This window comes from Megalobrama amblycephala, linkage group LG1, assembly GCF_018812025.1.
Source record: "Megalobrama amblycephala isolate DHTTF-2021 linkage group LG1, ASM1881202v1, whole genome shotgun sequence".
NCBI classification, from domain to species: domain Eukaryota; kingdom Metazoa; phylum Chordata; class Actinopteri; order Cypriniformes; family Xenocyprididae; genus Megalobrama; species Megalobrama amblycephala.
Genome location: NC_063044.1, coordinates 71024374 through 71096462, shown reverse-complemented (window position 1 = coordinate 71096462; position 72089 = coordinate 71024374). Strand labels below are relative to the sequence as shown.

Genomic DNA, 72089 nt, shown 5'->3' with positions numbered 1-72089 from the left:
TGGATAAAAAAGGAATCAAAATGACTCATTACACACAATTGCATAATGACCACCCAACACGGGATTCGAACCCACAACCTCCAGGTCCAGTGTCCATTGCGCATGTCATTGCACCACTGTGCAGGTGACTGTTGACACAACTGCCGAAGTTCACTAGTTTATGTGAAAATGGACTCAAAAAGAAGAATTTTTATGAAACTGCACTGAATGTTATATTTAATAACTTTACTTTAGATCATTCTGCAGCTCATCATGCTGTAGCGCAATACAGAGCAGGAAGAAGAAAAACAGCAGAAAATGAACAAACATGAAACACCTGGTTCAGAATTATGGGCGAGAATGAACTCAGAAAGTACAGAAGCTTAGATGAAAATGAACACAGCATGAAACAAAAAGCATTTATTTCTAATCTAGAGGCAATAAAGGAATCAAAACACACAATTTCATAAAACCACTCCACCCGAGATTCGAACCCACTATCTTTAGGTACAGGGCTCGTCAGGTACCTGGCTTTACACATTGAGCTACATTATGACACATGTTCAACATGTTGTGGAAGAGAACTTTTAGTGTAACAAAGAATTTACAAAAAAAGCATTCTTAGCATGCTAACCATATTAGCATGCCAAGCTAACTTAATGCTAATGAAGCTCATGGTTAACTTGATAGCTGAAGAGCCACATTAAAAAGAATGACAACTGGTTAGCATGCTAAGCAATTAGCATGCTAAGCTAACTAGCATAAGATAACAATCACAAGGAAGGTCACATTCAGAGACAAATATCTCGGGAACGGTAGCGAATATCAAAAATCCGTTCAGTCATTTCTATGCGGCTCGGTCCAAAGATCTTCTGAGCTGATTGTGGACAAAATAGGACAAAATTTGTGGGAGGAGTAGCGAAAAAACTGTTTTTCATTTATTTCAATATGGCAGACAGGTACATTTAAGGAAAATGACAAATGACACATCGTTGGAATTGGCATTAGCCAGGGAATAAAATGACATAAAGTATACACGTTTTGGAAAGTGTTTTCAAAAGTTATAAGCATTTTTGGAAAAAACATTATATCTGTGGAACAGTAGGTGGCGCTGTGTTGAAACTTCTCAGGTACCTTCGGGACCTACTAAAGGTCATACATACTAATTTTTGTGAAGATATGTCAAATAGTTTAAAAGATATTGAAATTTATGACAAAATTCAAAATGGCGGACATGCTTTTCATCCGATGTTGACAAATTCAATATCCCCGGATTCGGCATGGCCCAAGGAATCCATAGACACCAAGATCTTGATTTTCTAATAAAGTGTTCAAAAGTTATTGGCAGAAATATCCATTTTACAGATCTCATGACCTGTAGGTGGCGCTGTTCCCAAATTCGGCAAGGAACCTCAGATCATGGTCTTGATCAAGTGTACGAATTTTTGTTTTGATCGCTCAAAGTTTGGCTGAGATACAGCCTCTATAGCAATTTTGGGTAAACCTCATTAACTTCGTGACATCATAACTTTTGAACAAAGATGATAAAAAAAATCTGCTCAGTCATTTCTGTGCGGCTCAGACCAAAGATCACCTGATCAAAGTCTGGACAAAATTGGACAAATTTTGAAGGAGGAGTAGCGAAAAAACGGAATACTGTACTTTTCAAAATGGCCACTACTGTACTGGGTGGAGACTTAATGTAAGATATTGAATGTGATCAGTATGAAGAGAGGAATCAGTTGTATTGACATTCATTTTTCTGGAACAAAGGGTTCAAAGTTATAACCTTTACAAAAGTGAATATTTGAACTGGTGGTGGCGCTATAGACTTAGTCCTAGATACTCCAAAGTTGGTCAAATTACTTTTAATTACTATCACTACAAGCATGCCAAATTTGATAATTTTCCTTCTTATGGTTCATTGATTACCATACAGGGGGAAGAAGAATAACTACGAATTTGGACATAAAGGAATTGCATGTGATAGCTTCAGATTAGACCAGTTTTAGGCAGAATGCTAGAACAGACACAAGTTCTGCATCTTTTCCTGCCACAGTACCTCATGCGGTCTGGGCATGTGTCACACTGAGTTTCGAACCCACGATGCAGAGCATTCGGGATCCGTGGCGTAACACATTGAGCTAATCAGCCATGCAAGTTCATCAGTATGCTAAGCAGAGGTTTCAGTGTGAGAAAGAGTTCACAAAAAAAAAGCTTCATAGCATGTTAACCATATTAGTATGCAAAGTTATTTAATGCCAACTAAGTTTTGGTTAACCTGTTGACTGAAGACCACATTAGAAAGAATAGCAATAGTTTAGCATGCTAAGCAATTACTGTGCTAAGCTAACTAGTATAAGACAACAAACACAAGCAAGGTCACATTCAGAGATGAATATCTTGGGAATGGTAGCGAATATCAAAAATCCGTTCAGTCATTTCTGTGCGGCTCGGTTCAAAGATCATCTGAGCTGATTTTGGACAAAATTGACCAAAATTTGTGGGAGGAGTAGCGAAAAAACTGTTTTTGATTTAATTCAATATGGCAGACAGGTACATTTAAGGAAAATGACAAATGACACATCGTCGGAATCGGCATAAGCCAGGGAATAAAATGACATAAAGCATACACATTTTGGAAAGTGTTTTTCAAAAGTTATAAGTGGTTTTGCAATAATCATTACATCTGTGGAACAGTAGGTGGCGCTGTGTTGAAACTTCTCAGGTACCTTCAGGACCTTCTAAAGGTCATACGTACCAATTTGTGTGAAGATATGTCAAATTGTTTAAAGTTATTGCAATTTATGACAAAATTCAAAATGGCGGACACGTGGTTCATCCGATGTTGACGAATTCGATATCCTCGGATTCGGCATGGCACAGGGAATCCATAGACACCAAGATCTTGATTTTCTAATAAAGTGTTCAAAAGTTATTGGCCAAAATAGCCATTTTTCAGATCTCATGACCTGTAGGTGGCGCTGTTCCCAAATTTGGCATGGAACCTCAGATCATGGTCTTGATCAAGTGTACCAATTTTAGTTTCGATTGCTCAAAGTTTGGCCGAGATACAGCCTCTATAGCAATTTTGGGTCAACCTCGTTAACTTCGTGACATCATAACTTTTGAACAAAGATGAATAAAAAAAATCTGTTCAGTCATTTCTGTGCGGCTCAGACCAAAGATCACCTGATCAAAGTTTGGACAAAATTGGACAAATTTTGAAGGAGGAGAAGCGAAAAAAACAAATACTGTACTTTTCAAAATGGCCGCTACTGTAATGGGTGGAGACTTAATGTAAGAAGTTGAATAGCATCAGCATGAAGAGACGAATCAGATGAACTAAATGTAATTTTTCTATGACAAACAGTTCAAATGTTAAAACCGTTAGAATGTTGAAATTTTGAACTGGTGGTGGCGCTATAGAGTTGGTTCTAGAGACTCCAAATTTGGTCCAATCACTATTCATGAACATCTCTACAACTGTGCCAAATTTCATCATTTTCTCATGTTCCGTTGATAGGGCTGCCATAGACTCCCATTCGGGAGGAAGAATAATAATAATAAAAGGGAAAACGTACAATTACAATAGGGGCTACAGCCCCTTCGGGGCTTGGCCCCTAATAAAAGGGAAAACGTACAATTACAATAGGGGCTACAGCCCCTTCGGGGCTTGGCCCCTAATAATAAGGTCATATAGATCAACAGTCTCGGAGGTAAAAAGTGGATTATCCTTTATCTGAAATGTAGGTTTGCATGAAGATTTGAGGGACATGCATGTATGAGAGTATCTGGACATCTTGAATAAAAGAATCAGTCTGGCATCTAGCGTGGGTCGTACATGGTAGCCAGTGTTTTAAAGCGTGGCCCCAGTCATTGAGGTAGTCATAGTCCTGGTCACCATCTGAGCTCATGGTTTCAAGGGAGCTGATGCTGCCTGCGCTCGAGCCGTTGCCCTCGTATTCATAGATCATCGCCGTGTCGTACGGTGGGACGCTTGGGTCATTGTCAGCAGCGTCCAGGCCCTATTGAGGTCAAGCAGAAAAGCGGAACACTGTCACACACACAAAAATGTGCATTCGATTTTCAGTGTTTATTACAATTTTGTTCTTCATCAGAATATCAGACAATTTGTATGCATGCAATCAGGGTAAAACCAGGGTAGGTCCGTGTACTTTTGCGTCCATTCCTTTTTTGTTTTTTAACCACGTCAAGAAAAACGAACGGTTGTTGTATTTTTAAATGCTATGGTGAATACCAAAATTTAAATTAAAACCGAATACACAAATTTCATGTGCACAAAATAAATATTGACTTATTTTCAGATTTTTGTTTATTACGTTTTGCATCTTTATAAACCAAAATTAAAAAAGGACAGATTAAAGTCGAAGAAATGTCAATTTACAAGTTTTCTTTTGTAAAATTGTTGTTTCCCCCACACTTTCGAGAGCCATGTCTCTGAAACATGATAATACATGACTTAGGGTGACCACCTGGCTATTGATCTGTTGCAGGACAGTAGATGTGATTTTGCCGGACACATGAAACAGATAAATTTACAACTATTACTCTATGTAAATACTGATTTACATTTGTTGGCAAAGTTGGCATATGCGCCGATTAATGTTTCTGGGTGCCCACACTAATGTTGCGCTTCTAAAAACATTAAAAAACGCATCTCAAACCTGTTGCACACCGTTGCACACCGTTTCCAGGAAACATGTCGTTCAACCCGGAAACCGTAGCAAAACGTTGCGCACCGGTTTGAGCTTGAACGTGCCCCAGGTTTGAGATACGTTTTCTCTTGTTTTGTGGGTGTGTCAAAAATCTCAGCCCAATCAGCATCAACATGCATATAAACCACGCGGTATTAAAGAGACATCCTGCACAATGGGTATGAATGTAACATAGAAGTACTATACATATTTATATATTTTGCTATTGTATTTTGGAGTTACACTTTCATAATCTTGTCTATTCTCCTCTGATTATATAATGGTAAATATTACAATATCATAGCACAACAACAGTGATCAGAAATAATGATAAGCCTAATGCTCACAATAAAAATAGTCATATAACGTTAGATCATTTAGTCTCGGGCGTAAGAAGTGGATTATCCTTCACCTGAAATGTTTGTCTTTTCATCCTGAAATGCGAGGCAAATGTTGGTTGACAATAATTAGAAGTTTCCATAAATCCCTTCACTCCATTGGGATGTTCTCTTTTATTCTGGACGGCAAGGGCAGTGACTGTAACATCGAGTGTATTTTGCAGTATTAAACACGTATTTATACCGACTTCATCAGGCTCCGAAAATTCTTTAAAAAGAACACAAAGAATGGCCTTCTCAGCTGCCATAGTTGCAACTCATGCGTCATCAGAACGGGGTGTTCAACGCACCATCGTTTCCGTTTAAAAAAACGTTTTGCAACGTTTTGTCGGGGCTGAACGCAGCCCTGATTACGGAGGATACCTTGATTGAGTGCATTCATCTTAATTGCATTTTTAGTCATACATTCAATTAATAGTAAAATTCCATCAAACTGAACTGAATAATCCTTACATATAATTATGAAATTTAAAACTTAAATTTATTTTATTTATTTTTTTTAGTATAAAGTATAAAGTGTATAAGTTAAAAAATGCTTTTGATTCATTTGAATTAAATTCTAAAAAAAAACTTCTCAAACCAAAGTTACATCCTTGGATGTGTAACGGTACAGGTATTCATACCGAAATTTTTCCAGAATGTGTATACATGTGTAGTATACAGCGTTGAAGACTATTAAGTATTAACAACATTTAATTTCAAATTCTATCCATTTTATCACGAAATTCATACAATTCTTTCTAAGAATGGTGAAATTCACTGATAGGCTGTGAGTTTGCTTGCATAAACACACACAAAGATGGTGTTAAATCATTTACCAGCCCCAAAAGGAGTGACGGATAAGTTTCATAGCAGATCTTCTTCTTCATATCCTCTTTCTCTCGTTCATATTCCTCTCTCCACTCCACTTGTCTTCTCTTCAGTTCTTCTTCATGCTGTTCTTCAAGGAGTTTCAGTGTTTCTTCAGAAGTCTTTTGTTGATCTTCTCTCATGTTTCTTTCTTCTGTCAGTCTCTTCTCTAAATCCTCTAGTTGTTCTCGTCTCTCTCTTTCTGTTCTCGCTTTCTCTCTGATTATTCCCTCAATTTCACTCCTGAGTCTCTGAATCTGTTCATCAGTAATCTGTTTTTCTCTCTCTCTTCTTTTCTCATCCTCTTTTCTTCTCTTTCTCTCTTTGTCATGATTCTGTCGTTCTTCCTCCATCACCATCTTCATTCTGTCTTTCTCTTCTTCTTTATGTTTCTTCATCAGTTCTTCTCTTTCTCTGTTCAGTTTCTCCATCAGGATCTTCATCTTGTTTTCTTCTTCTTCATGTTTAGTCTGAAGATCTTCTTTCTCTTTCATTAGTGTTTTGTATTGTTCTTCTCTCTCATTAAACTCTTCTTCTCTTTTCTTCCTCTCATTCTCTATTCTGTTCATCAGTCTGTCTGTTTCAGTGTCATATTTGATCTGAAGTTTTTCCTTTTCTTTCTTCAAATTCTCTTTTTCTTGTCTCATTTCCTCTATTTCATGTTTAAATGTTTCTCGTTCTCGTCTCATCTCGTCTCGTATCTCTCTCTGATGTTTCTCTTGTTCTCTTATTTCTCTTTTGAGTTCTTCTTCTCTTCTCTTTCTCTCTTTGTCATGATTCTGTCGTTCTTCCTTCATCATCTTCTTCATTCTCTCTTTCTCTTCTTCTAGTTTCTTCATCAGTTCTTCTCTTTCACTGACTCTGTCCATCAGGATCTTCATCTGTTGTTCTTGTCTTTCTCTCTCCATCTCTCTGAACATCTTACATGAGTAGAAACTCCCTCCGTTCACTCTCACCATGTTGTCTATCTTCTCCAGTAGATCAGACACCTGTGTTCGGTCTCCAGTCTGATTATTATTGAACACATGGAATCTGTTTCCACACGCTTCAATCAGCTTCATTAAAGGAGATCCAGGTTTTCCCAAACACTGTTCAATAGTTTTGTTCTTCAGGAAATCTCCTCTGGTGAAGAGCACCATGGTGAACATTAAAGATTTCTCTCCAAACGTCTCTTGGATGATCTTCACTGATGTTGCTTCTTCTTGAGTGAATCGTTGTCCTAAATTGAGCACAATGATGAACACATGTGGTCCAGGCAGGATCATGGAGATGCAGTGTCTGATTTCTCTCTGGATCTCCTCATTACTCAGTTCAGTATCAAACAGTCCTGGAGTGTCGATCACAGTAACGTTTCGGCCGTTGATTTCAGATGATTCTCTCTGACTCTCTTTAGTTACTGACTCTTGAGATGTTTCTGCTGTAAACGCGTCTCTTCCTAAGATTGTGTTTCCTGTTGCACTCTTCCCAACTCCAGTTTTTCCCAGCAGTACAATCCTCAGTTCATCTGTGTTTTCTCTTGAACGTGAAAATCATATTGAAATTTAAGAAAACATGACAAGATGAACAGGGGGATCAGGGTAAGATGAGCCACTTTTCAATTTTAAATGTTGCAGTTCTGCTGTTTAAAAACACAAATGAATAAAACACTATTATAGAATAAATCTATTGTAGAATTTAAGTTTAAGACCCAAACTGATTTTCTGTTCATTACCTTGTGACAGTAAATGTGTCTCTAGTGAGTTGATTTTCTTCTTCATCTCTTCATATTTCATCAGTTTTTCCATCTGCGCCTCCAGAAATGTCTCTGTGGAGTAAAACTCTCCTCTGTTTTCTTCCAGCATCTTCTCAATGTTCTCCATCAATGTGGACACTTGTGTGTTGGGACCAAAGAAATGATGTCGTCCTCCAAATCTCTCAATGACAGACTGTGTTTCTTCATTGAGTTCTTCTGTATGATGCTCTGAATTCTGCATTATGAGGATCATCATGTGTTTGTTGATTCTGGAGCTGAAGATCCTCTGGATCTCCTCCATTTCTGCTTTGTCTTCATTATTGAGTGGAGCATCAGAAATAATGCAGAGGAAAACATGAACTCCAGAATGACAGAGAGACACACAGCGGAGAGCCTGACGCATCACTTCCTCCTCTGAGAGACGAGTGTTGAACAGAGCTGGAAGATCCACCAGACTGATCTGACGTCCATGAAGATCCACGTCTGATCTTCTGTCTGTCTGCTGCAGGATCAGCTCTGATATGGAGGATTTTAATGTGCCGTCACTCCCACACACAACCAGATTCAGCTTCACACCCTCTGAAACTGATAGAAGAAGAAGAACATTTAAAACTGTTAATTTATCAGTAGAAACATCAAATATCATCACACTCACGTTTCTCTGTGGCCTGTTGCTTCATTGTGAAATACTGTGACTCTTCAGCACAATCCAGGTGTCGTCCATCATTCATTTTCACAATGTCCTCAAACATCAGCAGAAGATCATCAGGAGATCTGCTTCTCTGAAGACTGAAGTGTCTGTTGAAGCACTTCTGAATGATCTTCTGTAGGATGTCATTGGTTTCAGTGGACTCTTGTGTGGTGAGCACCATGGTGTGTTGATAAACCCTCTCAGAGAAAGAGTCCAGCACCTTCTCCACACACTCCTGATCTTCTGCTGAACACTGATCATGTTTGAGGAGCAGAACGATCACATGAGGTCCTGGATGAGACAGATTCACACACTCTCTCACTGTCTGTGTGATCTGATGATCTGAGATGTTTGTCTGGAGCAGCTGAGGACTGCTGATGACCATCACGTGTCTGTCCTTCAATCTTCCTCCGACTCTCTCTACAACATCTGGAGGAGCTTCACTGTCAAACGCTGCTCGTCCCAACAGGAAGTTTCCCACTCCACTGTTTTCTGACACGCTCTTCCCCAGAAGAACAATCCTCATTGCAAAGAGTCAAATCAGACGTTTAGAGTTCACGATCCTCACATCACACACTAACACATGACACATGATGACAAGATCTTGATCTTAATCAAACATCACAGATCTAAATGACCAGAATCCACCAGTAGGAGGCTGAATTGATCACTTGTGTTTTGATCTGGATAAATTACCCATAATTCCCACACTCTTCATCACTTCATGCTTTCATGTAGGTAAAGACTTACTCGTAGGAGGTTCGTCTTTGCTCCATCTTCTCCTGCGAGGAGGAATGTGAGTAACGATCACTGTATGAAACAAAAGTCTTACATTTTATATTAGAATCTCATCATAATCAGAAAACATCATCTTTGAACACACCATTGAAACAAGTGAAAGTCTGAGATGCTGGAAAATCATTTCAGAGAATAAAATATCTTCATCTGACTTGAGGAAAAGAGAATAATTTAGCTGATTTTCACTGAGTATGCAATAAAGAAATTAATATTATAAGATGCTATCTAGATTTGTGTTTCTGCATAAATGAGTTGGAATTCTATTGACAGAATGTAATGAAAATGTTTTAAACTCTGATCTGTCTGATTCTCACCTGTGCTCTCAGCGGCAGACATGTTGATATTCTGTTCTTTCCTCCATCTCTGTCTTTAGTCTTCATCTGCTCATCTTCTGTGACTCCTGTCCTGACGTCTGTCTGTTCATAGATTCATCAGTCCTGAGACTCTGTTCATGTCGTATGGAGCTGCACATCTGCTGAGAGTCACAGGATTGATTCCCAGTGAACACAAACACTGATCAAACATTGAGCTTCAATTCACTGCGAGTCGCTTTAGATAACAGCATCTGCTGATTTACTGACGTTAATAAACTGATCTCTGCGCCTTCATACAATAGAAAAGTCAAAAATGTAAAATGTGTTGATCAACATGATTTAGATCTTTAGTAATGCAGTAATTCGACATTGTTTGTGCTCCAAAATCTCACTGTAAATGTTAAATTTGCACCAAAAGAACTGAAAATAAACTAATATTTCTGCTTCTCAACACTGTACACAAACTTTCACACACAGATTTGTTTCTGATCTGGTTCTGTGACAAATGAAACGGAAACTAAGCTCATAAAGTGATTAATCACATTCATCAGTAGTGTTACATCTCACATTTGCATTTCGTATAACAACACAAAGAGGGTTTTATAAGGAAATATGTTACCTGTGTGTCAAGGTTTCATCATGTTTAGACGTCTCTTATTGCCAACATGAAAGCAGGAAGAAGTTTGCAGGTGGAGTCGCTCAGGTCAAAACCTGTTTCTGTTTCCATCTTGTCTGACAACAAATGCAGGTTAAAGTTCAAAGAAAACAACAGCTGAGCTTAAGACATTCATAGATTTATATGTATATGTATGTATGTATATATATATATATATATATATATATATATATATATATATATTTATATATATACTGTGTGTGTGTATATATATATATATATATATATATGTAGGGGTGAATTCATATTGATTGGGACACTTTTTGCCATTGAGATGCCTGAGAAAAAGTTTTCCATTCAACCTGAATTCACCTTTCAGTGACAAATTAAACGCGTTGTGTTTATATTATGGTTCATCTGCTTGTCTGTACATTGTATGCTTTATTAATAATGTGTGTACTGAGTTTGGTCTTATAACGCATAAGCCACATGAAGTGTTTTTGAATGTCCAACGGAGGGCGCGCGCGTGCTTCTGTTTCTTAGGTTGATGCTCCTCCCTCACAGTGACGTCATGTGTGTGAGTGACACATTCCAGCATGACGAAGCCCTGACGATTCATGCCAAGCATTCCAGCTGGATTCAGAGGATCCAAACTCTCAGAAAGATGATTCAGCCAAACCTCACTACCAGCCAAACAATCTGTCAAAGGTCAAAACAAGAAAGTGAAACATTCAAAACTGTGGAATATTTCTAAAAATATAAATCAAGACAATAAAAAATCAACTATTTGAATCTCACTGTATGTACCCAAGTATCAAAAGTAGCATTAAATATGTTTTTATATGCTGGCAAAAATGCTTCAATGCAGACATACAATTAAGGTGCTGAAGTGAGGTGAACGGTCTCCTGACAGACTGAAAGTGAAAATATGATTTTCCACCAGGAGAAGAAAACTAGGGCTGTTGAAAGTGAATGAATCATCACGTTTACACACACCTAACTTTGGGTGTGTAGTAGATGATATCACAAAAGACCATTTTACACAAACAAACAGACCTCACAAGGGAGCATGCCCCGGTAACCTGCTAAACGATTCACACTTCAAACATCAAAAAAACACGCCCTTGCTCCTAGAAGAGATGTGTTTGTGGAAAGTCACTGAGTCACAGATTAGTAACAGGTTACAATCAGGCTATTGTGAAATCATCTTCACCTTCCTTCAGGCACTGTCTGCAAATAAAACTTTCTTCAGGGGATTTCAGAGAGAGCCTAACAGGGGACTTTCTTCATGCTCCTTCTGTCTGTTACTGAACTTCAACTTCATGAACTTCATGGGAGTCTGAGGATCAGGATTGTGTTTTACATTTGCTTGTGATGAATGCAGTCGTGTCCTATATCTCTGTACTAGCCTGATTATAAAGACAATCACAACAAACACATGAAAACGCTTCATAGAAAACATTAATATAGTGCATTAATCATGACCTATATAATCGTGTATATATGGGGAAAGTGTGTAACATGCTCATTGTGTTGAGTTTCTCCTGTATGTAATGTGAATATGAAGCTGCAGAATGAATTTGGTCCTGGAATATCACTGTCTTTGTACAGTCAGCATTTTTCACAATTTAGAATGATTAAAGATCATAACAGAGATAAAACTTTACAACAGATGATGTGAAAAACAGGATTTCATGACAGGAGAGTTTAAATGTCGAGCATCAGTGATTTTCCTCCTGTAACTCCTGCTGAATGAGAGAGTTGTCTTTCAACTGCCTTTTTATACACTGATTTTTGAACTTGTAAATAGCCTAAAAAAAGGTTAATGGAGTACTTTTGACATGAAAATACTGTTTCAGTCGTTCATGTTTAATTCAGTGTGTTACTCGCTGTTTCCTTAGGCATATCTGAGTGAAAAAAAAGATGGAGAGACATTTTGCAGGAATGTGAGAAATCCGAAGGTTTCCCAGAGGTTTGTGTCCCAGTGTTTCCATCTGAAGTAAGAGGATCAAAAAACCTACAAAGACGACTGAACCAAACATCACTACAGGACAAAACAATCTGTTTAAACTTAAAACGTCAAAGTGAAATATTCAAACTGTAACATTTTTGAAGACAAACAAAAACACACATAGGCCTATGAATCATAAAAATTCTCCTATGGATTTACAACCCTAGAATATCATACACTTAAACAGCTAATCTTACCAACTCTTTACTAAATAAATGAAAGAAAATAAAAAAGAATAAACTGTCCTGCTTGTTTCTTTCTCCAGCTCATGTTTTCACTGCATTATATGGTAAGAGTTAAAGATTTAAAGGTTGAAACTGTTCATTTTTAAGGCTCATTATTCTTCATTTCCAGAGATTCGGGGATCTCAGTACGTATCTTTCAGTAAACTGATGAATTAGTGTGATCTCACTGAATAAAAGGGATCATTTATTCTCTCTCATGTTGTTCAAACACTCTTGACTTTCTGTCTGCTTGAGAAGAAATTTTGAAGAGCATTAGACCCCATTGACTTTCATTATAGAGACAAAAACACTTTTTCTTTTTTTCTTTTTTTAAATCTTTAATGTTCTGCAGAACACAGAAGTAGTCATACAGTTTTGAACAACATTAGGATGAATAAATGAGGACAGAATGATAATTTCTGGGTGAACTGAAATCAAGTTTGCACATGGTTTATAAGAGAAAGAGTTTATTAACAGTACGGGTACACTTGAAAGAGAAATCTGAAATCATGTAATTTAGAATACATCATCTTTTTATTATTTCAGCTATACATTATATTACAAATCATACACAACCAGAAACAACAAACAGTAGTTGAACAGCATTACAGCATGAGCAGCAGTTTTCATTTACTCATTTAGCAGATGATTTTATCCAAAATGACAACTTCATTACAAAGCTAAATCAGGAAACAAGCTAGAGCAGAAATAAAAATGCAGAAAAGGACAGGTTTTTTTTGGTACGTTTACTAGATTTTAAGGTTGTGGAGAGGATAAGATGTCTTCAGCATCAGTTGTGATGTTCTCAGCAGATCGTATGGAGGTTGGCAGCTCAGGAACAGAGACGGTGAAGGGTCTGGAAATCAACTTTGTGCCTCATTTTGAAGGGACAACAAGGTGCTGCTGGTTCAGTTTGAGTAGATATATGAAAAATGACTTGTGATGTTGATTCAGACCTCAATCTCTGAAGCGTTTAACTGCTGAGATTCCTGTACTGAATGAGGATCATCACATGACCTCCATGTGTGTCCTAAAGATGCAGCAGATAATACAGATAATATGGCAGATGCTTTTATCTGAGTGACTTAATCTGCACTCAAAGAGCACATTGATCTTTTCATGTAAATGTAATAGAATGAATCTAAAAGTAACTGAGAGAAAGAAAGACTGGGAATTGAACGCAGGAAAACATCTGACAACAGATGGAAAGTGATTATTATAAATCATTATATCTATCACAATATTAGACTGTCATGATTCTATAGCTTTAGATGGTTGAGATGACCATTAACGATTAACGATTAATGGAAATGTGATTGATGACATGAGCTCTTGAGAATTACTGACTGATCTGAGATCAGACTCACCTGAAGATCCTTTTACGCAGCATGAAACACATAAAGAGCAGAAGAACCATGATGAATAAAAGAGCCAAAATCCACCACAACTGATCTGAACAAGACATACAAAATAAAATCAGATCTGATCTAGACAAACAACAACACTATACAATCATCTGATCCACTCTAATAATAAACCAGTGAAATCATCTGATCACTAACAATGATGAATCAATGTTAGAAAGAGGTTTAAAGCTCTTGATGTTTTACCTGAGAGCTGGAGAGATGGAGTCACTTCATCCAGAACATCTTTAAAACACACAATGATCACAAATATCAGACAATATGACAAAAAACAAAGACCTGTTCACATTCAAACTGGATTGAGTCTGAACCAGATCTGAATCAGTGCTTTATTAGTGATTTCGTTTATCAGCTGAAACTCACCTGAGTTTGGAGTCGCTGCAGTTTCATTCCTCACTGAAAAACACATTCACACTCATCATGATTCACTTACAGAAGATTCACTTCAACACAGAGTTTGATCTGAATCAGGACAGATTCACTTCAACACAGAGTTTGATCTGAATCAGGACAGATTCACTTTAGTTTGATCTGAATCAGGACAGATTCACTTCAACACAGAGTGTGATCTGAATCAGGACAGATTCACTTTAGTTTGATCTGAATCAGGACAGATTCACTTCAACACAGAGTTTGATCTGAATCAGGACAGATTCACTTCAACACAGAGTTTGATCTGAATCAGGACAGATTCACTTCAATACAGAGTTTGATCTGAATCAGGACAGATTCACTTCAACACAGAGTTTGATCTCAATCAGGACAGATTCACTTCAACACAGAGTTTGATCTCAATCAGGACAGACTGATGTGTTTTACAGAAGTGTCTCTCACCTCTGAACATGGTCTCCATTCTCAACTGAAATGAAAGAAAGAAGCATCAGAGCAGTTTTTATAGAGTTCATGAAGGATTAAATATGAAAACAGATGAATGATTGAGTTGATTTACTCTTGATTCATCACAGATGATCTCATGATACAGATTCACACAGTCAGAAGTGACGAGACGATCAGGTGATACAGATGTTGCAGGATCAGCCAGTCTGAGAGGAAATGATGGATCTGCAATCAGATGCCCGTCCTGAACAAATCAAACACAAGAGGATCAAGTAATGTGTGTGTGTATGAGTGTGTGTGTGTGTGTGTGTGTGTGTGTGTATGACGGTCACCTCAGTATACCAGCTCTGTTCACAGTCAGGATCATTGAGTGTTTGATTCAGAATCACAGGCAGAATCATGAACACAAACCCCACAGCGCTCTCAATCTCTCCACAGGTCACGTTGAAGATAGACATGATCCACTGCTGAAAAGAGAAAGTTTAACCACTGTGCAAAAGGCCATGTTCAAGTAAAATTGATGTTATTACAATAGTTGCACAGTGCTCTGTTTTAGTACTGCATCTGCTGAGTAGGCGGAGTTTAATTGAAAGTCTCGCGAGTTCGGCGAATAATAGCGCGAGATCAGATACACGGCCATGGAGAACGAGATGGAAGAAATGCGGTGCGTGTTTATACTGTAGGGTTTAGTGCGGATTTTAGACATTCAGTTCTAAATCATCTATAGAGCACTCATATTGGGAGCAGTTTAGTATTCTCAGATGTGATGGGCGGCCGATGTTGTGTGATGATCGCTCCAGAGATATGTGGAATGGTATGGTGAATACCATCGCGTGCGTCACTGCCGACTGTAAGTGTTTGTTTCACTATTCAGTTTAATAATCATTGTCTTGACGTGATATTAGTTGCATCAATAAGACATTTATTCAGTTGTAAAGGATCAGCTGCTATATTGTACATTTATTACACGTTTGTGATGTCTCGTATGTTCACTTGTGTGAAACGATAATGACGCAGCACTTTGTTATACATATCATATCGGAGAACTAATTGAGTTTTTATTGTTTATTTGTAGAATCACGTTTGTCCAGCTGACAGCGCTTTGCGAATATCACACACACCCATCACGCACACTGAACACCGCAGCACACGAAGCATCTGTTAATATTGCATCACATTAAGGCCCAATCCAATTCTATTTTATCCCTTCCCCTTCCCCCTTCCCCCTTCCCCTTCCCCTTTCCCCTTCCCCTTCCCCTTTCCCCCCTTCCCCTTCCCCTTCCCCTTCCCCTTTCCCCTTCCCCTTTCCCCTTTCCCCTTTCCCCTTCCCTTTCCCTTTCCCCTTTCCCTTCCCCTTTCCCCTTCCCCTTCCCCTTCCCCCTTCCCCTTCCCTTTCCCTTCCCCTTCCCCCTTCCCTTGCCCCTTGCCCCTTGCCCTTCCCCTTCCCCTTGCCCCTTGCCCCTTCCCCTTCCCCTTGCCCCTTGCCCTTGCCCCTTCCCCTTGCCCCTTGCCCCTTCCCCCTTCCCCTTCCCCTTCCCCTTCCCCTTGCCCCTTCCCCTTCCCCCTTGCCCCTTGCCCTTGCCCCTTCCCCCTTCCCCTTCCCCTTGCCCCTTCCCCCTTCCCCTTCCCTTCCCCTTCCCCCTTCCCCCTTCCCCCTTCCCCTTGCCCCTTGCCCCTTCCCCTTCCCCTTGCCCTTGCCCCTTGCCCCTTCCCCTTGCCCCTTGCCCCTTCCCCCTTCCCCCTTCCCCCTTCCCCTTGCCCTTCCCCCTTCCCCCTTCCCCTTCCCCCTTCCCCTTGCCCCTTGCCCCTTCCCCCTTCCCCTTGCCCCTTGCCCCTTGCCCCTTCCCCTTGCCCCTTGCCCCTTCCCCCTTGCCCCTTCCCCTTGCCCCTTGCCCCTTGCCCCTTCCCCTTGCCCCTTGCCCCTTGCCCCTTCCCCTTCCCCTTCCCCCTTCCCCTTGCCCCTTCCCCCTTCCCCCTTCCCCCTTCCCCCTTCCCCTTGCCCTTGCCCCTTCCCCCTTCCCCTTGCCCCTTCCCCCTTCCCCTTCCCCTTGCCCCTTGCCCCTTCCCCCTTCCCCTTGCCCCTTGCCCTTGCCCCTTCCCCTTGCCCCTTGCCCCTTGCCCCTTCCCCCTTCCCCTTCCCCTTGCCCCTTCCCCTTCCCCCTTGCCCCTTGCCCCTTGCCCCTTCCCCCTTCCCCCTTCCCCCTTCCCCCTTCCCCCTTCCCCTTGCCCCTTCCCCCTTCCCCCTTGCCCTTGCCCCTTGAAACAGAGTGTCAAGGGGTAGGGCTGAAAATATTCCCCTAAGAAATGGGACACCACTACTAGACCGTTATCCGGCTCTATCTTTATATGTTGACAGAAAAACATGTTCGTCAATCGATTCCATGTTATTTAAATTTTTGTGGAAAAATAAAACTGAATATGTTAAAAGGAAGACTCTGATCAGAAACACTTTGGAGGGAGGTGTGAATGCTTTGGACTTTAGTACTCTCAATCAGGTTTTTAAAATTGGCTGGATTAAACGTTGCTTGAACGCTGATCCTAATATGTTATGGTTTTATATTCCTAAATTGATTTTTAATAAATGTGGAGGCTTACACTTTTTGTTGGCTTGCGATTTCAATTGCAGCAAACTCCCAATCAAGCTCGCCAATTTTCATAAGCAAGCCTTGGAAGCCTGTAAGCTTGCCTTCTGCCACAACTTTCCCCCCATAGATGTATCATATGAAATAATCAGAATGTGCTGCGTGGGAAAAAATCATTTTTTTTAAAAGATTGGTATGACAAAGGTGTAACTTTTATTTTAGATTTGTTAAAAACGGATGGTAACTTCTATTCTTACTCTGAATTTATATCAATTTTTGAATTGGATACCTCATCTAAAATGTATGATTGGGTTATTAAATCTATCTCACCCAAACTGTTACATCTAGTTAGGGCATATTGTAGTTACAGAGTAGCAAAATGTGAAGTACCCAAATTGTCAATTGGAGGTCTGGAGCTCTGTAACGTTAAATGTAACAATTTTTGGATGAGAAGAATCCTTATTAAGAAGTTCAGCTGTCACCCAAAAGCATTTTTTAAATGGAAAATAAATTATCCTTATCTTTCTACTATTAAAGTATGGTCTGGTATCAATAAATTTTTGTAACCTAACAAGATGAAAGAACTTTACTATAAAATTCTTCATAATTACTATCCATGTAACTCTTTTCTTTCTAAATTTAAATTGGACATTTCTTCACAATGCACATTCTGTAATTCTAATCTTGAAACAATACCACATTTATTTTTTTGAATGTGATTATGTAAATGATTTTTGGAAAGAAGTAGCCTGGCTTATTTTCTCTGTTTATAGCAAACTTTTTATTTTTGAAATAATTAATGTTCTGTTTTTGATGTGGGAAACAGGATCAAAGGAGATGGACAATGTGTTAAAAGTCCTGACTATATGTGGACTATTTCATTTGCATAAATGTAAAGTTACTGAATGTAAGCCCAACATTACGCTTTTTTTGTATAGATTTAAAACTATTTTATGACTCTCTTTGTTCATCATTCAACAAGAAAGCTGCAAAAACTGCACAACTGCTAAAAATAATTATAATGTCATTATAATACCTCCTGTATATTTCCTGAAAATGGAAGTGTTTTTTTTTTTTTTCTTTCCTTTTTCTTCTCTCGCTTCCTTGTTTATGCGCTCTTTTTTGTATTTTGTTTCAAATCTTTTTCATGTATCCCCTGTATGCTGTTTAATAAAAAAAAAATAAAAAAAAAAAAGCAGTAGTGATCTCTGTTGCTTGGGCGACAGCTATTTTTACTATTAGTGCACATATCTCACAGTAATCAGGCACAAGCAACATAAACGTTTAACAGATGACTCACTCCCAAAGTTGTTTTGCTGTGTATTTCGGTTTCAAGAAACGCTGCTCGTTTTCTGCACGAAAACGTATGAGCCTGCGTGTTTCCTCAGGAGTCCCTACATACAATACTGATGATAAGCACGCAAACTGAATGCACGTTTTGTTTATATCATGTAACATACACGTATTTATGGACATAACCACAACAAAATTTTGGCTTTATTGTTCTGATACTCCATACATGCGCTGCACAGAAGCAGAAGATCAAACGTCATTGGTGAGAGTTTGAATGAAGGGTTGGTGCTAAAAAAAAGATTATATTTTTTAAATAAATTAGACATTAGGAGACAGAGAGAGGAAAAGGCATGCATTTATTATTATTTTCACAATACAATTCAAATGAAGGTTAAAGAGCTGGAAGTGTTCAGTGAATTAGTCTGCGCATAAACAACATTAAATACCTGAAGAGCAGCTGATAAAGATGACATGATGAATCCAGCATTTAAAAACAGATGAGAGACAGAGTTCAGGTGAGATCAGCAGAAACACAACAGGGTTTCAGATCGAGTCTTTAAGAATGTAATGCATTAATAAAACAGAGAACAGAAGCAGGAATAAAAATAAATAAGTGTTGAGGAGTTCAGAATGAAGCAAAAATCCCTGAGTTTGAGTAAATGAACCATGATGATGATGATGATGAAGATCATCCTCTGGACACGGAGCCGTTGAACTGCAGTGAATGAGGATCATCAGATCTGACCTTCAGTTGAATCCAGCTTCAGGATCCCTGAGAGAAACATAGTTTCAGCAGATCAAGCTTCATTCAGAGAATATCTTCTGTTTCACTTCTGAAATGATCATGTGGTTCAGTTTCAGCCTTTATTTCCCTCACTTTAAGATCCACAACAGTGACTTCTTCACATTTGATCTGTTCATTCATGGAATTGAACCCATCTTAGTGTTTCTACAGCATTGTTAGGATTCACTCACTTGATTTCTGGATCCTCCTCATGCACTTCCCTCTGAAAACATCTGAGAACAGATTGAATCTGATTATTACATATTATCAGACAGCTTTAGATGGTGAAGATCCTGCGAACGGACGACTGAGGCTGAAATTAAGCTAAATGTGATTGATGACATGAGCTCTTGAGAATTACTGACTGATCTGAGATCAGACTCACCTGAAGATCCTTTTACACAGCATGAAACAAATCAGAACAACCATGATGAAGAAAAGAGCCAAAATCCACCACAAATGATCTAAACAAGCCACACTATATAAAATCAGATCAAACAACAACACAACACAATCATCTGATCCACTCAATTAATAAACAAATGAAATCAGATGATCACTAACAATGATGAATCAATATTAGAGTTTAAAGCTCTTGATGTTTTACCTGAGCGCTGTAGAGTCACTTCATCCAGAACATCTTTAAAACACACAATGATCACAAATATCAGACAATATGACAAAAATCAAAGGCCTGTTCACAATCAAACTGGATTGAGTCTGAATCAGATCTGAATCAGTGTTTTATTAGTGAATTCATTTATCAGCTGAAACTCACCTGAGTTTAGAGTCGCTGCAGTTTCATTCCTCACTGAAAAACACATTCACACTCATCATGATTCACTTACAGAAGATTCACTTCAACACAGAGTTTGATCTGAATCAGGACAGATTCACTTCAACACAGAGTTTGATCTGAATCAGGACAGATTCACTTCAACACAGAGTTTGATCTGAATCAGGGCAGATTCACTTCAACTCACAGTTTGATCTGAATCAGGACAGATTCACTTCAACACAGAGTTTGATCTGAAGCAGGACAGATTCTCTTCAAAACAGAGTTTGATCTGAATCAGGACAGATTCACTTCAACACAGAGTTTGATCTGAATCAGGGGAGATTCACTTCAACACAGAGTCTGATCTGAATCAGGACAGATTCACTTCAACACAGAGTCTGATCTGAATCAGGCCAGATTCACTTCAACACAGAGTTTGATCTGAATCAGGCCAGATTCACTTCAACACAGAGTTTGATCTGAATCAGGACAGATTCACTTCAACACAGAGTCTGATCTGAATCAGGACAGATTCACTTCAACACAGAGTTTGATCTGAATCAGGACAGATTCACTTCATTACAGAGTTTGATCTAAATCAGGACAGATTCACTTCAACACAGAGTTTGATTTGAATCAGGACTGATTCACTTCAACACAGAGTCTGATCTGAATCTCTCTCACCTCTGAACATGATCTCAAGTCTGAGCTGTAATGAAAGAAAGAAGAGTTAGAGCAACTTATATAGTTAATGAAGGATTACATATGAAAACAGATGAATGATGAGAGAGATTGAGTTGATTTACTCTTGATTCATCACAGATGATCTCATGAATCAGATTCACACAGTGAGACGTGACGAGACGTTCAGATGAGACAGACGTCACAGGATACATCAGTTTGTGTGGATCTGATGGATCTGCTAACAGAAGCCCGTCCTGAACAAATCAAACACAAGACAATCAGATCAGATCAGTATTATTGTGTGTGTGTGTGTGTGTGTGTGTGTGTGTGTAACAGTCACCTCTGTATACCAGCTCTGTTCACAGTCAGGATCATTGAGTGTTTGATTCAGAATCACAGGCAGAATCACGAACACAAACCCCACTGAGGACTGAATCTCTGCACACGTCACACTGATGTTGTACATCTTTCAACTCAAATGAAGAACCTGTTTTAAAACAATAAAGGACGACATAATTTTCAGCATGTAACCAGTGTGTAGTCAGTGTAGTGATTTATGTATTCATCAACGATCAACACACAACAACTTTCTGCATCACATTCCCCTATTATCAGCAGGGCACAACTGTCACATCCAGCTGTTTAGGTCACATGACTAAAATGTACAGATATACAGTGTGTCCAGTGCCAGCTCTTGCTAAGTGACAAGAGCAGTTGCATTGAGCCCTTGTGACCATGTGACGGCTTTAAAAAATTCATAACTGTCTCTCGGCTGCATCTATTTTAATAAAATGCACTGTACTTAAAGTCCCAAGCAACAAAAATCATATTGCTACTCAGTATTTTTTATTTTTTAGGTCAAATATTACAAAATACAACAAACATTATGGTGCAGTCATAAGCCAATGGTAATGTGAAGGTTGTGGGTTCGATTCTCATTGCAGACGGAAAATGACTGAGTGACCCAATCACTCCCTGGGCACCATAGTGTGTGTGTGTGTGTGTGTGTGTGTGTGTGTGTGTGTGTGTGTGTTCACTGCTCACTTCTCCTCATGCACTAACTTGGATGGGTTAAAGCAGAGAACAAATTCTGAATATGGGTTATCAATCTAGAGAATTGTGTCAGAATTTAAGCTTTATGCTGAAAACAAGCAAAGCATCTGCCAGTTGGGTCAGAAAGATCAAGTTTGATTAATGAGATTAAAAAGGGTCAAGAGAAATCAGGTTTATTTTCATAACCGAGTGGCAGGTGTTTTTGCTTGAGTAAAGCATTAATCTCACTCAATTTTGATACATTTCTCTGAAGGAATTGATTAGAAACATAAAACATAAAATTTTCCAAACAAAGTGGTAACGCTTTAGTATAGGGATCACACTTTCTCCTTTAAGAATGTAGAATAAGGCATTAATAAGTTTGCTTAATAAGTGCCAATAAAAAGCTAATATTCCAGTAATATGCATGCTAATAAGCAACTAGTTAAAAGCTTCGGTTCCACTTTATATTAAGTGGCCTTAACTACTATGTACTTACATTTAAATTAATAATTTGATACAACGCACTTATTGTGTACATACATGTTTTTTTACATTGTACTTATATTTTAAAAACACCTGCATGTAATTACATCTGTAATTAATTTCTGTAATTACATTCATAATTACACTGTTGACCCATCCTTACACCTTAAACCTACCCCTTAAACCTACCCATACCACCAAAGCTTTCCCTAACCTTACCCGTATCCCACCTCAATAGCAGCAAAAGTGTTTTGCAATTCAATATGAACACAATAAGTGCATTGTACTTATTTTTTGATGTAAGTACATAGTAGTTAAGGCCACTTAATATAAAGTGGGACCAAAGCTTCTTCATACAGTAAAATTGACCTTTGACCTGACCATGTTTTGCTTAAGTGTTATCTGACATAATTAAGATTAATTTTTTTCTGACACAGTTTAACTTTGAGATCTTTTAAACTAATTTTTTAAACTATAGTAAATAAACTGTATTAATGAATTAAATGTTCATGGTGTCTGAATAAATTTTGGTTTGACTGTATATATATATATATATATATATATATATATATAGAAAGTAAGATAATTTGTTAACACCAAATTCGATTTTTCTTTCTGAAGTTCAATTGTAATAAATATATATATTTTACATTAAATGGATTAATTAGTTCATTTTAGTTATCAAAATCATGTCAAATCAATTGAGTACAATCTAACTTTCTCATGTAATAAAATGGAAATTGAACAGTTAATTTACAATTAAACAATTCAGTGCTGCACAACGTATGTACCTTCACAACTATATTTTTCTGCAGTGTAAATATATAATATTAAATATACATGCCCTCTTTTGTCTTATTCTTGTTTTTGTTGTTTGTGAAACATCCCGTAATCAAATACTAAATTCATACCTGTAAGTCTGGAAGTGAAGGAGCTGATTCTTCTCCTGCAGTCTCTTGCTATGATTGACTGCTGCAGTATTTATAGGACAGAGCAAGTAGGAGGAGCTTATCCTTTGGTTTGGGGGTTTCCATGCAGTATTTGTGTGAGGAAACCTTTGAGAGACAGACCTCACACACCATTCAAGTGGTAAACTATCTACAGGGGAAATTTGTTACATAGTCAGCAAAAAACAAACACACACATACACACACAAAAAAAAAAAGAAAGAAGAAAAACTTCCATAAATAATTAGCTAATTATTTAAAAAACCAATGGCAGCTGGTACATATAAATAAAATAATTTTTAAATCTATTCGTCTGACACAAAGGCAGATAATATCGATGAGTAAGGAAGCAACTTCAAGAGCTTCTGTAAAGGATGGCTAGAGTCTCTCATAATTAACTTTATATTAGCTTTATACAAATTGTTCAAATCATTCAAAGAGGTGCCAACAATCTCACCACACACTTTAACAATGTTTTTAAGATTAACTGACCCATACCAGCACACACATGAAAAAGTAATAACGGATTCAATAAAACAAGAATAAAAGTACTGTCCACATTAACACCACAAAGCTTCAGCAGAATATATAAGCGCTGATGGGCTTTCTTACCTGAGCCTCAAAAGTCAACTACTCATCAAGTACAGGTGTTTAAACTGATGATCATTTATAACTGCAGGAGAGATGACTGTAGGATTCTTCCTAAAATCTATAATCTTCTTTAGTTTTAAATACGTTAATGACCAAAAAGGACAAATGAGAACCACAGACCCATGATCAGGATCCTCGTTATTAAGGAGGGAAACGATCACTGAATCATCTGCAATCTTAATGATGTGACGCCTCTGTAGTTGTGTCTGACACTCATCAGTGTGAAGCACAAATAAAAGACTTGAAAGAACAGCGGTAGAGGAAAGAAGTACGTCAGATAAAACACTGTTTACCTTCAGACGTTGAGACCTCTCGGTCAAAAACCTATCAGCCAACAAATCGACCCAGAATCAATATTATCAACACTCTTTAACCTTTCTGCAAGGATATGAGGCTGTATACAATTAAAAGCTGATGAGAAATCACTTAAAAATTAATCGAACAAAAGTCTTTGTGCCCTCAAGATGTGATAAAATCATATTTAACAGAGGTCTTATAGTCATTTACCCCTGCTTGACCTGTAGACACACTGAAGTGGATCTAGATTTGCCTGATCACTGAAAGAGACAGAAAATATGATCGCATTTAAGATCATCATTCCTCACATTAAAGAAAAGAAGAAACACTTCAACACGTAAGACAGCAGCAAACAAAGTAAATGTCACTTAAAGCCGTCAGTAAAATATAATTGATATCAGTCTGAAGGTGGTCTGGATGACTCTAAATCAGCTGTGAACATGAAGACGAGGTTTCATTTTATTTCTTAAACAGAGTCTTAACAGGAAGTGTTTTAGATGTCGCCATTTTAACTGTCAGTAGTTCGACCTCGATAAGGTGTTTGGGGTGGTCCTTATATCATCACAGCAGGAATCAGCCAATCGGGTCCAGACCTCTGCGCAGGCCACACCTCCTCCTGCACAAAAACACTCAAAACATACATGGCAACAGTGCCTAAAGACATCGGATGAAACAATGACCTATACTTTGCTGAAAACCCTGTACACGATCTCCTTCATGCCTTCTGTCCTCTCAGTGATACTTCATACTTTGTTTTTATCAAGCGAAATGTGTTTTGCTGTGAAATCTTTAATGGCTTTTATAAAGAACTTTACAGAAGAAGTAAAAGTTTTACACTTTGTACAGTTTGTCATTTTTCCATGTCATTTAAAAAAAAAGAAAGAAAAAAACGTTTTTATAGTAATGTAAATGTCAAATATGACACAACAGGCCTTTGGGAACTTTTATTTATCTTTCATTTATTTAGTTTTATCATTGATAGCAAATATGAGCCGTAAAGTGTATGACTGTATGAAATATGATACTCAACACATGCATATACAGTACAGTACAGAGCTCCATATGGAGGCTTGTATTGAAGTGACATTCGCAGACTCGTTTGATGGACGCTTTTGGTGAAATCTGAACAAATCTGAAGAAATATTGTCATTGAACTTCCTCTTCCACTTCTGTCCAGCCATATTAAACACTTTCACTCTCTTTTATCCAAATAACTCCATCATTTCCCTCTGTTCAACAAAAGCACTGCCCAGTTACAAAATCATGAAACAACTTCTTGTTTTCATATATGACTTGTTTAAAACGAACGAATCGTTCACGATTGACCCATCACTATATCAGTTGGTTTATGTTTGTTTAACTTGATTAACTCTGTAGGACTGAACTGAATTCAGTACAGATTCACTTAATTTCGTTACATTCCTGCAGTAGTGATGAGGAAAACTCTACAGAATAGAGAGAAGATCGACTGACGCATGTTCCTCAGATCCAGCCCTGCAGAGTCTACCTCAAAAAAACACTTACTTGCAGTTTTGTTGTTGATCGTGAGGTCACGGCAAACTCACTGTGTGTGTGTGTGTGTGTGTGTGTGTACATGAACACCAAAAGAGGAAATGACTCATTTCAAAACACTGTAACCACCAGTCCAATGCCTTATGATGACTAATGTGTGTGTGTGTGTGTGTGTGTGTGTGTGTTACTCATTTTAAAACTTGCTCAAAGATCAATTTTACTGTATGAAGAATTTTTGGGTATAATGTGTCACAGTGGAAACACTTTATTTTAGGGTCTTTAACTAGTTGCTTATTAGCATGCATATTAGTACATATAATTACCGGCACATTGTTCCTCTGTTTTTATTCTGTGTTATTGCTGCGTGGGAAATATAGAAAGTAAACAGTCATGCCAATAAACTATTTTGATATTTATCAGCTTTTTTGTTTGAAACTGGACATTGATGAGAGTTTTCTCTGGTCATTTATGAAGGCAGCTCTCTAGGCTTTGAAGCAGAAGAACATCTTGCTGAATTAAACAATCTGACCTTAAATAAACACAACAAAAGAAACCGAACAACCACGGCCGGGTTCAGACAACTCATTTTTATTTTGACTTTAAATCACAAGACAGTAAAACCGTACACAGTTTGAGTCTTTCTCTTTGACAGTGTTGTACTATATTGCATTAAAGTGGATTTCACTACAGTGATTCATAGGGCTGGACGATATATATCGTTACCACAAAATAAAATGTCTATCATTAGAGACTTTGCTATATCATATATCAATATATAAATGTACTGCAATATTGACACTTCAGAGTGATGAAATGCATGAATGAGAATATAAAGAGTGGGACGTGCTTGATGTTAAAAGAGTTATGAGTCTTTACTTTTGTGTCGCTCAGAAAGAAAAAATCTCTAAAAAAGCCTTCAGGTCTTGAAGGGTAAAAGGGGCGGTTTATATAATAAAACTTTTCTTTCTGTGCAGTTGAAATGTGTATTTATATAATTTATTTGCTACATTAGATTGAGCAAATTGGCTGTGGTGTTCTCTCTTGCCAAAAATATCAACACCCACAATGCACTTTTGACCCTCTGTCAATCTGACTGGTCGGGAATACAAAACTTCAAAAGTCTGCTGGATGATTTTTGCATGTAAATTTACTGATCATTTAATAACACATTTAAAGACAACATCTATCAGAATTCAAATCGCCTGCTGTTAGTAATATTCCCTCTATGATACAAACTCTACAGGTTTATTAGTGAGGTCAAATGCCACAAATGCTCTTTATTTAATGGGTACTTTCCTTTGCTTTTGCTTTACAGTCCATTTTTATTTTTGCCAGTCTGAGAAATTGTCTGTTATTAATAGCAATATTGTTTCATGAATGATGCAAGATTTCATACATCATTTAAGTAATGTAAGAGACTCATGGGGAAGTTGTACTCAACCATTGATTATTTCCCTCATTGTTAGAAATGAGTCGGTAGATTCCCGACAGTAGGGATGGTGTGTTGTTTGTGGCTCAATGGGAATCATTATCATCTTGTAGAATCATCAGTATCTCACAGCTGTTAGTCAGAGTACAAATATCAAGATAAGCTGGATGAAGGCATATGATATTCTACAGGAAATCAGAGGCATCTGCTGCTCAGCCGGCAGGACACAGAATCTACGGGTCATCAGAACTGAGTGTGTGGCAGGTGATGGAAATACATCTTCAAATAATGCTTAATGAAAAATACATGCAGAAATTATGGTGCAGCCCAAACCTACAAGTGTGGCTTTAGTGGTTCGTACCATAAAGCACATGTCTTTCAATATTCAGCGCTTAACACTTTTGTTTACTGCTTTCAGCTACAGTGTATATATCGACTGTCTGGGACACAAATCATCTGGGGATTAGCTAGACTGAAAGAGGTGAAACCTTTTGTTGTGGTTGTTCACAGCCTGCAGTGAGTTTTCTCTGTCTCTGTCTGGCACTTGATTTCATGTGAAACTTTAGTTTTAGATGAGCTGTAGAAATGAAACTCACCTTGCACGCCGTGGCCCATGGTGGAGACATGATTCTTCACGCTCGATTTACAAAATCATGCACACAATTTACTAAAATGCTTCTAGAAGCAAGTTTGTGTGTGGAGGGAAAAGGCCTGATCCACAGAGTTCCAGGGGTCAGCATGAGACCCTGACTGGTCTGCAGCTCCATACGCAACAAACTGATGCACTGTGTATTCTGACACCTTTCTATCAGAACCAGCATTAACTTCTGGAGCAATCTGAGCTACAGTAGCTCGTCTGTTGGATCGGACCACATGGGTCAGCCTTCACTCCCCACGTGCATCAATAAGCCTCGGCCGCCCATGACCCTGTCTCTGGTTCACCACTGTTCCTTACTGGAGCACTTTTGATAGATACTGACCACTGCAGACCGGGAACACCCCACAAGAGCTGCAGTTTTGGAGATGCTCTGATCCAGTTGTCTAGCCATCACAATTTGGCCCTTGTCAAACTCACTCAAATCCTTATGCTTGACCATTTTTCCTGCTTCTAACACATCAACTTTGAGGACAAAATGTTCACTTGCTGCCTAATATATCCACCTAATAACAGGTGCCGTGATGAAGAGATGATGGAGAGATAATCAGTGTTATTCACTTCACCTGTCAGTGCTCATAATGTTATGCCTGATTGTTGTGTATATCAAAATATGTATTATGCATACATAAACATATATATTTATATGGGATATATTTATGTCAACATATGAAATCATTCCAATTTCTAATAGGTTTAATATGTTTTTACTTTATATGAGCATATATTACATACAGAATATTGATATTTCATATATGTACATATATATTACATTTCGGTATGGCTATAAACTGTGTGTATATGTGTATATGTGTGTGTGTGTATATATATATATATATATATATATATATATATATATGTACAGTGGGTATGGAAAGTATTCAGACCCCCTTAAATTTTTCACTCTTTGTTATATTGCAGCCATTTGCTAAAATAATTTAAGTTCATTTTTTTCCCTCATTAATGTACACACAGCACCCCATATTGACAGAAAAACACAGAATTGTTGACATTTTTGCAGATTTATTAAAAAAGAAAAACTGAAATATCACATGATTCTAAGTATTCAGACCCTTTGCTGTGACACTCATATATTTAACTCAGGTGCTGTCCATTTCTGCTCATCCTTGAGATGGTTCTACACCTTCATTTGAGTCCAGCTGTGTTTGATTATTCTGATTGGACTTGATTAGGAAAGCCACACACCTGTCTATATAAGACCTTACAGCTCACAGTGCATGTCAGAGCAAATGAGAATCATGAGGTCAAAGGAACTGCCTGAAGAGCGCAGAGACAGAATTGTGGCAAGGCACAGATCTGGCCAAGGTTACAAAAAAATTTCTGCTGCACTTAAGGTTCCTAAGAGCACAGTGGCCTCCATAATCCTTAAATGGAAGATGTTTGGGACGACCAGAACCCTTCCTAGAGCTGGCCGTCCGGACAAACTGAGCTATCGGGGGAGAAGAGCCTTGGTGAGAGAGGTAAAGAAGAACCCAAAGATCACTGTGGCTGAGCTCCAGAGATGCAGTCGGGAGATGGGAGAAAGTTGTAGAAAGTCCACCATCACTGCAGCCCTCCACCAGTCGGGGCTTTATGGCAGAGTGGCCTGACGGAAGCCTCTCCTCAGTGCAAGACGCATGAAAGCCCGCATGGAGTTTGCTAAAAAAACACCTGAAGGACTCCAAGATGGTGAGAAATAAGATTCTCTGGTCTGATGAGACCAAGATAGAACTTTTTGGCCTTAATTCTAAGCGGTATGTGTGGAGAAAACCAGGCACTGCTCATCACCTGTCCAATACAGTCCCAACAGTGAAGCATGGTGGTGGCAGCATCATGCTGTGGGGGTGTTTTTCAGCTGCAGGGACAGGACGACTGGTTGCAATCGAGGGAAAGATAAATGCGGCCAAGTACAGGGATATCCTGGACGAAAACCTTCTCCAGAGTGCTCAGGACCTCAGACTGGGCCGAAGGTTTACCTTCCAACAAGACAATGACCCTAAGCACACAGCTAAAATAACGAAGGAGTGGCTTCACAACAACTCTGTGACTGTTCTTGAATGGCCCAGCCAGAGCCCTGACTTAAACCCAATTGAGCATCTCTGGAGAGACCTAAAAATGGCTGTCCATCAACGTTTACCATCCAACCTGACAGAACTGGAGAGGATCTGCAAGGAGGAATGGCAGAGGATCCCCAAATCCAGGTGTGAAAAACTTGTTGCATCTTTCCCAAAAAGACTCATGGCTGTATTAGATCAAAAGGGTGCTTCTACTAAATACTGAGCAAAGGGTCTGAATACTTAGGACCATGTGATATTTCAGTTTTTCTTTTTTAATAAATCTGCAAAAATGTCAACAATTCTGTGTTTTTCTGTCAATATGGGGTGCTGTGTGTACATTAATGAGGAAAAAAAATGAACTTAAATGATTTTAGCAAATGGCTGCAATATAACAAAGAGTGAAAAATTTAAGGAGATCTGAATACTTTCCGTAAACACTGTATATATATATATATATATATATATATATACACACACACACAGAGTACATTTACGAACCCTTCCCTACGTTCTTAACATAACTTTTTGATCAGGTGACTCTTCCTGAAATCGTTCACTATGTTAAACAAGTTTAGTGTGGGCCAGTTAACCCTAAAAAGTCAAAGATGTCAGAGAATATGTCATGTCAAATGTCAGAGAAAATGGTCTTAACCTTAATGCACTTTCATCAGAATCTATTCAGATTCAGAGTGAGCTTCAGACCTGAGCATCATCAGAGTCCCATCAGATTCAGAGTGATTCAGTGAATCAGATTTGACCTTCATCAGAGTCCCGTCAGGTTCAGAGTGATTCAGTGAATCAGATTTGACCTTCATCAGAGTCCCGTCAGATTCAGGATCCCTGATAGAAACACATAATCATAAGCACATCAGAATAAATCATAGTCCATCTGTGAGATTCAGTAAAAGTCTCAGTCTTTCTCTCAGTTTGATTCACTCACCTCTTGTCTAAATCATTGCAGACGGATGGCACTGCCTTTGGAAAACATCTGAGAACAGATCAACACTTATTATTAAATATTATTATATTCACCAAAGTACTTTATATTTATTCAGGGAGATTTTTAAGATTTTAAGCCACTGCCTTAAAATCTTTAATCATCATTAAATATGACTACAGATAAAAGAGGTCAAATCATAAATTATCATTTCACTCATTGTTAGTCATGGTTTATATCAATCATAATTGAGCTTTTTAAAATCTATTTTGAAGTCTCTCTGACACAATTAAAGCTTCTGGACTCACCTGAAGATCTTTTTTGTCAGCGTGAAACAGAGAAATGCCAGAAGAAAGAATATCAAGAGAACAGAAATCCACCACAACTGATCTATACAAGCCATATAGACAATAAAATCATAAATACATAAACTAGTGAAATTATATTCATAACAATGATGAATCAATATTAGATTTTAAAGGGTTTAAAGCTCTTGATGTTTTACCTGAGAGCTGGAGAGACGGAGTCACTTCATCCAGAACATCTTTAAAACACACAATGATCACAAACATCAGACAATATGACAGAAAACAAAGGCCTGTTCACATTCAAACTGGATTGAGTCTGAATCTGAATCAGCGTTTTATTAGTGAATTCGTTTATTAGCTGAAACTCACCTGAGTTTAGAGTCGCTGCAGTTTCATTCCTCACTGAAAAACACATTCATAATCATCATGATTCGCTTACAGAAGATTCACTTCAACACAGAGTTTGATCTGAATCAGGACAGATTCACTTCAACACAGAGTTTGATCTGAATCAGAACAGATTCAATTCAACACAGAGTTTGATCTGAATCAGGACAGATTCACTTCAACACAGAGTTTGATCTGAATCAGAACAGATTCAATTCAACACAGAGTTTGATCTGAATCAGGACAGATTCACTTCAAAACTATCATGGTGAACAGTGTTCATCTGAAGTGTCTCAGTTGAAGGAAATAATACATTATTTATTAACTTTAGTATATCAATTCGGGCCGAATAATGATATCATTAAAAATGAACATACAGTATATCTGCTTATACCAATATGATGGTGGCAATATATCAAGCATCTCTAATTGTTGTATTTTACTGTCTCACCTCTGAACATGGTCTTATGACTGTGAAGAGACTGTAATGAAAGAAAGAAGCATTAGATGTAGTGTTAATGAAAGATTAAATATGAAATCAGATGAATGATGTGTTGAGAGAGAGACTGAGTTGATTTACTCCTGAAGCATCACAGATGATCTCATGAATCAGATTCACACAGCGAGACGTGACGATACGATCCAACGAGACAGACGTCACAGGATCTATCAGTTTGTGTGGATTCATTGGATCTGCTACACACTGATCCTAAACAAATAAAAGACAATCAAATAATGTGTGTGTGTGTGTGTGTAATATTGTAGTTTGAGGACAGAAACACACACTCACCCCTGAGAACCAGAACTGCTCACAGTCTCTATTGTGTGTTTGATTCAGTGAATCAGGAGGAAGTTTGAACACAAAACCATCTGCAGTCTGAATCTCTTCACACGACACAGAGATGTTGTACATGTTTCAACTCAGAGGAAGCTGTTGTACAAATCACAGAACTAATTATTGCATATTATATACAAGTGTATTATTAGAGCAAACATTTAAAAACACGTGGAAAGGTGCAATGATGTGCATTTAAAGTGGTGAAAGTTTTGGCCTCACCTTCTTAAATTTTTCTTAAATTAATCAAATGGGGGCTGGTTGGCACAAGTGCACAACATGAATTAATGATGAATTTTAAAGGAAATAGGAATCATTCGAGAACATTAAATATATCTGTTGATTAGTTGAGATCATAACCTTTCAGTTGATACTGGTTAGACTATTTTCACATATAGCATGACTGAGAAATATGACAGAGAGTGAAAAGTGTGCCAACCAACCCCGCTCTCCCCTACATGTATTTTACACTAAAACATAAATTAATGCAAATTGCCGGTTTGGACAGAATGAAAGTTAAAAAAAAAATAACCTTCCCAGTTATTATCAGCATGTTTGCACACGATTTTTACTATAACTTGATAATTTAAACAGAGACCTTCCCCGGCTATTTGCACAGGAACATCACGGCACTTTATTTAGACTCAGAGCATCGAACATCTTATAATAGCCTACTAGTTCGGTAAATATTTATATAACGGCAAATATAAATAATAATAATTTTTAAAAAAAAACTCGTGATTTAAAAGCACTTACCGTAACTGCAGAAACTGAGTGAAAACTGACGATGTGATCAGCTGTCAGTGTGTATTGTCTGCGGGAGAAAAAAACAAAACAAAACAAGTGCTGTAATTCCGAGAATCAGTGTCGCACACATAATTTCCCTGTATCTCAGATGTTCTTGCATAATAGCCTATTGGCCTGGCGCGTGCACGCATGCGAGATGAAAAATCTCAATTTGCAGATCATGAGTCACAGCTGCGGGAACTGAAGACATGACAATACACTGGAAGAACGAATAACTGTCACTTCTTTTAGAACTTGAGCTTGTGTGTGTGTGTGTGTGTGTGTGTGTGTGTATGCATGCATGTAGCTATTTCACTTGTCCAACAGTTTAGTTTTTACGAAACTGACCGCGACTCGCTGTTTGAATGAATGGACAATGACAGTTTACACAGCAGGACTCACACTTATTAGCTATGAATTTTTATAAACAAAGCAGGTAAATATCGAGTATCGAGTGGATTAAAGACTCACTGATTTACCTCGAGTCACACGCAAGAACCTGCAAATCACAGAAACGGCTCACAGTTGAAGTGTATTTAAATGTAAATCACAAGTTTACCGAATCTTTGGGTGCAGAGAGCAGAATTAGGCTACTCCTCTCCTGAAATCTCCTGGATATATTAAAGCGCGTTTCTTAGATGAAGTGGAGAGAAGGAAAGTACAGACAGTTTCACACTGAACTGAAGTCAGTCCTGCTGCTGTGAGTTACACACTTCAAGGTAGGCTATAGATCACTACATTGGAGCTGCTTCAGTATACAATGTACACTATACACGTACACTAGACAATTAATTTAGCCTATCCAAAACAGTAAGAGTATCAAAATATGCTAACGCTTTTTGATTCCATAACATATCATTCCTTTAAAAATAATAATAATAACAGTTGTTATTCCACGTTATACAGCAAATTCCATTTTTATTACTGAATCCAGGTTAGTAGCCATACCTGCAGCACGGGGATCCGGTGTTTAGGTGATGATGGGCTGCTGCAGCTCTCAGAAAGAGTCTGATTTACTGTCTGTGCGGCGATTTGTAGAATCATACATCATCACTCATATATGGGCATGTTCCTGCGGGGCACTCCCCGTCTCAGTTCACTCGCATGATGTCTATCAGAAGTCAACTAAAGTCAACACAACAGGTTATGCGCGCACCCGTGCTTCAGTCAACCAGTGCGCAGTCGAATAACGGGCTGAAATACAGAGATTTTATTGGGGAATTGAAATGTTACGTCACAGACTGCGATGTTTGGCTTCCCTTGAGCAGTAATTGTTTTTACAGTGTAGAAGGACATTCTCCTACCAGGAAGCGTTTTACAGCTCGACGCCATTTGCAATGTATATGACTAATATACTCTAGCAACAAACTCGAATAAGTTTTGACTAACTGCATGTACGCAAAAGTGCCATAAGAACAAGTTTTTATGTGGGGTTGAAAAGTCTTTGTGTAGACATACAAAACAAGACCAACAAAAGTGTATTCACGTAAACTGTCTTCAGAGGAGGAAAATCAAGAACAGCAGATTCTCCTGCTTATGTACAGTGACACATGAGAGCCGCATGTTAATGAGTGGTCAGAACTGTAATTATATCTTTAGCAAATATATTTGGTGGTATCATGGTAACTTGTCTGTATTTGTTGTGTATTTCAGTGACTGTGGTGATCTAAAATATGTTTATACGATAGATATTGAGTCAAATATGTTGGTCTATAAAGTTTTCATTCTTGTTTAAGGTGGTAACATCACTTGCAGGTCTTTTGTTGCCTCACATCTTTACAGCTGTGTATCTTGTCTTTCTTGCACAGTGCTGAGGGAACTTATTACTCATCATGTGTTGCTTGGGGGAAATGCCAAGTGGTAAAGAAACACAAGTGGTATGCATGAAAGGTGGATAGAGTAAAATTGCACATAGTTTTAAACATGCACATAGTGCTTTACTAATCAACCGAATATATTTGCAGACTTTTTATTCTATCCTTTGAACAGTTTATGAATGCTTTACATTTCAAAATAACTTTATAGCAGATGATTGTGAGAAAATGCTCAAAATTTGAGATGAAAAGCGCCAAAATGTTACAACAATCCCAGTCTCTTCTACTGATGAGAAAATATACTGTAGTGTCTCCTGAACATCCATCAGATCAGCTTTACTGATGACCAGTGTGTGTAAAACACTGAACATTACCCAATGTTAACAGATACAACTTTTTATTGTAATAATGTATTAGTAAATGTTGAGATGAAGTGTGAGTCTAACTGCGGTTTCTGTCACCAAATTAACCTCAACACTTCCTCTAACACACTCATTGTTATCTATTCATGTCACCTAGGCTATAACAGGTCAGAAGGTGATGAAAATGATGGTCATATAATTACTTTCAGTGACACATTACTTACCATGTTTTGATTTGGGGGAAACTCCCTAAAATTCAAAGAAACATGTCGATATGAACCACACCATCTCAGATAATCAGGATAAAATCAATTTGGCAACGATACGGTTGTTGAGTCTGTGTGAAGATATTTCTTACCTGCAGGATCAGAAGATCTGAAGCGTGATGCTTCTCAGAAAAAAAATACAGTACAAAACATTAATAACCACTTTTTAAATGAAACATGAAGACGGCTGTGGTATTTGGCTTTAGCTTCAGTTAAAGTTGTGTGTGGTGAAACTCTGTTAACTCTTTTTTATGCTTCTGCTTGACCTGCAACACTGAACAAGCTCACATTTACAGACAAAAGTGAGGTAGGCTTATATTTAAGCATGCAAACATGTGCGATTTAAGTTTTCAATCATAACTCAACACATGACCACCATTCTTGATGAAAGTCACAGCTATCAGCCACACAAAAGACCTGCATTCACTGTTGCCTCCAACCTGAACAAACACCCGCCTCTTCATCACACCCGTGACCACATCACCCACATGACTTCTAGGAATGAACAGAAAGGTGCAGACATCTCGCAGCACTCACCAGCATGAGACAGCACTGACAGAGGGAATTAAGATGGCCGTGGTGTGATCGGATGAATTAAAGTGTTCACTCAAAACTGATCATTTACTCGCCCTCATGTCATCCAATGTGAAAAATATTGGACCCAACTGACTTTTAATGTATGGACCAAAAAACAAAAAAAGACATTTCACAAAATATCCTCTTTTGTTTTTTAAGAATAATACAATATTAAAACATCAACAGCAGCTTTATTTACCTTTGTTCAAGAGAATGTTTTATCAATTCAAGACACAACTCCTCACTGAACCAGTAATAAACTACATTATAATGTGGCCTCAACAAAATCAAACAATAGTCTGGATCTATATGAAGATAAAAAAGGTGTTTAATTGCTCCGATCATGAGACATGTCCATAACTTGACCAATAAAACACATGACATGTAGGTTTAAGACCTTGATACATAACCACATGAAAGGCACACGTACAAACAAACAAACAATAACCCACACAAGCACATGGTTAAATAACTGAGCAAATAACAAGCAACACATTCGGAAATAATTAGCATGATCAAAAAGAACTACAAAGACCATGAACAAGAACTACAAAAGAACATCAACTAAAACAAAGTTTTGCTTCTTTTCAGAAATTTTCTTTTCAAAACAAATCACTGAAATGATTGTGATGATGGTTTAAAAACCACATTTATTCAGTACACATGAATGGCGAACCAAAAATGATTTGTATAAATATTTATACTGTTAAGGCTCCGGTGTATTTGAAACAAACTTCTTTTTCGTTCTTCGTTTAGGGGTAAAACGAAGTTCGAAACGTGTGACCAGAGATATACTGTAAACGATCTGACGCCGCCCACACTGCTAAGATCGACGTTTAGATGAATATGTAAATATGTGCTGTGCACTTTCTTCACAGTAACAAAATAAACACAACAAAAATGAGAAAACAGTAAGCATTTATTATAGAAAGCATAAGAAAAGCGTCTGATCATAACAGCATGGGAATGTTAGCACTAGTTGGTTTTATATTCGCACATTCGGCCTTCTGATAAATTCAACTTTCCAATAAATGTGCAATAAATTAATGTTTGCGAATTTTAAGCAGCGACATGATATTGACAACCAACGATTGTCAACTTACAACATTTTTCACAGTCGATCAAAATAGGCAAATATTGTTTTAATGGCATATTTATTTGTGAATGTCCACTGAATGTCCAATGTAGTGTGATTAACAAGGCTATTGAATACGGATGTCCGAATGTGCCAATATAAAACCAACTTTACCGAAGTTCCAAAGTAGCACTCCAGTCACGTCGCATCTTCATATAGCACTTTATTCAATGGATTGCTTAAAATCAAGCAGCTTTATCAAACATGAAAAACAGTGTTAGTGCCTCATTTTTTACAAGCACAACTTCATTTTGTACTATAAAGCAGCTATCTAGCCTGTTCATGTTTTCACCCGATCTTATCTGAACAAACTCAACAGATCAAATGAGTCAGTGGTCCACGCGAGTGAAGGCGGAGCCTCAGCGCACACCTCCTGTTATGTTATCGTCACTGACCAATGGTAGTACGAAGGTGTTTTGGTGCTGGAATGAACTTTTCCTGAAAGTTTGCTTTGGCAAGCTGTTTCGAACTTCCAAAAAGAACACAAAACGAACTTTGTTTTGGCCTGATCTTGTTCGAAATGACGTCACATCAGTTCTTTCTTCGATTTCGTTTGAAGTATACCGGAGCCTTTACACCCCTATAGAGAAGAGGAGAATGTTTTTGTCTAACAAAGTGCCTTGCTTTAAGCTTGTGGGTTCATTAAATGCATGCAGAACAAGTGTCTTTAGCTGCTTCTTGAAGGTCGTATGGAGGTCAGCAGCTCATTTCAACAGAGAGGAACAGAGACAGTGAAGGGTCTGGAAATCCACTTTGTACTTCGTTGTGAAGGAAAAACAAGGCGGTGTAAGGGGAGTACATATTAAAAATGAGCTGTGATGTTGATTCAAAGCATCAGATGGTGATCATCATCTGGACACTGAAGATTCCTGCAGTGAACGAGGATCATCAGGTCCAACCTTCAGATCCCTGCGTGAAACACATTCAGATTCAGTTTGGCTGTAGGTTACTTCATCATCCATCTGTGTCACCTCTGAAATGATCATGTGATTCAGTGAAACACAGTTCAAGCCTTTCTCTCAGTTTGATCACTCACCTGTTCCCTGGATCATCCTCATGCTCACAGGTGAGCCGCGCTTCCCTCTGAAAACAACAGACTGACACTTATTATTGCATACTTTGGTTTCTAGGTGATTTGTTTTGGATCCTTCAGAAAAACTTTAACTCGATTTTTCTTAAAACTGACTTTGCTGACTATGTACTTCAAACAGATGTAGCCTAGTCATTTTTTGTCAAATCATTTGACATTTTGAAGGATTTTCAGCAGAGAATGTGACAATAACAATAACTCATTTTTTGAAAATTTGATCATTGCGACTCATTTTGCCAGCACGGGTCACATGTATAAATTCATTATCTACAAATTTTTTTACAAATGTGACAGATTCGTAAAAAAATGTTAAAGCTTGTTAAGATGTGAAGATGAAATGAATAAAAATATGATGATGACCTGAGCTCTTGTGAACTAGTGTCAGATGTAAAGACTGAAATATGATGTTAGGAAAGATCAGTCTGGACTCACCTGAAGATCCTTTTACGCAGCATGAAACAGAGAAATGCCAGAAGAAAGATGATGACAAGAACAGAAATCCACCACAAGTGATCTACACAAGCCATTGACAATAAAACCATGAATACATAAACCAGTGAAATCATCTAATCACTAACAATGATGAATCAATATTAGATTTTAAAGGGTTTAAAGCTCTTGATGTTTGACCTGAGAGCTGGAGAGATGGAGTCACTTCATCCAGAACATATTTAAAACACACAATGATCACAAATATCAGGCAATATGACAGAAAACAAAGGCCTGTTCACATTCAAACTGGATTGAGTCTGAATCAGATCTGAATCAATGTTTTATTAGTGAATTAATTTATCAGCTGAAACTCACCTGAGTTTGGAGTCGCTGCAGTTTCATTCCTCACTGAAAAACACATTCACAATCATCATGATTCACTTACAGAAGATTCACTTCAACACAGAGTTTGATGTGAATCAGGACAGATTCACTTCGACACAGAGTTTGATCTGAATCAGGACAGATTCACTTCAACACAGAGTTTGATCTGAATCAGGACAGATTCACTTCAACACAGAGTTTGATCTGAATCAGGACAGATTCACTTCAACACAGAGTTTGATCTGAATCAGGACAGATTCACTTCAACACAGAGAATGATCTGAATCAGGACAGATTCACTTCAACACAGAGTTTGATCTGAATCAGGACAGATTCACTTCAACACGGAGTTTGATCTGAATTAGGACAGATGTGTGTAATGTCTATAATAATGTCGAGGCAGATTCTCACAGTAATTAATGTGTTTTAAGTGTATCAGAAGTGAATCTCAGTCATCATTTCCTCTCCTTCATGTCACTCCAAACCTCTGTGACTTTAATTTTAATGGACCAAAAACAATATTAAAAAATATCTGCTTTTGTGTTTGACAGAGGAAAGAAAGTAATTTAGGTTTGACATGAGGATATTTCAGTGCGTCTTTAAGGATCATCTGTCCATCGGTTGTGTTGTGAAGTGTCTCTCACCTCTGAACACGGTCTCATGTGTGATCTGAAATGAAAGAAAGAATCATCAGAGCAGTGTTCAGTGTTCATGAAGGATTCATTACTGTGTGAGTTTATTGTGTTCATGTTGAACTGCAGCTCTAATTAAATCAAAATAATAAGATCATCATTTCTGTGTTTAAAGGGGTGATGAACTGAGAGATCAAATTTTCCTTGAGCTTTTAACATATAAGAAGTCATCATACTATAAGAATATCCTGTAAGTTTCAGAACTGAAACTTCCTTGTTAGTCCAATAAAAGCTTTTACTGACACCAGGGGCCAGTTGAATAAAATTAGTCACTATATTAAAACTGTGTCTTAAAACAACACAGTTCATGACCCCTTTAAATATGAAAACAGATGAATGTTGAGAGAGATTGAGTTGATTTACTCTTTTAGAATGACACTGAATCTCATGATGAAGTTCATCCACACAGTCAGAAGTGACGAGTCGATCAGATGATACAGACGTCACGGGATACATCAGTTTGTGTGGATCTGAAGGATCTGCTAACAGATGCCCGTCCTGAACAAATCAAACACAAGAGGATCAAGTAATGCATCTGAGTGAGTATGATGGTGTAGTTTGAGGACAGAAATGTTTTGGTCAGAAATTACCAAATGTCCTCACAAAGATTAGTTGGGCCCCACAGAAACAAGATGTCTTATATGAGACTAAATGATGACTCAATATACTATGCTCCTTCACTACACTATACATAAACCCACTCATTGAATCTGATTGGGTGAGAGCCGTCTCCAGCTGTACAATACTCCAGTATCAGCACTGGAACCGTTTCAGCGTTTGTGTCACTCCGCTTGCGGCGACTGTCATGGCGGCAGTCCATATTTTTTTATAAATACTACTGTTATTGTCAGTTTTTAAAGTTTTTTAGATAAGAATGTAGTTGTTTAGACCTCAAATGTGATTTATATATAAACATAGCGCCTGTTTGAGAATTTGTTTAGATGCTGTCGGAGAAGCAAGTCAGCGATTGTTCAGTACTCATGTACCCACTGAGAACAGCTTCATTTCAACCAGTCCTTCAGGATTTTACCGCTGGCACAAGATATAATTCATGTTGGGTATATGAAATGGGCAATCTTCGGTCTTATTAATCTATTACTAGTTCCTGAGTGAATCTAATTGGGTTAAGGGCTAAGCTAACATTCATAATTTTATATTTAGGCTCTATTTAACTTAAATCCTGTTCTAGAGCACTGCTTTTGTACGTTAAACTGAATTGTATGATTGTGTTTATTTCCTATTGTCTTTTATAATGCCTATTGTTGTAAATAATATGATATATAGATATAAATCTGATGATTTTCTATGGTTTCTATGAGACGAAAGGGAGGCATGACTCCTGCTGTAACTTTACCTGCGGGTGTCGCTGTTGGGCAGTGTTCCTTTAGAAATACGAGTAACTTGGGCTCTTTTTAATGTCATAATTTGTAATATTTGTGTTATTTTCTCATCCTATTGTTTTGCCTCCTCAGAGGAAATGCCCCTGGAACGCTGTGATTACCTACAGCTGAACCACAATTTGTGGTTTATGATGACACAAATGTGTATAATGACATGGGTATTACCAGAGCTTGACATTAACTTTTTTGCTCACCAGCCACTGTGGCTAGTGGTTTTCCAAAGTTACTAGCCACTCAGCATTTTCACTGGCCACAATTTTGCTGTTGGGAAATTACATTTTATATGATTAAAGTTGACTTTGGCATGTTTAAATTACTAGATTTTGAGTCATTTTACTTGATTTACAAGTTTTAAAACCCTTTCAAACTGCAGATGCAGATTGACCACCCAAATCAAGACTATACATTGGCTATACATTGACTATACATATATCAGCTGGCATGTACAGTTATTTTTGTTAGGCTGTATAAAAAGAACAAACAATGCAAAATTACAAATAGTAATTTAAAAAAAAAAAAAACTTTTTTCAGATATTTTTATTTAGCATGTATACATTTATTTAACATTTTTTGATGTTTGATTAACATTAATGACATACAGGTATTTATTTGGGTGCTGCTGAATGCATGGACGTCATACACATCCAGTTTTTACCCACCTGTTTACGTCCACTTAAGCCATAGCCGACTGTAATCACGCGAGATAGGCTACTTCACACGATGCATTTTGACATCTGTGTGTGCGTGTATTCAGGCGCAAGGAGAACTGATCGCGCGCGCGACAGAGAGAACGTGCACGCGAGCGCTTCTGTTGTGTCATTCAGCGCGATTCCGCCTATCCCGCCTTCACTAACCGCAAGTTAATCGATAAAGAACTGTGACTGAATTGTAATTTTGTGATACGACGAGCTTGGCTACCTTTCATTTGGCTGTAGGCTGAAATTATATTCAACCCGCCAAAGTGGCTAGTGGGAGTGGCTGTCTTACCCGCCACATCGGAAATCTACCCGCATTTGGCGGGTTGGCGGGTGTTAATGTCAAGCCCTGGGTATTACAATGGACACTTTTCGTGAACCAAGTTGCTTAAAAAACACATTAAACAGTGTACTGTACTGTACTTACAAGTACAGTAAGTACAGTACAGTATAAAAACCATTACGCCTAGTCCCTGTAAACCATATATACACAAGTGTGTGTGTGTGTGTGTGTAACAGTCACCTCAGTATACCAGCTCTGCTCACAGTCAGGATCATTGAGTGTTTGATTCAGAATCACAGGCAGAATCACGAACACAAACCCCACTGAGGACTGAATCTCTCCACACGTCATGTTGATGATAGACATGATCCACTGCTGAAAAAGAGGGAAAACATTCATTTAATTAACAAGTACATACTTGTTAGATTCAAATCAAAAAACAAATCCTATTTTTGTCCTTGTCCTCAGCCAAATTGGAGCTACAGCTTTTATAGTTTACGCTGTTACGCTAAAAACTGCTTTTCTACACTAAAACAAACATGAAATTATACATATATTCTACAAATAAATACTATTTTACAACTGTCCCCATGTTTTCGGTCAGTCCTGTCACTTTCACATAAAACTCTACATACAGTAAAATGTTTGTGTAGCTGTCACAGATAAAGGTGTATCAGTTGATTGCTTTTTGAAAGGGTTTTTGTGTATTACAAATGTTGTGTAATGTATTATGAATGTTCATTTGGAAATTGTATTTTGTGTTATTGAAATCATTTGGTAATAGCGACGCCTACAGGTGAACATTGTGTAGTGCTATAATCTGTCATGTGATCTAGCTAGCGGGGTGAATATTAGAACCACGAGGAGATGTACAAGAACAAAAAGGTGTCTGATCAAGAGAAGAATATTTGTTTGGGAAAAATGTCTCCAAATGTCTTTTAATGTCTCCTGGATTTCTGAGTATAAGGCACAATGTTTATTTTTTGGATGTTAATTCGCAAATTAATGTGCTTTGTGTGTTGATACTGATTTAATAACCTACAAACTTGTAAACTGTGATATGGACATAAATACACACACATTATGCATCTAAATGATGTCGAATGATATCCAAAAGGTGTCACGATGTGCAGATGGTGTCGAAATAAGGCCAAGATGGCGTAATGCTGAGTTTTGCAAAGAAGACATTAAACGTTCAGACATCAGTTAAAGCGTGATTCTTTAAATCAGAAGAAAACCTTCAGGAGCCGTTACAGTTTGCAATAGGCCTTTAAGGGTATGACTCAGAGGAAGTGACATCATTTGACTGAGGTGGAGCTGACACTGATCAAGGGTGAGTTCTTTCGTTGAGTTTTATGATTTTAAGCTTGTTTATGTGTGTTTGTTTTAGGAGGACGAGCTAAAGGGTCGATCAGGCCCTGTCACTGTAAAACATCCCAGAAAATAATGAAAATGTTTAAATCCAAAACATGTCTGAAAAGGCTCCTGAATTTCCTTGCCTGCATGTTAACAGTTTTTATGCTAGCAGCCTGAGTAATGGCAGTTTAAAATGGCCGACCGTCAGGCTCTGTCCCATCAGTCCCATCACATCACAAACATTACAAATAAATGGCATTGATATTTTTTATTACCTTTATTGCATATAATATGTATTTAATGTATGCCATAGCGAAACGTTATTTGAATAAATAGACATTGTACTGTAAATTTTAAGGTTTCTATGCTCATCTTTTACCTAGGCATGTGTAGCACAGCTTTTGAGGTTGCACTTTGTATATTAATGATATTTCACTTAATATTGCAGCTTGGTAATAACAGTGATACCATGGTAATATCTACATTAATACCTAGGAAATGACATGCAATTTTCGTTATTTCCATGTAATTTCCTAAGTAATAATGTAGAAATTACCATAGTATTACCTTGTTATTACTGTGCCGTAATATGATGTAGTACCACAGTTACTTTACATTGTGCTATTAAGTTAAATGACTATTGATTTCATTTGCTGTATCACAATAAAATGTATTATCTATGAAGTTATATTTCCATAGAACGACACAGTAACTGAATAGAGTATAACCTTTAAATGACTTTTAAATGGTGGTTTCTCATAGTTTAACATGTCCTCCATATGACTCAATGTTCAGATTTAAGAATAAGATGTTTTTTTCCCCAAGATATCTCATAAGTGAAAATGTATGTTTCTGGTAGAATGTCCCATTAATTAATTGTACACATCACACGTTAGGAGCTTTTATAAGATGTAGGCTATGAACTGAACGGATCTGTTTTCTGCTCAATATGACTGTGAGCCGTTCATGCGACGCTGATGATAAAATATGCGACCCTTCAGGATTCTTTTGAGGATATAGTAAAACGCTATGGAGAAAGTTGAACATGATCTAAAACAGCCATTAAAATGTCTGATGAAAAGAGGGAAAAACATCATCCTGCAAGCTTTTTAAACTCTTGAAGACCACATTGACTAGAATTTATCACAATCTATTGTATTTATTGTGGCAAATTTTGACTAGTTGTTGAATTTATAACAGATAATCAGTTAAGGGAATAGATTTTTCACTAAAGATTTATATTACAACTGTGACATGTTGTAGTTTCTAACGGTGTTGCTATTTTTCATAACAAATCCTATAAAAAAGAAAGAAAGAAAATGGTCTTACCTGTAATTATATCATTATTGTAACAAATTCTATAGTTGACAATAACAAGAATTATGTTATTTTAATGTCGAGTACAAGTAAGAAAGAGCTTTAAAATATGGACCTTCTTGAATTTTTTGACTAAACAATTGATTTTGTTTAAGAATGTATGAATATGAATATTTGATTACTGTACTGTATTTTTCTATTACATTTATATCTGCGTAATTAATCATCTGCAAGTGCTACAGCCATGGGAGGTCTCTGACTAACTATTGATACCTAGAGGTCAAAAGTAATAGGTCATTATTATTAAATTGCAGACAAAGATTCAAAACTCCTTCCCTGCATACCACCACAGCCAGAGCTTTAGCTCTTTTTGGCTAAAGGTTGCAGGCTCGCCTTCCAGTGGCTTTTACACAACATCTGTTGTTCTATCTGTTAAACAGTAATGCGGCACATTTGCTGTTGGTAATGCCTTAAATAAGTCCTACCTGTCGTAACATTCCCTAGTCTTCCTTCTCTTAAAAAAATACATTTGTATCAAGCTAAAATCTACATATAGTTCCCAACGAAAGTATTGTTTAGTGTAAAACATGCTGAAGATTAGCAAACAGGCTGTCGATAAATTAAATGATTAGCTATTTCCCCACAAAAGCTGTTTGATCAGTATAGTGAAGCCACGTTGATTTAACCGAGAAGAGAAATATGTGATCAGGGATGATAAAGCGTTCTACAAATCAAGTTAAATGATTAAAATAAAAACGCGCTCTTGCGTTAATACATTTACTCATACACTTCTCATTGTCTTGGATTCTTAAAAAAAAGTAAATACTCCTTCTTAAAGATTTAAACTTGACATCTTTTGCCAGGCACGTGAGTATCAACATTCATACAAACTGTACTGGTAAACTGTTTGTTTATGTTTGCATACATGTGTTAGCTCTTTCTCAGATGTTAGTTTCATTATATTCCAGGTAAACGTTGCTTATTGTGATTATTTTGTTTTACAGTTATGCATGTGTCTTAAGTTATGAATCGTCATTCAAACAGCAACAATAAAATCCAATTTTAGCAGTACATTTATTGGATTAAACTGATAATTGAAGTTTCTATTTCTGTGATTTTTGTCCTTTCTGAAATTCCTCTTTCAATAACTCATCCCGGGGCTGACACTGGATCCTCCCGGGATAAAAAAAAGAATGCTTCAACTTAACTATAACCATGCTAATCATAGAAACCTTAATCTGCATAAACTGGGTCATGATCATTGAATGTATTTTGAAAATATATTTCATACCTTAAATCGGCTCCTTCCTCAAAGTAAGTGCAGGAATCCTGTGACAGCTCTGATGTTGAATGCACGAGCCATTTATACCAGACCTTCGTGACGCCACCACATAGATTAGCCCACTCAGAGAGCGTGTGGTTTGCAGAACATCCCCTCTCTCAGAGTGTACGGTTTGCAGAATAATCCTCTTTCAGAATGTTTGGTTTGCAGAACAGCCCTCCAGATGTTCTCAAGGTGTGTTTCTTTCATGATCCTGTATAATGAACACAAGCAGAGATCGAGCGCCTCCTCGGTCCAGTCCACTATATTCCAGTCCAGTTACATTCAGTGTAAGGTGTCGAACCGATTACTGTGAATGTTCCAGTCCAGTTCTGTTCCTCCGCTACTCAATCCCATTGGAGATCAGGAGTTTCCAAAGTGTGAGGTGCACTTCTTTAAGTTTCTCCAGTTTTCTTTCATCTTCATCCGTGACTCGATCCACAAGCATCGGTTCCGGAGTGGAGTACATTAGATCAGAATCACATTCATCACCTGCATTCACCAACATGAGTTTTCTCCTCACAAACATCAGCTTCATGCTTATTCATTATAATATATCCATTTTCTCCCAGTACAGTGTTTCCAGATGAATGTTTCTGTCGCTGGATCATCTGGACTGGAGCTGCTGGTCACTGAAAGAGACAGAAATATGGAGTATGATCGTATAAAATAAGTCAAGTGTATCTTTTTTCCTCACATTTTCATTCTTCCTCAAAAGAATGAAATACATCGACACACAAGACAGCAGCAAACAAACTAAACATCACTTAAAACCAAATGTTAGCTCAGCCTGAAGGTGGTCTGGATAGGAACCAAATTACTCTAAATGAACTTTGAACACAAAGACAATTCAAACTAACATGTTTCTTATTTCTTAAAGTAAACAGAATCTTACCAGGAAGTGTTTTAGATGTCAATGCCATTTAAACTCTCTCTCAGTGCGAACAGGTCACAAAAACTCAGGATAACGCTTCTGAGAAAACAAAGAGCATTCAAAATGATGAAAAACAATCACAATACATGTTTATCATTATGAATAACACCAATAAATCAAGAAAGAAATATAAACTCACCAGGAGTCGAGCTACTCAGATTTACTTTCACTTTCGGCTCTAATGGAAACCGCTCCTCACTAAAGCAGTTTCATAATCTTCTTCTGCAGTTACTCATTTCCCTTTGTCTAATTTCTGCCTGTTCTTCTCACCGAGACTGCATGAGATCTGCAAATGCTGTCTAACTTTGCCAAAAGAGTGATTTGAGATTGAGAAATATTTCACTGGCAAGATTACTCTCTAGAATTTACTCCTCGCTCAAAAACTTTTTCTAATTTTGAGCCTCTCTCTTTCTGATCTTGTAGATATAGTTCAGCACTTGAGACCATTAGATGTCATTCCCTCTCGACAACGTCTCCAGGTTCTGGATGTTTATGCATCATAAATCTTGTTTAAAGCCTATCCTGTAGTTCTTAGTAACTATCACCTGATATCAAAGATGTCTTTATTTTTGTCTAAAAATTTAGAGAAGACTATTTATCATCAGCTGTTCTAATTTTTGAATGAAATGATCAATTTCAGTCAGGTTTCAGGTCTAAACACAGTACAGAGTCTGCACTTTTAAAAGTGAACTATGATTTATTGCTCGCTGTTGAGTCAGGAAAGTGTGCAGTTCTCGTTCTCCTTGATCTTACGGCAGCATTTGACACAAGTGAAGATGAACTTCTTTTAGGGCAGTTGTGTCAGATCCAGGGAAATGCCTTGTGTTCGGCTCCATTAGGTCACATGGTCACCTTAATGGGTATGGCAGTAGGCCTAATGTATTTTTATTGCAGGATTAACAGAGATTTATTACTGCATAACAAATACTGTGTATTGTTAAATAAAAGAGAAAAGTAGCCTAAATAAATTAAAGTGATCTATTAGTGCCATGTTAATTAAACGGCCCTGCCACAAGCCAATCACAGGGATTTCTGTTGAAAATGTTGACCAATCTGAGGTGTTTAAGTAACCGTAGTGCTCATATTAATATTTTAATGCATTCAAACATCGTTTAGACATAAGTGTACAGTTTATCTCTAAAGATTTGTCACACTTTTCGTGTTACTTCGGTGTTTAGAGAACGATATCACCGGCTGAGAACTAAGTTTCCCGTTATGTAGGAAAGCGCAGACTCTCGAGCAGCAAACATCTCTTTACACAAACATAAACAGAGGCATCGCCTCGCTCGAACAATATAGGTTCTCACTTGGTCTCTTTGAGAAGACTGTAACCTCGACCAGTGTTTTAGTTATGCCCAGATGTCAGGAATAAAAGAAGGAAAAGGATACTCATAGACGATAGAGTTGGTAGTCCCACACGACTTTATGCATAGCTTCAAAAGATCTTCGCACTCTGCATACATGAAATGTGAAGCTGGATTGGATGGATTAATACAAACTCAAACTAGCAGAATGCATTTGTGTTTTATTATTTAAAGCGTGTAAACTGAGTTTCAGGAGGTGCATCTCCGGTCGCCATCTTCACTGTATAATCTGAACACAAAAGCTCATAAAGACGGTTTCTGGAGAACAGATAAACAAAAACTATCTCCGTATATTCTCGAAATGATTCATAAAATTACTAAATCAACATATGACCATAAAACACAGCGCTGCGTTGAATATAATCTCACAGGAGTCAAACTGCTGTTCAAGTTTGTTTACTTTCACTTTCGGTTCCTGGTCATTTAACGCTCTCAGTTGCAGTGACGTCATCAGAAGCAGCATCACGTGATCCTATAGATGAGACGCCTGATATTAGGCTTGTTTGAGATGCGCCTAGCCTCGCCTGAAGTTCAGCCGAGAGTAGGCGGCTGCAGTGAGGGGAGGAGTGAAAAAAGTGCAGGCAAGACGGACAGTTCTCTGTTCTCATAGTGCAGTGGTTCTCAACCGGTGGGGCGCGCCCCCCGGACACTCTCCCGGGGGGCGCGAGTGGCTACAGGATGGGAGGAAAAAAAAAAAAAAAAAAAAAAAAAAAAAACATTTGCAAAACAAATTATCATCACTAAACTACTGTCATAAAAAGTTATAGTTTTGTATATACATAACTCCTGAATAAAAATTAATTAAATGTGTTTGGAGTGATTAAAAAAAAAAAAGTTTTGAACAAATTTGATTGGTTTGTCGATAGTGAGCGCAAATGCAAGTGATAAGCGGTTTTATTAAGCGAGTCATTGAGTCGTTCTTTCACGATCCGTTCAAACGGCCGATTCATCAAGAATGAGACAGATGTTTGTGAATGGGTCATTGAATCTTTGACTCAAACGATTTGTTCAAAACACTGAATCATTCAAAACACGGTTGAGTGTTGCTGTGAGATGCGCTATGTTGTGATCTTTGTTTGGATTCATCGGATCTATTTTCGCTGCTAAAATAGACCAAAACAGTCATTATTTCGTCTAAAATGTAAGTGACTATATTATTAACTTGTTTGTTGAACTGTCATATCAGTGTCACATTTTCAATCGCGAGGTGATGGTCAATTAAGTGATGGTCAATTGTCAGCTCTCTTGGTCGCCAGGTCGTGTGATGTATGTTGCTGAACTGTATTCAAATGTTATAAATATAAAAACACCACATTTTGAAATTTAACTGCAGTATGTCAATTTAGTTTATTTGTGTGTGCTGCGTTCATAGACTTTAGAAAACGACGCTCATTTGTTTGATTTCTCCTCGAGAAGCTGCGCAAGCTTCAAACGTTTAAGGTCCTTGCACCCTGACTGAGTCCAAAACTGTCGTATTCGTTTTTTTCATATTCGTCATTTGGTGGATCAATTGTCAAAAACCCCTCAAAATATTTGCTACGGAAGCGAAAAATGCAGAAAATCGAACCAAACGTATAGGCTGCAAACGTATAAAACGTGAGGTCGTATTTAGTTATATATATATATATACACAGGGTGCGATTTGTAGGAGGGGATGGGGGGAATTTCCCCCCTTCTGGTCTATGTATCCCTCCCTCTGCTGAAATATTTCTATCCCCGGTGGGGATAAAAAAAAATATCCCCCCCCCCGGGTAATGCTATTCCACAAACCACCAACAGAGCATATAAAATACCAAAAATAAAAATCTTTTTTTAAAAACATCGCCAAGTAAAACGCTGCGTTTATATAGAACTGTCTCTTTACAACCACAACAAACGGGACACTTTTCAGACGCGCATTCCGACCTCGCCTCAGCGCCAGGCGCAAGTCAAACGAGGGAGGGAGCTTCAGTTGAACAACAGTGAATTGCGGTCAGATGAGATTTTGTCAGGCTATGTCTGTAAAACTCAGAAAAATGAACACGACTGTCCAATCAGCCGTTATACTGTGCTCGTGGCGCGCACTCAAGAATTGCATGCGCAAATGCGCCGGCGCGCGCTGCATAATTACTTTATTATAGCTTATATAAAGCGCAAAAGAAACTACGAGCAATGATGGTCGTTGTTCTGTTGTAAGTGAAGTCATGAAATTGCCAAACATGCGATTAAAGCTGCCTCAGCTGCCTGTGCATGCATGTATATATGTTGACATGGTTTTAAAGCTATTGTTATCCAATTTGTTGGCCTTGAAACGTCTTAAAATGCACATATGTACACCAGGGAAATCTAAATTTTCTCGGGGGAGCATGCCCCCGTACCCCCCTAGCAAACTACATTTTCTGACCTCGGGAATTATGAAACCCTGCGTACGGCCCAGCTTCAATTCTATATAATAAAATCTGAGGTAAACGTGTATGCACTGTTTGTGTCTCGATGTTCTATTAATAACTACCGATTGATTTTGCATTTCTATCAGACATTAAGAATTATTAATGTCATTTTAGTGGTGCAAATATGTAATACTTCAAATCTCAAGGTTAAATCAGAAGATTAAAAAAAAAAAAAAAAAAAAAAAGTTTCTGTAACAGCTGCCAAAAAATAGTATATAGCACTGTGGTTTTTAACAAATTTAAAAAAAAAAAAAAAAAAAAAAAAAAACATCCTCCCCTCTGGTTTTTTCAAATCGTACCCTCTATATATATTCTATATATATATAAACGAATAAACTAGTCAGAATATAGGCTACAGTTAAAACTTTCCTTTAGTTTTTGTGAAATGCTCACACGCACTGGGGCCCCAAATGCAATGAACCAGCTTTGGGGGGGCCCAGCTTGCAAAAGGTTGAGAACCCCTGTCATAGTGGATCAGAACCTACGAGATCAAAGGCGGATATCGCGGGATTCACACTCGCGCTTTTTTGCTGATAAACTGTATGTAATCTAAGTTCTGTTGCTTTCATATGAAAATAAACATAATGAACAATACACCCAAAGTAGGCTACTTGTTATTTATTTCCATTCAAAAGATGTGTGTATCACTCATTTTTACTTTAATTATAGACATATATTTTTATAAATCTGACAACAATCACATAACCCATAGAGTGATCGCGGTGTCAGCGAGTTTAGGAATATTCACACATAATTTATACACATAAAATAATGGTATTAGAGTTTTAAAATCAAACATTTTAAAAGAGCTCAATACATCACGGTTGTTTAAACCAATAAGCTTTAAGCTGTGTCGTCAGCAAGTCGTTTCCCATCGTGCTTTTGGTCAGCGCAGTCTGTGGAGAGCAACTGCGCTCGACTGCAGAATCCGATGAGGCCGCCTTGCCCTCGCGAGAGGTTTTTGACACACGTCGGCATGACATCAGAGCAAGGCGGCCCACCCTCGGACACATTTCTAACCGGCATGCATCTCGCGGTGATTACCGGTGATCGGTTCTGCGCAGAATTTGCTCATCTCAAACGAGCCTATTCTGGATGTGTCTTTATGACTAAAATCTCGTCATCAGATTGAATGAAGATTTAGCGCCATCTGCTGGACACTCAAACATCAACAGAAACTTCAAGCAGTAAAACTTTTTTTTTTTTTTTTTTAATTTAACATATCAAGATTTACAAACAAACATGGCTGCATAAAATCAGTTTCTTCAAAGTAAGATACAGACAAGATATAGCCTGAGGGAGCAGCACTTAATACAAACAGGAAAATATTTGCAGTTTTAGTAACAAAAATAAAGATGATTTATATATATATATATATTTAAAAAAAAAAAAAAAAAACAACAATAGAAAAAGGAGATTGTAACATGACACAAGGGGAGGATTCAGTCATTGTTTAGCTATTAACCTCAGTTGGGAAGTGTTTTAGGGTATCAAATATTTTTTGTGCTTTAGGACCTTTCAAGATTTTTAAAGATTTCATATACCGTTTAAATTCATTTAAAAAAACAACAAATTTGGGAGATGATTTCACAATTCTACATTTGTGAATGAAGAATTTAGCTAGACATACGATTGTATTAATACAGAGCTCATCGCCCTTGTCTTGCAATATCAAACCAAATGTTATGTCGTCTCTAGAGAAAGAGGTTGGGAATGAAGACATCTGTTGATTAACCCATTTATATACATCACACCAAAACGTCTGAATCACATTACATGAGAAAAACACATGGTCCGTAGTTTCAACATCCTTTTCACAGAATGTACATGTATTATCCTCTATATTAAAGCGAAGATTCAGTAAATCTTTAAAGGGGTAAATATTATTCATTACTTTGAAGTGTGTTTCTTTCACTTTAGGAGGTATAGAGTTTTTAATTTAGTGATTAAATCTTTATCAAATTTTTGTAGGATGTTATTTTTATTTTGTCTATTAGGGTAAAGATAATCAATAAAACATTTTCTAATAAAGTGGTTAGTGCATTTTTTATCCAGAACATCCCTTGAATTGATAGTGGGGCCAATTGTGGTTGTATCGTATAATATGCCAAAATGCTTCTTGTTAGAAGGACAAAACCTTGGGGTAGTGCTTTATGTAATTTAAAAAAGTCTGATTCTGAGGGTTTGAAATAATGTTTGATGCAAAATTGTTCATAATTTAAAAAATGTCCGTTGGTATTGTAAGGAACCCCGCATTGGCCCAAAAACGGAATCCGACACCCGGGCGAAGGTTAACGCGTGAATGCCTTTTCAGTGTCTCTGTGAAGTTCACTTAATTTCACTCATTTAATCTGACTCCAATTTCAAATGATTATTACTCTTAGGTTGTGTTTCCAATTAGAAATTCATCATTAGTTATATTTGATGATTCTGGATATCCCATATTTCAATTGTTCAGTCATTAGGGACCCGATGCCGCACAGAGACACTCGCCCCGGGATTTTGCGGTAAACTCACGGACATAAACTCACCAGTCTGATCTTCGTCAGAGGATGTAATATGTTGGCTAATACCTTTAGTCGGTTGTCTACTGCTCACTCGGACAAAAGTGTATTTTAATTTAGCCACTTCCATACAACTTGCTAAATCAGCGGTAAACAGAAATCAAAAGGTCTTCAGATGAAGTGCCTACTGCTCCTTCATTCATGCGCCTTCAGTTTGTTCTACCCTGGACACAGATTTACGGTAGCATTAGCCTCCCATAATTTACTGCTAATAATGATATCAGGAGAATCCAGAGTAAATCAAATATAACATTTTATTTGTCAGGTAAAAGTGTATCGTGTCAATTACACAAATAACCAATTAAAGCCAAACATAAAAAGGGAAAAACAATACATACACAAGTTACATTATATGTTTTGAATAACTTTCAGTGACTTGAGTCGTGGGAAGGAAAGCTGTGTGTCGGTGTGTGTGTGGAGGGGGAGGCGTTGTCCTTTTGGGGTTAGGGCAAGGCGTTGCCCATTGCTACTTCTTTGAGATCTTCTTCTCTAGGCGAGTTTTATTGCTTTATTGCATGATGTCGATCTCAGTTTTCGTTTAGCAGGAAAATCAAGCCTTACAATGTGTTTGTTTGTATATGATTAAGCTATTAGCACAATGTGAGTATCTATATCTATCATTTTAGATAGATAGATCGTTTTAATAAAATATTTGACATTAACATGGTTTTAAACTTTAAAAAATGCTCAAAATGGAGCATTGCCTACGAAGATAAATTGGCTCCGCCCACTTCCGCCCTCAGGCTGTTAGTCTGGCGCTGTCGTCCTCAGACTGTCATGCCGTTAGTCCTATCTCAACTGTTCAGCCAGATAGTTTTTCTCTAACTGTTCAGCCAGATAGTTTTCTTTCATCTTCTCCAGGATTGTAAGCGTGGTCTTTACAGCTCCTTCTGGTCCATGACGCGCCAACATCAGATCCACAATGTCAGTGGCTTTTGCCTTCTCCAAATCAGCAACTGAAGCAAGACGATCATGCTTTAAGTGCCATTTAAACTTCTCCAGTTTTTCACTGCTCAGATCCTCCAGTATCTCAAGAAGCAGGGGTGGAACTGACATCTCCAGCCACGGATACATTTCTGTTGGACAAGAAAAAAAAGATTTGTACATTACCACATGCACTATAAAACTGAAAACAGCAGTTCTACATGCTTTTTATAAAGTATTTTTATATTGTAGTATATGGATATTTTATTGCAAAGTACACAGGAAATGCCAGATTTACATTTGTGACAAACTTTGAATTGAATTGAAATATATGTACTGTATGTCATTTAAACTAGGGTGCAGATAACATCTGACTGAATTAAGCAGAGGGGTTGACCTCTGATGTCTGATGGCGCTGATAACAAGCAGAATCACTGGAGGAAAGATGAACAAGTAAAGCTTTGCTTTGTTTCTCCAGGTCCTTCCAAGCTATCTCAAGTAGGTGTTCTCAGTTATTTGATTGTTATTGTTCTCTATGTTTGTTTTTATCCCCTCGTGGAGTTTTTGTTTTCCCATGTGTTTTTTCCATGTTCTCTTATGTTATTAATACCTCTGTCTGAGAAGAACTTTTGTGTTTTCTTGCAAAGCCCTTTTTTTAAAAAAAAATAAATAAATAATAAATCCACATTGCCTGGAGTACTGCCTTGAGTGTTTCGGTTAGGTCCAACATTTCATCCTCTGTGGCCCAGTGGCAGTTCTCTCAAACCACTACACCAAAGGCCTGAGTTCAAGCCTGGCTTGTGATGTGTTATTAATTTAGTTTTATTGTTGTGATCAAGAGATCCAGCAGAGTTCAAGTTTAAAGTACAATTTACATTTTTGTTTTTTTGAACTCCTGCCAGTTTTGCTCACACACAAACATCAGGAATCAGCCTATTAATCTCGACAATGGTGACATGAGTGCTGGGAGCCATGGATGAATTTTGCATGATGCACCCAAAATGCATTGCAGCAGGAAGCATGTCAGCGTTGTGGAGATTCATAGGCTTATTCTTGATGTCTGTTTGTGAATAAGACACACACAGGTTTAAACATGATTGTGCATAATGTGTTTTTAATAGGCGCTCAATCTTTTTTTTTTTTTTTCTTCGTCGTATCATTCAGTTAATCTGACTAAAACACTGCTAGAGCTCATGCTGTAGAGGCTATTATAATAAATGACTGTTCCCCTTGGTAGAAATCACGTTCTGAGACCACTGATAGACAACTGAAAAGGGCAGTTGTCACGATTAAAAAGGGCAGGGAACCAGCATGCATTCATTTCACTGTAGATTTCTGAGTACAGTATTCATTGTAAAATAACACTCTTTATTCCTGTAAATTCCTGGCAATTGTTTTACTGTGTGTGTGTGTGTGTGTGTGTTCTTGTATACATGGTTTATGAGGATGACGAATCATAATACACCTTAAGTCTTTGTTTCTGACAGTTCTGAACACATGCGCAATCTTTAATTATATCCGGTATTAGGAAGTCATTATAATGCAGCCAAAGATAAATTATGAGCCACGCAATGAACATACCCATTCATGAGCGACTATCAAAGGTATACCCATGAAAAGATACAGGTAAAAGAAAATATTTAATAAGAAATAATATTAATCAATTCAATTGCCCACTGTTGCTTAAATTACAGTAGGCTATTAGATGTTTGTTATTAAATTATGAAACAATCATGATCAACACTGGAGTACAGAAGAGGGCGGAGTGTCTCACTCAAGCGAGGCTTCTTTCGCTGACGTTTGATCCAGAGCCATTAAATATGATTCATTTTGATGATTACATTTTTGATATTCAGATTACTCTCGAAGAACATTATCTCTGAACTAAATAAGCTCTTCACAGTACAAGACAATCCAAACTAAGTAAATAGTTTCTCATTACTTCAGCAGTGTAGGCTAAACAGTGTTTTTGTTTTGTTTTGTTTTTACCAGAAAGTGTCGCCATTTTCGCTGATTCTGATCACAACGAGCCCATGAAGATGGTTCCTAGAAAAACAAACGCATTTATAATCTAAGTTTGGACTATAATGATTTATTACATCTAAAAAGCATAAAACAGGAAATATAATCTTACCAGGAGTCGAGCTGCGTTCAGACTAGTTCAGATTTACTTTCACTTTCGGTTCCGATTTTTTTTTTTGTTTTTTTTTTTTTTATTTATTTATTTATTTTTTATTAACAAAACAAATGATTGAACACATTGAATCCAACATACAACAATAAAACTTCACCGGACATATGTCACATATTCTCAACCAAATTTAAAAAAACAAAACAAACAAACAGCAGAAATAAAAAAAAAAAAATAAAAAGTTACAAATAAATATTTCTTTATTTTTCTTATTGACAAATTCCAGATTCATAGAATTTGAAAAAAAAAAAAAAAAAATAGTGGGGACATTACAGTATAAAGAATTCCTCCATAAAGTTTAACAAAATGTCATTCTTTTTTATTTTTAATTATTTTTAATGACTTGTTCAGCGATTCCATCTCTTTTAAATATAAATTGCATTTAGGAATGCTTTTTGCAAATTTTTGTTTATGAATATAATATTTACCATGCAAAATGTAAGATAGTTACATCTCAGTAGAAAATATAAGCCTCCAAGCTTTTTGAAAATAGACTGAGGAATAAAGAACCATAATGATTTTTCATTTATTTGACAGTTTCTTAACCAATTAAGTTTAAAAGTATTGTTAATATCAAAAAAAATCTAACATCTCGAAGCCACCATCAGCTCCTTTTGCCAGATATAATATCCTTTTTTAATTTGCAATGTTTATTTTTCCTAATAAAGTCAAGAAAGGTTTTTATTAATTTCTTTGGAAGTTGTATCACTGACATAATGGGATAGAGCTGGGTAAACAAATCTGGAAAGACTTTAGACCTGTTAATTCTGTAACTATAATCTCAATAATAGATATCTGGCGCCTCCTGCTGGAAACTGATGAAAACATCAACATTAACACACATCAGGACTGAGAGAAACTTCACATGACATTCATGAACAGAAACAGATCAACTTTATTCATTCTGTCACTGATAAGTTTCACATCAACATCATCAGGTTTGACTCCACTGAGGTGTTTTTCAGAGAAGATCAGCTCATCTGAGATCTGCCGTGTGAAAATCTTCAACCACAAACCAGCTTCTCCTCTGTTCTCTTGAACATGTTCAGTAGATTCATGTGCTGCTTTCATGATCTTCTGCTGCAGGAGCTCAATGTTCTCCTTCATCTTGGGTAAAACACTGACACTGAACTTATCAGTGTTCGCGCTCCCTTCAGTTACATCATTTCCGATTTGGCATTTTTCAGATGCGGAAGTAAAATTTTCTCACAAAAAACGACTCCAGAAGCCTATGTAGCGTATTTATACGTGTTTTTTCAAGAAAATCTATTTCATACATTATTTTTCTATACATTGAATCGCTGAAGCTCTAACCTGCAATGTGCCCTTTAATATAAAGTGACTATTACTAAGCTTATTTCAAGTTAACTACAAGTATTTTGCTAATATCAAGGTATTTAAAGTTGAAGTTTTCACTGTTTCATTTCTTTATATTGAAGGTCATTTGTCTTTTATTTTATAACAAGTGAAAGTGTATTCCTAATTTTGGCTTAAGGTGTTTATAACACACATTTAAAGGATTAGTCCACTTTTAAATAAACTTTTCCTGATAATTTACTCACCCCCATGTCATTCAAGATGTCCATGTCTTTCTTTATTCAGTCGAAAAGAAATTAAGTTTTTTGATGAAAACATTCCAGGATTATTCTCCTTATAGTGCACTTCAATGGGCACCAAACAGTTGAAGGTCAAAATTAGTTTCACTGCAGCTTCAAATTGTTCAAAACGATCCCAGATAAGAAATAAGGGTCTTAATCTAGTGAAATCATTGCTCATTTTCTGAAAAAAAAATGAAAATTATATAAGTTTTAACCTTAAATGCTCATCTTGAACTAGCTCTCTTCTTCTTCTCCTCTATTTGAATTCCAGCAGTGTAGATGCTGCTAAGCGTAATACTGCCCTCCACAGGTCAAAGCTTGAACAAATTTTTATATGCAATATGCTAGTTCAATAGTATATAAAACTCTACTCGGACCAATAGAATATGTCGTCTTTGCATTAAAAATTACATAATTGAGCGAATGACATTTAATGACAGTTGTCATAAACATGCATAAAACCTCCTTCATATTCATATTATGAAGGTGTCATGTTAGTCTTATGCACACCCCTTCAAGTAAAGTGTTACAGAGAAACGATATACAAAGAAATGTATCTTCTGTGAAAGATTTAACCATAGTGTTCACACATGTCAACAGTTCATGGACAAGCCAATAATGGAATGAGTCAAATTCGTACAAACAAGAGGACTATGTTTTGGATGCCTTAACTCTGGACACCATTCAAAGAAATGTGGAAAGAGAAGTGTTTGTGACACATGCAAAGGAAAAAACCCAACCTGTTTACATGAGGAACGGGACAAGCAAATCAGAAAGAACAAAGAAAGTGACAAGGAACAAAAGGAAAGCAAAAGCATAAAAGACAAAGGAAATCAAACAAAGTAAAGAAGCACCAAACGAGACAATATCACACCGTGTAGTCCAAAACAACAGCAGTAACCTCACATCCACAATCAGTCTGATTATCCACAACAACCAACCCAGAAAACTAAATCCTGCTGTACGCCCTTTTAGACAGTCAGAGCGACACCACATTCATTCTACAAGAAAAGGCAGATGCTCTGGACTCTGAAAAGAGACATGTACAGTTAAAGCTTTCTACGCTGTCAACTAGAGATACAGTCATTTCAATTAAAAAGCTGTCTGGGTTACAAGTCAGAGGCTTCTATTCATCAAAGAGAATCCCTCTTCCTGTAACCTATACAAGAGAGTTTATTCCTGCCAATCTAAGTCACATCTCCACTCCTAAGACAGCAAGAGCATGGCCCCACCTAGAGCACCTTGCCGAAGAGATCGCCCCTCTCATAGAATGCGATGTTGGCCTGCTTATAGGTTACAACTGCTCACAAGCACTGTTACCCAGAGAAGTTGTATCAGGAAAAGACAATGAGCCATTCGCACAAAGAACAGACCTGGGCTGGACAATAGTTGGTGGTGCTGACCTTTGTGTTGATTATGGTGATGCTATTGGAAGCAGCCACAGGATTATTGTCAAGGAAGTGACACCCAGTCAGTCATCAGATCAGTTGCCAAATGAAGTCCATTACATTTGTCGCACACAAGTCAGAGAAGTAGTCACACTACCAGATGTGATTAAAGTCCTTGATCTGACTTCAACAAAAGAAAGGTGGAAGATTCTCACTTCTCCCAAGAAGATCTGCGCTTCATTTCCATAATGGAAGAAGGAGTAAAAGTGCAAACAGACGGACATTGTGAATTACCTTTGCCATTTAAAGAGGACAGGCCAAGTCTGGCAAACAATAAGAGCTGTGCAGAACACCGACTCAAATGTCTCAAGAAAAGACTTGAAAGAGACAAACAATATTGTAACGACTATACAACATTCATGAACGAAACAATAGAGCGTGGAGATGCAGAAAAGATCCCACCTGAAGAACTGAACAAAAGCCCTGCCTGGTACATCCCGCACCATGGGGTGTACCACCCCCAAAAACGTGGGAAAATAAGAGTAGTGTTTGATTGCTCAGCGAAGTATAAGGGTGTGTCATTAAACGATCACCTGCTCACAGGGCCAGAGCTAACCAACTCCCTGATAGGTGCCAGTTTCGCAAGGGTCCCGTGGCAGTGATGTGCGACATAGAACGTATGTTTCACCAGTTCAGAGTCAGAGCCGAAGATCAAGACTACCTCCGTTTTCTGCGGTGGGACAACGGAGATTTTCACTCAAGTCCATCAGTCTACTGAATGCAAGTTCATTTGTTCGGAGCCTTACGGGTGTGGAACGACATGAGGGTGAGTCATTAATGACATAATTTTCAATTTTGGGTGAACTAACCCTTTAACTGATCTGCAGACATTTGTAAAAGTCGACATTTGTCCACTGGATTTATTTAACCATACATAATCTGAATAAGTTTGCACATAGAAAATATCTCTGCTCTCCCTCCAGAGATCTACAGGAACTCTTCCATAGATATCCCTGAGGATCTCTCTCACATCTCTCATTACATCAATGTCTCTGATCGCAGGAGTGTCTCTGATAATCTTCTTCACACTCTGTTTCCAGAACAAATCAAACTCTTTCTTCAGTGTTTCTTCATCATTTGTTTTGTCTTTGAGTTTTAAGGCGAGTTCTTTGCTCTTTTCATAGAGAGTGTTTTCATGATGTTTCCTCTGATCATCAATATTTTTCTTCAGGTGTCGCTGCTGAAGAATCGCATTTAATTTCCTCTTTGTTTCTCTCACAATGTTTTCCTGAAGCTCTTTTTGATTTCAATGATGTTTTCCATTGAATCAGTATATATTTATCAGTGTTTTTCTCAAAGAATTCAGACATTGATTTTTCCACTTCTTCACTTTTCATATTTAGTTCTATATGAAGATCATTTCTTCAACCTCATGAATTGACTCATTCTCTATTTTGTTGTGTAGTTTGTTGTTAGTTCATGTGTAGGCCGGATAATGTCATCACACGTGAATGACGTGATCGCTCAAACATTTAGTTAGTGTACGAACTATGTGTGACTGAGCAGTTTAGAGAAAGGATAATCATATTATTATGTCTTGTTTTAGCTAATATACAAAAAGGGAAACCAGTGTTGTGTAATACTCAGCTCCTGTGAAAACTGTTCCAATGGGCGGAGCTTAGGCCTACATGCATATTCATGAATATTTGCTCCATGGTGGGCGTGGCTACATTGAAATACGAACAAACGAATGAAAGTTGTTGTTTTATCTTCTTTATTTCGATAAGGTAATATAGCCGAATGGACACGCGCCCCATTTACATGTTCAGCTGTTCATAATCTTTACATAATAGGCTAAAATGATCGGCTTTGCGCATGCTTTTATTAGAAAGCTTTTATCATGGTTTTATGTCATCATTTATGCTGTGTAGCCTAACGTTATAGGGATACAAAAACTAACTGAGCACATATTTCTGTTTTTCCACGTTCTTTTGAAGCTGTAAACTGTGTCCCTGTAACTGTTTATTTTACAGATTTTCACAAGAATGACTGAAATAAAATTCTGTTTTAATAATGATTTTAAAATGTTATGTTTATATATATATATATATATATATATATATATATATATATTTTTTTTTTTTTATTTTTTTTTTTTTTCCATAATTATGTGAATGTAGTGCTGTAAAAGTAAGGAAACATATTTAAAGTATTTACACAAATGCAAGAACTAAAAAAGTTGAATACGTTGTTCTGAGCAGCTGAGTGATTTTATTTAATGTTTGTTGAAATGCAAATCAAGAGAGACAAGACAATAGTACAGTACCAGTACCTTAAACATTAAATGTCTGTTTAAGGTACTATTTTCTCTCTTGATTCTCTCTTTTTTAAATCCCTCATTTTATTCATTGGATAAACCAAAACAAGAATGCATTTCACACTATAAGCTTTATCAGAGTGTGTGTTCTCTGAAGATGGACATGAAGGACAAAACAAATCAACAACAACAAAAGCTTTAAAAAATCAAGGGCCTTGGCATTCATGACAAACAAAATATTCTTTTATATTGGGTCTGTTATCACATTCATAGTGATACCATCTATTGCAGCAGTCTGAATCTGAAAAAAACTGACAGGAGAGAGTCACAGAGCGACCTGGACTGATCTCAGTCTGTGAGGATGATGATGATGATGATGATGGAGAGACTGAAACTGAACAAAAGACACAAATCACACCCAATTTCAACAGTTATTCTCTCTATCCAGTGCAAAACCTAGAAATGTACTGCATAATTTTCAAAGTTATCAAACTTTTTAAACAAACACGTTTCAGTTTAAATTACACACATTATTAAGTTGATGATATGATCAACATTATTTTCAACAGAACTCAGGTTTAACACTCATCCTCTCCTCCTGTACCTGAAACACATTCTCCCCTGATGAGTTTTGAATTGTTGTTTCATCAATAGTTTTCGATTTTTAATGCTTTTTTAAAGATATTTTTAAACTTTTATTTACCTCTAAATTACTAGATTTGTCAATAATTTAATGTAATAACATAATTTCAGCACATTCTTTCATTCTAATACAAAATAACTCGCAAAGAAAACTTGTTAAAGCAACTCAATGTCTCACATTGGGTGTCTCTGCTGACCTCTTGTGAAAAAAAAAAAAAATATAACATGATATTTCATGACTTTTGCCACTAGATGGACTATTAGATCTATATGGAGCAAACGAACTGTTCCTCTAGGTCCTAAAGTCAGATTTTCTTCTTCAGTATGCATTCAGGTATATATTTATGCATTATAAAATCTTTTTTTATTATTATTATTTTTTTTTCTTCATTTTTTGGGGGTAAAGTTTTAGCATTTTAGTTTTAATTTTGATCAATTTTTAGGTTTGTATTTATACTGAAGTGTCAGATATTGAAATAATTCAAGTTATGAAGGTGGGTAACACTATTTTAGGGTCTTTTAACTAGTGGCTTATTAGCATGCTTATTACTAGAATATTAGGTATTTATTAGTACTTATTAAGCACATATTAATGCCTTATTCTGCATGACTTTATTCAACATTCTTAATCCTACACGATACCTAAACTTAACAACTACCTTACTAACTATTAATAAGCAGAAAATTAGGAGTTTAATTAGGGAAAAATCATCAAGGTGGACAGCAGGGGAAAAACAAAACAAATTAACAACAACACTGCAAATAATGATTCCGCATTTTAGTTTGTTCAATATAATTTTGTAAGTTGATACAACTTGTAGTTTCTGAATTTGTTCGTTCAACTTAACATGTTAGGTTTTTACTATCTCAACTAGTCTGTAAGTTCACTGAACTAGAGTATCCCACTAAACATTGGACGTCGGATAGACATGATTAATATGTAATATTTGTTTTATAGGGCCTATCAACATGATTAATACATGAAGAGCTCAGATGCAAAAGCCTCTAAGTGCCATCTGAAATTTTCTGCTAGAATGATCATTTTTATAAAGCTTGTATATTTAAGTTCAATAATTTCACTTAAATGGCAATGCAAATTACCTATTAATTGTCATTTAAGTGAAAGTACCTAACTATACACACAACCAAATTCCCCTGTGTTAAATTAACACCCAAAGTGTACATATGAGTCCATCTTACCAGGTGTTAAAAATTAACACTGAAGCATTGTTAAAGGTAATGAGATAATTGATTGATGATTGAGTGATGATTGACAATTAGTGGAGACACCTGATGTTAATAAGCAGAATCACTGAAGGAACGAGAGAAAAAAAGGTGTTAATTAATGTTTTATGGGGTTTCATTTCACCATGTCACCATGAAAGAGGTCAGCGTTTGCTTTAGTTGGGCTCTTGACTCTTTACCCTTTATTTTTAATATTTCTCTGGCTGCTCCAACTTTGTGTTTGTAAAGCGCATTTGTTATGGTCAGAGAAAATAGGATCTGGTCACAATGTAATTTGATGATTATACTGTCATCATGCAATGGCCTGATGTCTATTAGAGTCTAAATCTCTGACCATATGCTTGACGTGTATAGCGTTAATGATTGTAATCCTGTGATTTTACAGCTTGAGATTTAACAGCAGTAGAAACTTTTTTTTTTTAAGTAAAATACATTATGCACTGAAGCTTCTGTGTTTAAACACACAGACATCAAGAGTCAGCATATGATTCTCAAGAACGGTGACGATAAATAAATACAAAATACTGACAAACGGATCAACTCTGAACATCACAAAACAAGCTACTGTCACAACAAAACAACAGAAAAATAAAGCAAACATGAACAATCTACAGAAATTACAGGACAATCCAGCTGCATAATTTATTCATGCAGCAATGCATGATGGGAGCCATGGATGAGTTTTGATTGGTGGCTCCCATCATGCACTGCAACATGAAGCACTTTGTTTGATTGTCACCATTGTTGAGGGTCATATGCTGATTCTTGATGTCTGTGTGTGTGTATGTGTGGGTGATTTTTTTTTTTCTTTTTTTAAATCTTCAGATTATAAAAGCTCTTCTGGATTTCAAGCTGTAACAGATTTACTAAAAGGAAATAATATAACATCTATATGACCCGTCAATACTGGATGTCACCAATGAATCTGGCCATTTCACAATGAGAAAACACAACCATTATGACTGTGCTCCCCAAAGCACTGTAAACCTAAATTGATCAACTTTGGCTCACAGCACTTTTGGGAAACACAGCCCAGATCATAGTTTCTCTGTCCATAACAAATGTGCTTTACAAACACAAAGTTGGAGCAGCCAGAGATAAATTAATGTTAATAAAGAGAGTCAAGAGTGTAATAAGTGTAATAATGTTTAATGGCTGGAAGTCAGTTGTAGTTGTTGTGTCTCTCTCTTTTTCTCTTGTTGTTTCTTCAGTGATTCTGCTTATTATCATCAGGTGTCTCCACTAATTGTCAATCATCACTCAATCATCAATCAATTATCTCATTAACTTTAACACTGCTTCAGTGTTACTTTTTAACACCCGGCAAGATGGACTCATATGTTCACTTTGGGTGTTAATTTAACACTGGGGATTTTGCTTTATAAAAATGATCATTCTAGAAGAAATTCAGATGGCACTTAGAGGCTTTTGCATCTGAACTCTTCACATAAAGATTATTTACAAACAAACACGATTTATTGTGTGAATGCCTATTTATTTATTCAGGCCATGTTTTTTTTTTTTTTTTTTCTTCAACTGGTTTATTTAAAGTAGCCTAATCAAGTTATTTCTTTGTGTATATGTATTTTTGCATGTATCTGTTTATTTATTTGGAAATGCAATTATTTTTCTGTAATGTATAATGTAGTTTTGAGTTTGTATTTGAAAATATTCAGAATTGTTTCGAATTTCTACTAAGAGAAGTTTACGCTATATTTTACAGTTAAAAAGTTGAATGTTAACTGAGTTTGCCCTTAACAGTTATTGAATTGTAAGGGAAAATAAAATTGTTTGTATGGAAAAATCGAATTATTTGGTTGAATGTGCTGTTGCAAGTTGAGAAAAAATTTTTAGTTGAATGAACATAAATTTTAGTACAGATAACTTGAAAATTTAAGTTATCGTATTTCAACTAATCTTTACAAGTCCAGGTTAGTTGAAATAAGTTGTTGGGCCAACTATTTTAACTGTCAACTAAATTTTTTAAGTTGAACATACTTAGTAGATTAAGTCAATAAAACTTAACTGAGTCAAAGCAAAAAGATAACTAAAAAATATAAGTTGAGTGAACAAAATTTTAAGTAAAATTTTAAGTAAAACCTTGAAGAATTTATTTGAAATTTGATTATTTGATTATTTGTGCTCCTTTTAATTGAATTAAATAAAAAAAGCATATTTTGCATTTGTGTGGGGTGTGTTGTGCATTGTAAATGTGTTCAAATCTAACCATTTCATATATCTGTGTGCAGTCTGCACTGTGACTGATTGATTTTTATGTTTTTTTAAAAAGAAGAAAAAACATTGCCCCTGTCATGTGTGTGTTGGGGAAAGTTACTTTTAAAAGTAATGCATTAAAATATTTAATTACGCCCTAAAAAAGTAACTAACTGCTACTTTTCAGGGAAAGTAATGCATTGTTTCTCTTTTTCAGCTGGGCTCACATTCACACCTGTACAGTAGAGGGCGCTGCTCTGATGTTTAACTAAAGTCATTTTGGTAATTCATATGACTGAACTGGATCATTAATAAAGGTCAGCAGGAAAGACATTGGTTAATTATTAACTATTATTAATTATTCAGCATAACTATTGCAGGTTTGTGTAGTATGCTGAGTTTTCATTTCTCTGTTTTTATTCATTTTGAGGAATACTGAATGTGTTTTTGTGAAGTGAGGTGAGTGAAAGAATACACGTTTGACACAGGCCATTTTATTATTGATAAATAAAATATAATATTACAAGCATTGCTTAAAGCAGCTGCTCTGACAGTTAATTAACCGATCGAGAAAATACATGATTTAATGAGAATGATCTGAGAGAGTAAAAGTGATCAACAAGCAGACAGAAACTATACAAAAAACATGCTGAACTGAGAAAAATAAGCAATAACTACAAATAAATCAGAGCATCACTTGGGTTTGTTTGTGAACATGTAAAAGACATTGAAAGTATTTATAATGGCACTGAATGACACCATTAGGACTCTATTAGATTCATCTTCTTCTGCTCATGTGGTTTTTGTGTCATTATTTGACTGATTTGTGATGGTTCTTGTTCACAGAGGCATAAAGTTCACTGCAGTTTTCCTGAGATCCAGCTTTTGCTCCTCTGATGGAAGCATAAGTCACTTTATCATCACAGCGAACCTGAATGAACATCACAGTTATTGTTTCAACACACAATTATTACAGCATGATGTTTGAGCTCAATTCATGACACAAATTCAGAAGAAAACACAAACTATCATGTTGAGAGAAGCTGGACAACATCAAGGAAGTGTTTCTCACCTTCTTCTTTTGGTCTTGGTTTTTACTGTACGCAGTGACCTCAGAATAAGTCACATGATCATCTGTCTGCTCCTAAACACCAATGGAAATATGACAAACCAAGATATTAAAGGCCGTTCCATCACTTTACACAGGTGCTGCAAATGTTTCAGGTAAAATATGTGTAAAACGAGCGTCATGTGACAACTTCATCTACAAGTTTAGATTAAATCTATTATTCAGACATGACTGTAGTAGACTGAGTTCAATTCTGGCAGTTCCAGTTGTGTCCTCTAGGGGTGTGTGTGCTTATGTTGAGTGTGAATTTACCTGTTGAGGAAGAGTGTTCTGTCCTGTTGGATAGACAGGTCGTGTTTGATGATCCTGTAAAAAGAGCAGTTATTAGTAAAATCCTCTCCTGCATTCTCCTCTCTTGTGTGGTTTATTGATGCCAAGTTTCCACAATGACGTTATGATGACAGATCCTTGAGACATGAATGGATGTTACAGGAAAATCAGCACAGTGTCAAATATACACAAATATACACAGATTACTGAAGATGAATCATATTGTTCACTGGCAGTAGATGAATGTAAATGTTGATTGTGTCGTTGGTTCATCATATTTATTCTGATCTGTGAGTTTTAGAGCAGAAACAGTTCAAATACACTAACCTGTCATTATATAATCTGACTAATACGAGTGTCATATTTCAGGATCAGAGCTTATAAACACTAATAACTCATGGATCGACCTACAATACTCACCTCAGAGTCATCAGTTCCTCTTCTGTTATCTGAAACATAACGTCAAGAGAATATTGATGATCAAACACATAATACAGTCTCCAATTAAACTGATTTATAATAATTCTAGTGCTGTAGAATAGAAACATTAAACTCTGTCTGAGAGGAATTCTGTCTGAATTACACGTTTATTTCATCAGATGTTTTGGACTTTTTGTCTGTTATATAATATGAGAAACTGTAAAAACTCACCGTCTCTTTTTCTGCGAATCATCCAGAGAATAAGAGCAGGAAGGAGAACAGCGAATGAAGCGACAACAATCACAATCACTGAGAGAGAGACGATATTACAGTCATATTAATACTGATGTCCACTGAGCTCATTTTCACTACAATGAGTTCATTTAGATCCTGATTCTAGAAAAACTCCAGAGTGTGAAAACAAGCACTGAAATGAGGAGGATCTTCATACACACCTAGAGAGGTTGGGATCTTCTGATTCTCTGTACAAATGAAAGGATGGATGAATTAAAGCCAGTGTGAACCAGTGAAGTGAGAGACTGATGATGTGTGACAGTGATCATGTGATCATGAACCTTGTGTAGGAGCTGCTGCTGTAGTTTGGCTTGATTTCTTCTCAGAGTTTGAGAAGATGAATGTTCAGATGTTCATCTGGAGGACATTAACATCATATTTTACAGTAGTAATAGTGGTTTCTCACCTGAATACTTGACAGTGTATCTGACTGAGATCTGGAGGTGATTTCTGTGAGTAAGCTGACATCTCCACTCTCTGTTGTCATCTTCATTCAGGAGTGTTGTAGTCAGAGTGATGATACAGTGATCTGATGAGAATAATATCTGATATCTGGAGTCTGTCTTCAGATCAACACCAGCCTGATTCACCCACGACAGATGAAATCCCCCAGAACGAACCCAATCATCACAGGGGGATCCAGTATATGAATACAACCGACAGGAGAGAGTCACAGAGCGACCTGGACTGATCTCAGTCTGTGAGGATGATGATGATGATGAAGATGATGATGATGATGATGAGGATGGAGAGACTGAAACTAAGACACAAGACACAATAATCAACTGAGTTTAAAGGGAAAATACCCTTTTTAAATTGATCCACATAATCATAAACTCACCATGAAGAACATGCAGATAAACACGTGCATCAGTTCCTTGTGTTTTCCTCCATTCACATATTGTTGGCAGATGTAAGATCCATAATCTTCTTCTGTGACGTTCTTGATGTTCAGAGAGCAGTCAGACCCCAGACTCAGTCTCTCATGTCTCTCTGTGACTTTCTTCTTTATCCCTCCTTTAATCAGTTCAACTGCTGCTGAATGTCTGAATATGTTATAGTAGGTCCATGTAGTTGATGTACAGTCAGAAAGAGCATTATTACAGGACAGACGGGCATTTTCACCAGAACCGATGAACATGTGAGGATCATTCACTCCACTGGACCCTGAAACACAAGTACATGTAATGATCATAATGCTATATATTAATAAATGAAGGTAAAACATACCAGCATATAAAGCAGAAGATTCAAATCATACAGTCTTTTTCCCTCATTAACACAATCATCAGACTCTCCAGAATAAAGTGTTTTTCTTGAAATCTCTGAATATGAAGATAATTGTTGATCATCAGATGTTTGAGTGACTCTATGTCCAGTATCAGGAATAATACAGTATGATCTGTATGTATCAATACACAACTCTGAGATCACAACGTGAATGTGTGCAAGAATAAACTGAGCATGTTCAAATCAACTCTTTCCAGACTAATTCCACTAAATGTCTTTAGAGAAAATCCAGATTTCTTTACCTGTGAGAAGTGAAGAGAGAATGATCAGTCCCAGCAGACACAGATCACACTGATCAGCCATTTTCTGTTTCTCTCAGTCTTTCTCTTCTTTATATAGTTATATAGTTACAGTTCTTCCTCTAAACACTGTCAGCTCCTCCTGTGTGTGTGAACTTCCTCTAGTCTGACCGACTAAAGTGTTGTAAATCCTGCTAGAGTTGATATATGTATATTTATATATAGTGACACTGTACCAGTGCATGATGGAGAAGTGTTGCTTGTCTTTTTCATTAATGCTCAAATGTAATTTACAACACATTTAAACTGTAATAGGAACTGTCTCTCAAGAGCATCTGATGGTGATGTGCCCTAACCATAACCATAACCACAACTATAACCATAACCATAACTATAACAATAACCATAACTATAACCATAACCATAACTATAACCATAACCATAACCATAACTATAACTATAACCATAACCATAACAACTATAACCATAACCATAACCATAACTAACCATAACCATAACCATAACCAATAACCATAACTATAACCATAACCATAACTATAACTATAACCATAACCATAACCATAACTATAACCATAACCATAACCATAACTATAACCATAACCATAACTAATAACCATAACCATAACCACTAACATGAGAGAGATCAGGCTTTGACAGGACAGCGCTTGTGAAGCTTGTTCTTCAGTGTGATAAAGTTCATATTGTAAACCACACTGGCTCAACACACATCTGATCTGAACTCAGTCTATAAGGATGTACTTTTGCACACGAGAACATTTACTGTTAGTTTCATTTCTTTATTTTTAAATTTCCTGCATGCAGTTAAATTATAGAAATAAAATCATCAAATTATTAGTGCTCAAACAAACTCTTTATTAAAAGTCACTGGACTACATAACGACGTGTTCATCCAAACAGCATCCTCAGTTGTAAAAACACAGGAAGTGAAGGACCTGCTGCAGTCACATGACCAGCACACAAATAGAAGTCACATGACTTAGGTTAACCACATAGTAGATGGTGTTCCTCTGCGCTCATGGTAGAGCCTCTTCTCCTCCCGCGGTGGAGCACACTGACCCGTCCACACAGCGCCGTGGCATCGTTTCTAAGACAGCGTTATATACGTGAGTCACATGATGTCTCAAACCCCTCCTCTATTCAATGAGGGACGCTCCACCCTCACATGAATGGCACATGCATCTCGTTAGTTTTCTCTGTCCACAATCCTCACCTCATGGATGTGAAAGCTGTGTTTCTTTTGGTGTAAGTGATGTAAACTGCTGAGTCCTGCCCTGAAGAGCTCCTCACTCCAGTAAAAGAGTGTGAATGCATGGTCTAGCTCAGGGGTGTCCATCCTGCTCCTGGAGGGCCACCATCCTGCAGAGTTCAGATCCAACCCCAGTTAAACACTCCTGAACCAGCGAATCAAGGTCTACTAGGCATACTGGAAACTTCCAGTCAGGTGTGTTGAGGCAAGTTAGAGCTAAACTTTCAGGACCGAGTTTAGACACCCCTGGTCTAGAGTGTCCGTACATGTATTTCAGAGTAGGCTACTTTCCAGTGTTGATGTTTGTTGAGTGTCCAGCAGATGGTGCCTCAATTCAAACTGATGAAGTGAAACAGGTGAGACCGTTCAGTCATACAGAGGCTTCATCAGTCTGATCCCGTGAAAGTTATTACACCTGTAAAGCATCTGGGTGGTTATATTACTGAGTACTTTAACTAGTACTCTAACTTTTACTAGTACTCTAGAATCGAACATGGTAACACAGAAAAGGTGATGTCTACCCCTATGTTTTGATGGCTGAGGATTACGATGATACCATATAAAATCAAACTGTGCAGGTGAGTAGTTAATGGAGAATTCAGTGACATGAGAAGGAAATCCCAGTATCTGAGAACCTAGGCTAGACTTTATAATATGTCTGTCACATGCATGTGGTGTAGAGATTCAAAAGCTTAATGCTTAGTGTGAGTATATTCAATATGACCTCAGCAACAAGCTTAAAAAGAATGCCAGACACAAAGATTTACTTCAAAAAATCTACACTGCTCAAAAATAAAACAATAAAAACAAGACAACACAAATCACACATTGGATCTCAATGAAATATTCAATTTGAAAATATTTATTCATATACATTTTGTAATTTTTTTAAGAACAAAGTGACAACTGTCAATGAAAACCAAAATCATCAAAACACTGATGGCTGGGTTTAAAATTCACACTGAAAATCAATGTAAAAACTGAAGTTAGAGGCTGATCCAACTTGGATTAAGTTCATCACAGCAACTCATAATGCAAGTCAGTAATGTGTAGGGCTGCACAATGAATCAAATTTCTAATCGCAATTACAATTATGGATGCCACAATTACATAATCATTCAAAAGTGCACTTATAAAAATCAAAACAACAAAATAGTCTAATTACAGAACATTATTCTGTGTGCTAAAGATGTGT

The 72089-nt window shown here is 37.1% G+C and overlaps 5 protein-coding genes across 9 annotated transcripts; all 5 read right to left on the bottom strand.

Moving 5' to 3' along the window:
* Positions 1 to 3710: 3710 nt before the first annotated feature.
* LOC125277732 (GTPase IMAP family member 7-like) lies at positions 3711 to 7461 on the bottom strand (the record flags this gene model as incomplete). Its single annotated transcript, XM_048206248.1, has 4 exons — positions 3711 to 4007; positions 5676 to 5767; positions 5856 to 6243; positions 6691 to 7461. Coding segments are annotated over 4 exons (1548 nt in total), but the record flags the coding sequence as incomplete, so codon positions are not given.
* On the bottom strand, positions 7457 to 8986 carry LOC125247141 (immune-associated nucleotide-binding protein 9-like). The gene is made up of 2 exons (XM_048158348.1): positions 8332 to 8986; positions 7457 to 8261 (listed from the first exon to the last, which is right to left on the bottom strand). The coding sequence occupies exons 1-2, from the start codon at positions 8891 to 8893 to the stop codon at positions 7594 to 7596; spliced, it is 1230 nt and encodes a 409-aa protein (XP_048014305.1). The 5' UTR covers positions 8894 to 8986; the 3' UTR covers positions 7457 to 7593.
* A 127-nt stretch (positions 8987 to 9113) lies between these two features.
* On the bottom strand, positions 9114 to 23365 carry LOC125277639. The gene is made up of 11 exons (XM_048206136.1): positions 23142 to 23365; positions 21053 to 21199; positions 20835 to 20966; positions 20713 to 20737; positions 20029 to 20061; positions 13941 to 13979; positions 13698 to 13782; positions 11404 to 11504; positions 10658 to 10794; positions 9480 to 9581; positions 9114 to 9149 (listed from the first exon to the last, which is right to left on the bottom strand). Exons 2-11 carry the CDS (start codon positions 21176 to 21178, stop codon positions 9114 to 9116), a joined length of 816 nt encoding a protein of 271 aa, XP_048062093.1. The 5' UTR covers positions 21179 to 21199; positions 23142 to 23365.
* Positions 23366 to 30203: 6838 nt separating this feature from the next.
* LOC125247987 lies at positions 30204 to 48368 on the bottom strand. Of its 5 annotated transcripts, none has more exons than XM_048159545.1 (11): positions 47228 to 48368; positions 47050 to 47127; positions 46125 to 46786; positions 42401 to 42535; positions 40146 to 40280; positions 39735 to 39759; positions 39082 to 39114; positions 31221 to 31259; positions 31024 to 31105; positions 30719 to 30766; positions 30204 to 30618 (listed from the first exon to the last, which is right to left on the bottom strand). In XM_048159545.1, the coding sequence occupies exons 4-11, from the start codon at positions 42524 to 42526 to the stop codon at positions 30453 to 30455; spliced, it is 654 nt and encodes a 217-aa protein (XP_048015502.1). In that variant the 5' UTR covers positions 42527 to 42535; positions 46125 to 46786; positions 47050 to 47127; positions 47228 to 48368; the 3' UTR covers positions 30204 to 30452. The 5 variants fall into 5 exon arrangements, with proteins under 5 accessions (XP_048015502.1, XP_048015506.1, XP_048015511.1 ...); XM_048159549.1 differs by having other exon boundaries at positions 42401 to 42532; XM_048159559.1 differs by lacking the exons at positions 30204 to 30618; positions 30719 to 30766; positions 31024 to 31105; positions 31221 to 31259 and adding exons at positions 37365 to 38093; positions 38221 to 38267; positions 38707 to 38788; positions 38905 to 38943.
* An 18101-nt stretch (positions 48369 to 66469) lies between these two features.
* On the bottom strand, positions 66470 to 68829 carry LOC125248614 (the record flags this gene model as incomplete). The annotated part of the gene is made up of 7 exons (XM_048160637.1): positions 66470 to 66895; positions 67037 to 67108; positions 67346 to 67399; positions 67784 to 67812; positions 68015 to 68092; positions 68239 to 68265; positions 68484 to 68829. Coding segments are annotated over 7 exons (726 nt in total), but the record flags the coding sequence as incomplete, so codon positions are not given.
* Positions 68830 to 72089: the final 3260 nt, after the last annotated feature.

Excerpts from the sequence above, each read along its gene's own strand:
- LOC125247141 (XM_048158348.1), bottom strand. The coding sequence starts at position 8,893 with ATGAGGATTGTTCTTCTGGGGAAGAGCGTGTCAGAAAACAGTGGAGTG. Across the intron at positions 8,262-8,331 it reads GCAACAGGCCACAGAGAAAC|TTTCAGAGGGTGTGAAGCTG; the intron begins GTGAGTGTGATG and ends TTCTTCTATCAG.
- LOC125277639 (XM_048206136.1), bottom strand. The coding sequence starts at position 21,178 with ATGTACAACATCAGTGTGACGTGTGCAGAGATTCAGTCCTCAGTGGGG. Across the intron at positions 10,795-11,403 it reads GTTCATGAAGTTGAAGTTCA|ATTGTTTGGCTGGTAGTGAG; the intron begins GTAACAGACAGA and ends GACCTTTGACAG. Across the intron at positions 9,582-10,657 it reads CTCACACACATGACGTCACT|ACAGACGTCAGGACAGGAGT; the intron begins GTGAGGGAGGAG and ends ATCTATGAACAG.
- LOC125247987 (XM_048159545.1), bottom strand. The coding sequence starts at position 42,526 with ATGTCTATCATCAACATGACGTGTGGAGAGATTCAGTCCTCAGTGGGG. Across the intron at positions 40,281-42,400 it reads AGCAGAGCTGGTATACTGAG|GACGGGCATCTGTTAGCAGA; the intron begins GTGACTGTTACA and ends TGATTTGTTCAG. Across the intron at positions 39,760-40,145 it reads TTCAGTGTCATTCTAAAAGA|ATCACACATGAGACCGTGTT; the intron begins GTAAATCAACTC and ends CTTTCATTTCAG.